This window comes from Gastrolobium bilobum, unplaced genomic scaffold, assembly GCF_033153095.1.
Source record: "Gastrolobium bilobum isolate Gb01-03AN ecotype WA unplaced genomic scaffold, APGP_CSIRO_Gbil_v1 utg3544, whole genome shotgun sequence".
Lineage (NCBI taxonomy): Eukaryota > Viridiplantae > Streptophyta > Magnoliopsida > Fabales > Fabaceae > Gastrolobium > Gastrolobium bilobum.
The window spans coordinates 52,170-124,258 of NW_026896201.1; the positions used below are offsets into that span (position 1 = coordinate 52,170).

General features: G+C 35.9%; 3 protein-coding genes, 1 long non-coding RNA gene and 1 pseudogene across 5 annotated transcripts; 3 read left to right on the plus strand and 2 right to left on the minus strand.

Moving 5' to 3' along the window:
* The first annotated feature begins 6,578 nt into the window (after positions 1-6,578).
* LOC133298233 (cytochrome P450 93A2-like) lies at positions 6,579-29,401 on the plus strand. 2 transcript variants are annotated; one of them, XM_061497488.1, is made up of 7 exons: positions 6,579-7,028; positions 9,756-9,955; positions 10,952-11,596; positions 12,200-12,350; positions 18,563-18,712; positions 18,796-18,844; positions 27,945-28,083. In XM_061497488.1, the coding sequence occupies exons 1-7, from the start codon at positions 6,719-6,721 to the stop codon at positions 27,952-27,954; spliced, it is 1,515 nt and encodes a 504-aa protein (XP_061353472.1). In that variant the 5' UTR covers positions 6,579-6,718; the 3' UTR covers positions 27,955-28,083. The 2 variants fall into 2 exon arrangements, with proteins under 2 accessions (XP_061353472.1, XP_061353471.1); XM_061497487.1 differs by lacking the exon at positions 18,796-18,844 and adding an exon at positions 28,861-29,401 and having other exon boundaries at positions 6,580-7,028; positions 27,945-28,114.
* A 20,161-nt stretch (positions 29,402-49,562) lies between these two features.
* On the plus strand, positions 49,563-53,146 carry LOC133298234 (disease resistance protein RPM1-like). The gene is made up of 2 exons (XM_061497489.1): positions 49,563-52,505; positions 52,968-53,146. Exon 1 carries the CDS (start codon positions 49,662-49,664, stop codon positions 52,455-52,457), a length of 2,796 nt encoding a protein of 931 aa, XP_061353473.1. The 5' UTR covers positions 49,563-49,661; the 3' UTR covers positions 52,458-52,505; positions 52,968-53,146.
* A 345-nt stretch (positions 53,147-53,491) lies between these two features.
* Positions 53,492-56,960, minus strand: LOC133298231 (disease resistance protein RPM1-like). Its single transcript, XM_061497486.1, has 2 exons — positions 54,082-56,960; positions 53,492-53,727 (listed from the first exon to the last, which is right to left on the minus strand). Exon 1 carries the CDS (start codon positions 56,868-56,870, stop codon positions 54,120-54,122), a length of 2,751 nt encoding a protein of 916 aa, XP_061353470.1. The 5' UTR covers positions 56,871-56,960; the 3' UTR covers positions 53,492-53,727; positions 54,082-54,119.
* A 1,098-nt stretch (positions 56,961-58,058) lies between these two features.
* Positions 58,059-59,599, plus strand: LOC133298232 (uncharacterized). Its single transcript, XR_009749757.1, has 4 exons — positions 58,059-58,339; positions 58,640-58,716; positions 58,817-58,898; positions 59,330-59,599. It is a non-coding gene; the product is annotated as an uncharacterized LOC133298232 (long non-coding RNA).
* A 7,567-nt stretch (positions 59,600-67,166) lies between these two features.
* LOC133298230 (disease resistance protein RPM1-like) overlaps positions 67,167-72,089 on the minus strand; it is a 7,833-nt pseudogene continuing 2,910 nt past the window's right edge.

The following is a 72,089-nucleotide window of genomic DNA, read 5'->3' on the forward strand; positions in this document are numbered from 1 at the left end:
GGCATAATTGGGCATGTTAGCCAAAGCTTCAGCAAAAGGTATGTTTACATGCAACTTCTTGAAGATATCAAGAAATCTTGCATATTGCTGCTTTTGAGCATCTTTCTTTAATCGTTCTGGATAAGGTTCCATGGCTCTCACATATTCTGGATTCAACTCAAATTTCTTCTTTTCAGCAATAATTGGTAGCTCCTCTTCTTTACCTTTCTGAACAGGTTTCTCAACATCAGAAGGAATCACCACCTATTTTTCTGGCTCCTCCACTGCCTTAAGCTTCTCATCAGCTTCCACATTTGTGTTTGGCTTTTTTAAAGCTGCTACAACTTTACCACTTCTAGTTGTGATAGCTATACAATCCTCCTTGGGATTAGTAACTGTATTGCTAGGGAAGGTACCTGGAGTTCTGTCAGCTATTTGTTTAGCCAGCTGGCCAATTTTATTCTCTAAATTTCTGATAGAAGCCTGTGTATTCTTGGTATTTGCCTGAGACTCTTCCATAAAAGCATTAGAATGTTGGGCCATTTGTCCCACTAGCTTCTCCAAATCAGAAGGTTCCTTAGCTGGAATTGGAAGAGGCTGCAAATAATTATTAGACTTGAAATCAAGTCCAGTTCCCTGTACCCTCCTCTGAAAATTATTGCCTCCAGAAAGAAAATTTTGATTCCTAGGGATATTTTGTGGTTGAGGTCTCTGATCATACCAAACGCCATTAACATGCACTTGTTGAGAAGGATCAGAAGACAGCAAAGTAGGACATTCATTAGATTCATTATTGTAATTGCAGTACTCACAAACAACTGCAACAGCTTTAGTCTGAACACTAGAAAGCTACATCTTGTCAAGCCTCTCTGTCAGAGTTGCCATTTGCTGAGACAACAATTTGTTTTCAGCTAGCATTGCATCATTACCTTCCAGCTGAAGGATACCTTTCTTAGGCTTTGCTGACAACACTTCATTTTCATTGGCAGCCATCCTCTCAATCAACTCAAGAGTCTCGTTTTCTCTTAGAGTTTTAATAGCGCCATCAGCTGCACCATTTAACACCATCTGAATCTCAGGTTTGCAACCATTGAAGAAGATTCTAACCTGATTACCAGCAGTCAAGTTATACTGAGGACACCTCCTCATTAAATCCTTGAACCGGTTCCATGTTGCACACATTGATTCACCCTCAGATTGAGTGAAATTGGTGATATCATTCACCATCTAGTTGTACCTCTCCATCGAGAAGAACTCAACAAAGAACTTTTGTGATAAATCATCCCAGGTTGGAATGCTTGCTGCAGGCTGCCTTTCCAACCAACTAAGAGCCTTCCCCTTAAGAGCAAAAGGGAACAACCTCAACCGGATTGCATTATGAGACACCTGAGGGTGTTTGGTGGAGTCAGAGATCATCATGAATCTGTCAATAAATCGGTGAGGATCTTCACTCTCCTCTCCTCCAAACTGAGCTCTCTCCACCTATTGAATATGGGAAGACTTGAGCTCCCAATTATTGGCAACATTTGGTTGAACAATCTCGCGTTGGGCCTGTTGAACGATGGAATCAAGATAGTATCCATGAGTGGATTTTCTTCTTCATTGTTCCCTGTCATGGTGTGTGTTTCTTCAGACAGAATCCCTAACTTGTTGAATGCAAGCTTCTTTCGAGCAAGTTTTCTGTATCTCTTTTCAGTCTTTGTAATCTCCAAATCAAGTGAAAATTCTGGCTTTTTACCTCGCATACAACACAGAAAAGAGATTAGTAGCACTGTTCAAATATCACATAGAAATCAAAAAATAAAAATAAAAATAAAAATAAAATCCAATCTTAAAGATCAAAATTAATTAATATAAGAAACGCCAATCCCCGGCAACGGCGCCAAAAACTTGATGCTTCCCGGCAAGTATACCGATCGCACAAGTAATATAATGATAAGAAAAGTTCGTCTCCACAGGGATTGTGATCGTATATCAAATAATTGTCCTTTCAAGAATGGAGGAGTTCAAATAGTTTGTGACAAATATTGTCGATTTGTGTAAAAGTGAGAACTGAAAATAAAGACTTGTTTTTGGCTTTTTGTTATAAGAAATAGAACAATAAAAATGAGAATTGATTTGTGAAAATATGAGAGGAGGCATTGTAGCTAGAGTGCACTCACCATATGATCCCCACTTCTTACTTTGGATTGATTTAAAAATACTTATTTGTATAAATGCTCAGATAATTATCATCTAGAATTAATTAGTTAAATTCCAATCCCTTGGCAATTTAACCCTTTAACCTCAATTGAAATCCTAATCCCTTAGTAACCCCTCATGAAAATTAAGCAATGAACATGATAATTAAAGCATCTGCAATTAACATACGTCTATTCCTAGTACGCATATGAATTGTTATTTTGCTCCCTTTCAAGATTAAAACCCCCAATATTCCAATCTAGGATTCGAATCCTCAAACTATTATCAACTATTAGATTGATCAAGTCTAACAAAGAGAATAGAAATTACGCACAGAGTAAGATAAAGAAATTGATATAAACGAGTAGAATTAAACCAATCCGTCGTAACAAGGTTCACATAAGGTTTGTGACCCTAACTACAATAAAAAGAAAACTAGCCAACCTTTATCATGGCTGAAAATTCAATATTCAATGTTACTTGGAATGTAAGAACAGAAGAATAAAGATGAAGATGAATTTCTCTCTGGAACTCTCCTTCTGAAGCAATCCTTGTTTCCTTCCTCTCTGCCGTCAAAAGGTCTCCTCCTTCTGTCAGAAAACATTGTTTTTATAGTCTCTTTCTTCATATTGTAAAATTACCCTTTTGAAAACACGGGGATGTGGTTTTCGCAATCTGGCGCTCTTAGCGTCAATTTCACGCTAAGAGCGTGGCTGCCTCTGAATTCTGACGCCACTAGCGTGGGTTCCACGCTATGAGCGTGGGTGCAAGAAAAGTTTCACGCAACTAGCGTGAGTTCCACGCTATGAGCGTGGGAATCTCTGTTTCTTCACGCCATCAGCGTCACATCCACGCTATGAGCGTGGACCTTAACTTTGGTCAATTCCCATTTGACTCTAATTTGTCCGCTTTTCCTACAAAATTAGCATAAAATCAGTTGTACTAACCTTGATTTGGAATTTCAACAAAGCAACAATAAATATTGCCTTTTTACTCAGGATTAACCACTAATCTTTCTCTTTTTGGCTTGAATTTACCTATATGCTGGAGGCATATCATACCCTATTTATGGTATGAGGTTATTCAATTTTGTTATTTATTGCAATTTACATACAGGCAGTTTTTGAAAAAGATTCACTGAGTTAATATGATAAGATTCATAATTGAAATTTTTAGCTTCCGCATTTATCAGAGTTGCGCTTCTTACCATTTATATGTTTAATACACCGGGTCCACACGGGGTGTTACAATCTGCCTTTAACATACCTCTCAAACGCAAAGAATAATCAATACACATCAACATTCCTTCTTAAATAAAGAACATAAACATGCTATTGTAATTGTAAACCATACAAGACGTACCTAAAATGGCTAAACATATAAACTCTGAGTCCATATGTCTATGATTCTAGGAAAGAGTCTGGTTCAAACAGGTGTGATCTTCACCTACTTACATATCACCCATTTATTGCCATTATTGGGTATGATTGCCCGCACATACCAAGGACATCCATCAGTATAGTTTTGACATCTCATTGCAAACCTATGCTCATCACTTTTTGCAACTATGGTTGTACGGTGAATCTTCATATATAATAATTTTATGGCATGTTGCATTTCAGACTTGATCTCGAACTCCTGTTGCACAAATAATGGATCCCCTAATTGCCAGGCACCGTGCAACTCATCATCATCGTACATCATCTCTTCAATGGGGCGCACCCCATTAATGTATGTATAATGCTGGTTATCATTCAAGATCGGCATAGTCTCTGACATTACACCTAAACCATGATTTTTTATTATGCATTAACAAGGTAATTGTGACATGTTAAATGAAAAAAGGAATTTACTAAGTAACGATCATTAACTGGGGCAACATGAAGTAGTGATAAATAAGGAGAACTCATGTTTACTGGTTTTATGTCCGCATCAAAATCACCCTCCACATTAATATCCGATGAATCACTAAGTGGAATAACACTTTCAGGTTCTCCCTCTTCATCACTGTCCACATGGTCATCCTCCTCACTTTCTCGCTCCCCTGATGTTATCTGATTTAACATTCATGGAGGTGCATATGAGCCGACAAATCTATCTTCTTGACCAAAATACCGTTCAGTGCTCGTATGCATGGGTAAAGAAGACAGCTGACCAGAATCAACTTCAGCATAAATATGCCTTCTAGACAATTGCTACATAAGTGTTGGAACTTGAACTCATCTTTCACACGAAATTAGGATTAGGGTTTTGATTTTTGAACAAAATTTGTAATACCTAAGTGTAATGACAATGATTTAATAAGATTAAAGGTTTAGGGATGATAGGATGAAAGTCAATTTGATGGGTTGAAATAGAGATGAGAAACGAGTGGGATTTTGGAATAAAAAATTGGGCATAATTAAAATGAGGTCGAAACCCACTAATATAGGGCTTCTATGCACCATTTACTCGAGTAACTGAGTAACTTAACCGCTCAAAATTTACTCGAGTACGTGACTCATATACTCGAGTATTTGGTCCAGTCAACGGTTAAGCAAGGACAAATTGGTATATAATTTTGATTAAAGGTTAAGAATTTTAAATAGTTTAAAAACGGGGATAAAGTGATAATATTTATTTTAATCAGGGGCAAAAAGGTCAATCACCCTGCGACTTTGTCTAGTCACGTAGACAATGCATGCTGTTTTTCTTCTCTAGATTTCAAATTTTGAAACATTTAATTCTTTTAAAGCCACTGATCTTTTTTTCATATTAACAATTAATTTTAAGAAAAAAGATGGGTTTAACTTTTCTATTAAATTATCTCCTTTCTCCATTAAATATTAATATTTTCTCATACAAATTATTTTTAATCATAAATTCATAACGCCAAACACTTAATTTTTCGATCACTATAGTTAAAATTGAGATTTTATCATAGGATTGTACATCGTATGATTTTCTTCCCCTTAATTTCCAATTCAAGTCCAAAGTAAAATCATACTTCATATATGATTTATGATCCTGCTAACCCTTTAGATCTTAAGTAACATTTAAGCAGGTATGTTGAAACGGATTGACACGACACGAATTTTTATTTGTATCAGAATCTTCGACACGAAGACGACACAATTTTTTTGCGGGTTGATAAGACATGACACGAATGACATGCAAACTATGAGTCAAAATAGTAATTGACCAATAAAATTTTAAAAAATAGGTCAAAATTAAAAAAAATTAAAAAAATGGATCGAATTCATGTTGACACGACACAATACACAACATGACACAAATCTTTTTGCAGGTCAACCTGAACACAAATTTTCATGTTGTGTTGCAGATCGACCCTCGTGTCATAATCTGTTTTGACATCGTACATTTAAGATCTTGAGTGTGATTACCTTATTTTAAATCATTGGAGATCATTTTCAAAAACATTTATATATGGATCAATAAACTAAACATGAAAAAACCAAAATTCTATTAGAGTCATCATCGATGTTATGATACCGCATTTTAGTTATATAAAAAATTGATGTTCAACAATGAAAGATCAAACCCGAATAAAATGAAAAAAAAAAAAACATGAATAAAGATCTTAATAATTCATAGTTTTCATATTTACATGATTATGTCAATATACAACAATTTTATCACTGCTTAAAAAATCAATACTTCAATCTGTAAAAACTACAATACAATAATAATTTTTTTATTAATTTCTTGATCGTACTTTCTTATTATATTATATTTTTGATAGATATATATATATATATATATATATATATATATATATATATATATATAATCCAAAAGATATAAGTAGTCACATTAACATATTCATGATTATTCCCATCAAATAAAAATGAGAAAAATATTTGTCATTTTAAATGAGAAAAAGAGATAGATCATAGAGGAGAGAGAGTGGATAAAAAAATAAAACTATGAATCCTATTTTTTTATGAGAGTAAAATAACACAAATTGTGTTATTTAAAAAAAATAAATATTTTTCCCGCTAATCAAAGAGTTACTATTAAATAATTCTTTTTTATTATTAAATCCTATACAGTTGTCATATACGTAAACAGGTCTTGTATAGTTATTAAATAGCTAACAACAAAGAAAACTATAACGTGACCTAACGAATCATGATCTACTGTCTCTTGGTATTATCCTTAAATATATATCAAAGTCAAATCAATTGCCATTTCATATAAATAGTCTAACATAGAAATAATAGTACACATTTATATTTAATATTTTACATTAACTTCTTTGTTAGTCCTCACTAAAATAATAGCAACTTACATGAACTTCTTTTAAACTTTTTTCATTCATGTTCCGTCACGTCACGTAACTCAACTCAAGTGAGACTTCCAATGTGGTCCCTTGCATCACCACATTTTCTCTTCAATCAAACAACGTCGTCTAGTGTCTCTCTCTCTCTCTCTCTCTCTCTCTCTCTCTAGGTGACTCTAGAGAGAAAAAAATTCAAAACAAGAATCATTAGCTACCCTACCCAGTTACCACTTTATCAATCTTTTTTCCTTCAATTCGAAGTTGATCTATGAGAAAATGAACAACTCATGTGGTGATGGTTCTTCTCTTCCCACCACTTTCGTGGGTCTTCTGCTTCTTCAGTCGAGAACCAAATCCACCTCTTGCAACAACACACGTGTCTACACTTCCTCTGAGCTCCTCAGTGACTTTGCCACAAGAGAATTCAATGCCTCTCTGTGGCTTTCCCTCATTGTTATCACTACCCTTTTGCTCAGGAAACTCTTCAAGCTCTTCAGTTTGTGGCACAAGGCTAAAAACATTCCTGGGCCTCCATGTCCCTCTTTCTTTGGCCACTACAAGCTCGTTTCCCAGGAAAATTTCACCGGTGAGTTTTTTATGATGATTTTTTCTCCCTCCACTCCCATGAATTTGTTTAACTGGTATTTATTTTCAAATTCAGTTTTTTTTTTTGGCTTCTATTAGAATAAAAGTGATTCTAATAGCTTCTAATAAAGTAAACTTTTGGGTTTAGTCTGTTAATCTGGAATTTGAGACTTATTGGGTGGTTTACTGATATGGGGTCTTGTGTTATGCTGGTTTGTGATCTATTTGGATGTTGATATCAATTTTTAATTATTGTTCTTTTGGAAATTGTTGTGGATTGAAGGGTTTATTGTATATTGTGAAATTCATCCTGTTTTGGTTTCTAGCTGGTTGAGTGGATGAATTTCTTTCTGAGTTATATGCATGGAAAGAGATGAAGAATTCCTTCATTTGCTTACTATTTGTTGTTTTCCGAAATTAGATCGTATTCTTTATGCATCACCCTTTGTTAATAGGAAATCATTAATAAAGTAAAAAGATGACATGAGACTTTAGATAACAGTTATAATCTGTTTTGGTTGTTAATATTGGTTTGGTTCTTTCTTTTTCTTTGAGATTTGAGATATTTAGTATCAATTTTATCTTTTGCATAAGTGGGATATTCTGGTACAATGTAGATTCAATGATTTTGTGGAATAATGTCAAACTCGGTTCTTTTGGGTTTAGACTTAGTTGATGACTTGATGATAAATTTAGCTATGTGCTTCTGGTTCCAGCATGTTGGGAGAAGAGTAGAAGACAGAGGAGATATTTTCTCTAAGGGCGAAGATGATTCATTTCTCATTCAGACTATAATTCAAGTTACAAAATTTGTAACTCCACAAGAAATACATAAAGATACTTAAGACCACTATAAACACACATAACTCCTTCAGAAACACAAAAGACGCATAACTTCACATTTAAACTAAAACACTAAAACAGCCTTAACGTCATTTAAACTAAATTAAAATGACACATTATTCTAACATTCTCCCCCTTAATGTGCAATTTCTCCACACCAAGCTGCTCTCTTAGCGATTGAAATTTCTCCCTTGGCAATGCCTTGGTGAAAATGTCTGTGTACAAACTTCAAAACAATTTCGCTGTTCTCAACAATTTCTCTAATAAAATGATACTGGCTATATGTTTAGCTCTGCTATGTTGGACTGGAATTTTAGCCAATGCAATCGCTTATTTGTTGTCACAATAAATCTCAGTTGCTTCATCTTGCTTTTCTTCCACATCTTCCAATATTCTTCTCAACCAAATTGCTTGAGAATTTGTCATTGCAGCTAAAATATATTCAGCTGCAGCTGATGATTGTGCAACAGATTGTTGCTTCTTTGAACTCCACGAAAAAACTCCTAAACCAAACATAAAAACATATCCAGAAGTACTTTTTCATTTATCTCCTTAAAATTCTTTTTGTAGAATTTCTCATGCTTGTTTTGCCTTTGTTGCCCTAATAATTATTGGGAAGATCATGTCTGAAACTCCTCTGAGTTATAGCCAAAACGGCTGCATCGATGTGTTTCTTCTCCCGTGCTTCCTTCCTCTGAGTTGCAGTCAGAGCCGCTCCAGGCTCTTCAAACCCATTTTCTACTAGATCCCACACATTTAGTGACTCGAACAAAGTCTTCACTTTGACGCACCAAAAATCATAATTTCACCCTGTAAAAACAAGGACTTGAATTGTTGAATTCGCCATATCTTCTTCAAATCTTGTAGGTCCTTTCCAAATCTTCAACCACTAGATCTTCAAGCATTGGTACCAATTTTGTTGGGAGAAGAGTAGAAGACAGAGGAGATATTTTCTCTAAGACTGAAAATGATTAATTTCTCTTTCAGATAATAATTCAAGTTACAAAATTTGTAACTCCACAAGAAATACATAAAGACACTTAATACCACCATAAACATACATAACACCTACAGAAACACGTAACATTTAAACTAAATTAGTAAAACAACCTTAACATTTAAACTAAATTAAAATGACACATTATTGTAACATAGCATGATATAAATTTGTAGTTGAATAAATAACTTTTTGCTTTGTAGATTCTTCATTTATGTACTATTGATTTGCTAAGTTGCCACAACTGGGTCATATTCCTTACTTAAAATATTGGGGAATTATTAATATAGCGAAGAGAGGACAAAAGTTAAAAGATACTTTGATTTGACCATCCTTTATTAAATATATTCAGGTATGCTGTCCCTTAAAGGCGAACTTATCCATAGGCTAATATCCATGTTGTATTGTGATTAGTTTTGTGCTTTAGGTTGTATGATGTTAAATACTGAAAGACTTTGAGATTGAATGCTGTGATCTTCACCTTTGTTTCAGAATGAAATGGAGATAAGAAATTTGTTATTGAAATTAAATACTCTCTTTGAGTTTAAGATTAAAACAGTTGCCAGATTGAGTGGAAACTCTTATTAGTGCAATAGCCATGGTTATGCTCAGCTCCTAAAAACTGTTTATAAACTTCTACCCATTGCTTGTAAATGAAAATTTAGAATACTTTGTTTGAATGGCTAAAATTGTTAGTTATCATTTTTTGTTGGTTTCATAATTTTATGAATTAGGCACTGAGTAAAAAATGATTGAATGTGGTGCTCTACTGTTAACCATATAATTGCTTTTCTATTGTTAGTAATTTGTTTTTGGCATTGATTGATGAATAATATTATATCAGATGTAATTTTATATTTATTTTTTTACTTGGACTTTGATTTCCAGATTTGTTGTCAGAATCCCATGAGAAGTATGGACCAATTGTTAAGCTGTGGTTAGGTCCTACTCAGCTTATTGTATCAGTTAAGGATCCAGTGCTAATTCAAGAGATGCTTATGAAGGCGGAGGATAAGCTTCCTTTTACTGGAAAAGCATTTCATCTAGCCTTTGGACAATCAAGCCTCTTTGCCCCTTCCTTTGATAAGGTGCTTAACTGTCTAATTCCCCTCCACACCCCATCTTCTGTTCCGGTCCCTATATCATAATTTATTGTGTTTATGATAGTCTTGACCTATTTTGTAACCTAATCTTTTGTTTACTCGGACGAAGTTTCAAGCAATGCCAGATGAAAAGTGAAAACTAATATATGCCTGTGTTAGGACACTGCCTACCATTAAGGTGTACACTAGGAAGAGCTGCAGGTGATTAAAACCATAGGCAAGGCAAAGGATGGGTGAGACTAGATTTAGGAGGGGAAATATATTTGTAACTGAATTGGATTAGAAAACATATAAAGGGATGTGAGGAGTGAAGAATTGAGAGAATAGTAAGAAGAGGAGAGCCCTGGCCTCTCGAAAGCCAGCTGCTATAATTTCCCTGTTTTATCATTTTCTTCAGTTTTTCATATTGAACACAGATCTATATAGTTTTGGCCTTGTTTGAAGTTGATACTAGTGGAATTAATACGAGTTTTAGTGTTTTCCATATCAATTTCGAGTTATTCTTCTTTGGTTCCTAACTGTCTGCAGAAGCAATTGAAATAATTTCTCTTTCAATGTACTTGGAAGTATAAATCAGTACTCATATGACCCTTAAGCCAAGGCATTATATTTCACCGTTGAACTGGATTTTAATGTGAAATCTTTTCTTTTAAATTTATATTCAGTTATTCTTATTACATATGCTTTTCAATTATTTTGTGTCGACATAATAACTACTCTCGCATTGTATTGACATAATTTCCCTTCTCCCAATGATAAATATGTCCACTAGAGCATTGTGCACTAGTGATTTGTTCAGCAGTTTCGAAATGTTTGGGGTCTTTCCGTTTTGAGACCTCCTGTGTTCTGATCAAACTACTCTTTGTTCATATATTTTGATTGTGCATCTTAAATGTTGTCTGCAGAACTTACAGATCCTGTAATTTATTGTGTTCTCATTCTGACTACAGCAGCTTGGAATTTAATTTAAATTGTCTTTAGGTGCAAAAGAGAAGGGAATTATTGGCAACTGAATTGAATGAAAGATTGGTGAAGACTGCTGATCTGATCCCTATGAAGGTTGCAGACTTTACCATAGATAAAATAGAAAACATCAGAGCCAGAGGAAGTATTGATTGTAGGTTGGTTTCTCAGCATATGGCTTTCACCATACTGGGAGCCACATTCTTTGGAGATGGCTTCTTGGCCTGGCCAAAGGCAGCAATTTATGAGGATCTGCTAATGATGATTGCTAAAGATGCTTGCTTTTGGGCTTCCTATAATGTTACTCCTTTCTGGAGACGAGGATTTTGGAGGTATCAATGCTTGTGTTCAAAGTTGAAGTGCTTAACTCAAGACATCCTTAAAGATTGCAGAAAAGGCTGCAAGTTATTTGACCACATTGATCAAAATGTACATAATGAAATTTTCAATGTAGAAATGAAATCAGTACATGATACACAATGCTGTTCTGATGATGAATTCCAAGATTACTATTTCTTTCGTGACCTTAGTGATGATCAAAATGCTAAAGAAGGACCTTGTGCGAACATCATGCGTGTGATGTTTCATGGATGTCAAACTACAGCTGCTTTAATTGCCAATGTATTGACTAGGCTTGTCATGCATCTCGAAATACAGGATAAGGTCGCAATCTGTTCTTCTGTCTTCATTGTATCCAATTCATAAATGGAATCCAATGTGGATCATTTTATTTTAGTTTATTCTCCAGTGCTCAAAACCAAGAGTGTAATTCCTATACTGAGTCTTCTTAAATTATTCCCTAGATTTACTAAATCTATTTATATATGAAGTTAAAACCTGGAGTCTACATTGGATTTACAATCTGCTAATTGAGAAGAGTACTGGTTAAGGTGAATATGTTTAAACATTGAAATTTTCTGGTACTTTAGGATGAACATACTTTGTTTGGAAATGTGCATTTGCAAATTACCTCTCTGTTTATGGCTGTGTCTGGTGTATTGGCAGATATTAAAGTGTCATTTCCCCCTATCATTTTTAGATGAAATTTCTTGACTAGATTGTTGTCAACACATTTAACAAACAATTATTCTAGTATCTTTTTGAAGAAAAAAACATATTGCTGCTAATATATGCTTTCGTTTATATGCAAAGGTTTGTCTGCTGAAATTTTTTATATCCAATGCCTTTTTTTTTTTAAATAGGTTGAATTTAGTCCTTGATGTCTGCAAGGCATTGCTTGTTGCTTATTTTCTTATGCTTTTGCAGGTTTATTCAGAGATTTGCATGGTAGGGAGAAACCCATCGAAGTATGAGCATGAAGATATTTATAGGATGCCTTTGTTATTGGCTACAGTTTATGAATCTGCACGCCTTCTGCCCAGTGGTCCCATGCTGCAGAGGTGTTCTTTGAAACACGGTGAGATATTACTTACTATATTCTATGAAGCAAGTATAACATAGTTTTGAAGGCATGGGTTCCTTGAGCTTCTTGTGCCCAAAAACTAACTGATTTGAAACCTTTGCAACTTTTCTGTTTACTCGTGGGCACTGCGTACATGTGCATTGCTTGGTTAAGCATTAACATTGATGTATTGAGAGAAAGAAGTTAGGAGTTTTTATCCTGTATCTACAATAGCATGAGACGTTATTATTGGTAATTTCAAGCATGGTTTTAGTTGGTGGAAGATTTGGTGATAAATGTTGTGTTGGTCCGGATGAACTCAAGAGGGGTGAATTGAGTTTTATAAAAATAATTCGCTAATTAAAAATTAATTCAAAGCAATAAATCAAGATAAGGATAGAGAGATATTGACACGATAGTTTTTACGTGGAAAAAAGAAAAACCACTGGCGCTAATATCGAATACTGAAATTCGACGGGCAACTCCACTACAAAACTTGTGTACAAGGAGTTCTCTAGTATCCTAGTTTCTTAGTCTACCTATTACTCAAATTTCCACCTGGTATCCTCGTTTCCCAGTACGAAATCCTAACCCTTTAGGATTCTGAAACCCTATCATACCAGGGTTCTCAAGTTACTCTCAATTTCCAAGAAAAAAAGATATGCTGGTATCCCAGTTTCCCAGCACGAACTGGTATCCAAGTTTCCCAGTACAGACCTTCAGAAAGGTTAAGAAGAAATTTACAATTAAAATGATTTACCTCAATGCTTCTTTTCCTCAAGCAGATAGGTAATCTGAATTCCAATGGAGAAATATTCGCTTCGCCAAGAGATGAATGTATGAATGAATGTTCTTGAGAAAGCTTTTCAATCTATGCATAAGAATGAATACTAATTTTGAAAATCTAATTCTCTCTTTTCTCTCTTGTATATTCTTCTCTCTTCTCTCTCTTGTATTTTCTCCTCTTTTCTCTGTCGTATTTTCTCCACTCATGAACAATATGAAATGATCTATGTAATAATAACACTTTCTCTCTCCTAAAAGCCCAAAAGATATAAATTTGAAATTTGAAATCTTTTCGAAAAATTAACCAGAAATCTTTTATCTTTAAATGAAATTTTAAATGCAATTTTCAAAAATAAAATTTATGATTTTTTCAAATAAAAAATATGTAAAGCTTAAATATCTTTTTCTATTATGTAATGCAATTCTAATCTAAATCTTTGATAAAAAATATTTTATTTCTCTTACATGAAATCTAAAAAGATAAAATATATCCTAAACTTTACTTGATTCCATGTTTTTCTCTCTCTTCATGACATCTTTCATATCTTCTCCAATCTTCATGCAGTCTTCAATGATCTTGAATACTATTTCAAATCAGAATAAATATTATTCTGAAATATCAAACAATCAGCTCATTAGTAATTTCAAGATAATAAATTATAGTAAAGCCCCTTTTGGGTCCTTAGCAAATAATACGGTCCTCACTTTACTCCCTTACGAAAAAATAATTAGTCGCCTGGTCCCTTTGAAATTCAAAGTGGACCCATTTTAGTCCTTTTGAGGGACTAATATGGATTTTTTGTGAATTTGTGAAGGACCACGTTTTTGACTAAATGGGTCCACTTTGAATTTTTTAAGGACCTCGAAACTAATTTTTTTTTTAAAGTACTAGTGACCGGTGTTTTTGGTAGGGACCCAAAAGGGGTTTTACTCAATAAATTATTATCAATTAAATTAACATTAAATTGGTTATAATCATCAAAACATATTTTAAATCAATTACATAATTGGGGTATAACAAATATCCAACATGTTGGTCATCAATGTGTTATATTTTACATAATATGCAAATATGAACTTGCCTTGAACGTAACTGGTACTTTGAAATTTTCATATATAGTAAATAAGACAAGTACGAAGATGAGTGACCATTTAAAATCTCATTATCTTAACTATTGGACAAAGCTTGGGGATGGAATTGAATAGAAAGAGAAACTTCTGGGAAAATTGACCAATTTAAAAGTTCTAGGACAAATTTGATAGGACCCCACGGTTAAGTGTTAAGAATTAAATTTGTCATGTTTACCAAACTTTGTTTTTAATACTTGCCTAATGATTGTGCTTTTCAGTTGATTCGTTATTCGTAATACTTAAGATTGAATAATAGAATATTGTGTATTGAATAAATTGTGTATTATAACGTAAAAGAGCTCTCTATTTAAAGAGGCTAAAATACCTAATGGGCTAAGCTCACGAGATATGAGACTATATACACCGAACTATTCTAACAATTACTCTAACACTTCCCTTTAAGCTGGAGCATATATATTGTAAACACTCAGCTTGCCACGAATGTATTCAACCCTAGAACCTCTAAGAGCTTTAATCAAGACATCCGCGAGTTGATAATTAGAGTTGACAAAAGCCGTTTTGATTTCTCTTGACTGAATCTTTTCTAGAATGAAATGACAATCGATCTCTATATGTTTAGTTCTCTCATTAAATATAGGATTAGATGATATATGTAGCGTAGCTTGATTGTCACAAATGAGTGTCATGGGCTATTTCTGTTCACAGATATGGAACTCCCGAATTAACTGCTTTAACCAGATTAGCTTGCAGGTAGTAACTCCTATTGCACGATACTCAGCCTCTGCACTAGAGCGGGCAACAACAGTTTGTTTCTTACTTTTCCAAGAAATCAGATTTCCTCCAAAGAAGACACAATAGCCTAAAGTAGAGCGCCTATCCGAGGGTGATCTCGCCCAATCGGCATCTAAATAACCACAAATTTATGTATTTTCCTGATCTGAATATAATAATCCTTTCCTTGTTGCTCCTTTGATGTAACGAAGGATTCTTACAGTAGCATCCCAATGAGAATCACAAGGAGAGTCAAGGAACTGACTAGCTACACTAACAGCAAAAGAAATGTCCGGCCTAATCACAGTGAGATAATTAAGCTTACCAATCAACTTCCGATAACGTGCAGGATCAGATAATGGCTCTCCCTGTCCAGGTAGTAATTTGATAGTATTATCCATTGGTGTATCAACGGCTTATACCCCAACATACCAGTCTCCTCTAGGATATCCAAGACATATTTCCTTTGACAGATAGAAATGCCCTGTCTAGACTGTGCTACTTCAATCCCTAAAAAGTAACGAAGCACCAAGATCCTTTGTTTGAAATTGACTGAACAAATATTGTTTTAACTGGTGAATCCCAACTTGATCACTTCCAGTGAGAATAATGTCATCGACATGAATTAACAGATAGATGCATTTGTCAGGAGATGTGAACCTATAAAACACAGAATGATTGACCTTATTGCAGATTAAGCCAAAAGCCTGAACGACAGAACTGAAACTGTTGAACCAAGCCCGAGGAGACTGCTTGAGGCCATATAAGGACTTACGAAGTCTGCAAACCATTCCAGACTCCCCCCTGAGCAACAAACCCAGGTGGTTGTCCATGTAAACCTCTTCTTGTAAATCACCATGAAGAAAAGCATTTTTAATGTCTAGTTGAAGGAGTGGCCAGTGACGAACAGCTGCGAGGGCAAGAAACATTCAGACAGACGCCATCTTAGCGACAAGAAAGAACCTGTTACTATAGTCAAGTCCGAAGATCTGAGTAAAACCTTTGGCGACAAAGCGTGCCTTGAGACGGTTAACATGACCATCAGGTTCAACCTTGACATTAAAGACCCACCGACAACTTCTCTGGAGGAGCAGGAACAAGATCTCAAGTGCCATTGGAATGAAGAGCAGTCATCTCATCAGGCATCGCTTGGCGCCACCCTGGATGGAAAAGTGCTTCACCTGTGGTCTTAGGAATAGAAACAGAAGAAAGACTAGAAACAAAGGTGTAATGAGAAGCAAAAAGACGGTCATAACTTAAAAAGGTATAAAGAGGATAAGGGTAACGAGTACTTCGTATACCTTTTCTCTGGGCAATGGGAAGAGCCTCTGGTGAAGGAGCCGAACGGGAAGAGATGACTGGAGAAGGCGATGAGTCACCCATGGTCAAGTCCGCAAGAGGCACTTTCTGACGACGCTAATAGTTGAGAAAAGGGCGGTCTATAGGGATTGAGGCAAGAGGTCTTTGGGATAGTATGAAAGGGTTGTTGATCATGGAAAGTGACATCAGCGGAAACAATATAACGCTTAAGAGAAGAATAACAACGATAACTCTTTTGAATACGAGAATAACCAAGAAAGATACATTTAAAAGCTTTGGATGTTAACTTATCCTTACCAGGAGTGAGATTATAAACAAAACCAGTACAACCAAAGACATGTGGAGTTAGAGGATAAAGAGGAGCATCGGGAAACAATAAATTATGAGGAATGTCATTGTTGAGCACAGATGAATGCATGCGATTGATGAGTAAAAAGAGATGAGTACGACATCCACCCAGAAGTGAAGGGGAACCTGCATATGAATAAGAAGGGTACGGGCAGTTTCAATGAGATGTCGGTTTTTACATTCAGCCACCCCATTTTGTTGTGGAGTGTGAGGACAGGTGGTTTGATGTAAAGTACCTTGTGTAGCCAAGAAATTAGAAAAATCAATAGAAACATATTCCTTAGCATTATCACTACGTAGAATACGAATAGAAATACCAAATTGAGTATGAATCTTAGAAGAAAACTTTTTATAAATGTAAAATAACTCAGAACGTTTTTTCATTAAATAAATCCAAGTACAATAGGAATAATAATCAATAAAGCTAACGAAGAATACTCAGAAGTTGATTATCAAACCTTTCCCATTCAGATTTCTCAGCCTTAGGGATATTAGTAGATGGAACAGTGAGATGACGCCCATGCCCCTGTCCAAAGAACCAGACACGAACAGAGGTTGCCCAATTCTTATAGTTATCAGAATCCCTTAGTTTGGAAGAGGTAATGGGCCCAACATTAGTAGAGATGATAGGAGGAGGAGGGGGGGAGAATTAACCTTCGAGAGAGCAGGGGATGATGCTGCCATTAAAATAAACAGAAAATGCCGGAACACTGTTTCAAGCGATGAACAGTAACTTCGGCGACGAACATCACGGACGCGTGAACTGTATTATACAGACACGATGAACAGTACCCGTACGGACACGATGAACAGTACCCGTACAAAACAAGATGAATAGTGCCACGTGAACAGTATCGTCGCTAAACAGTACCCGTGTGATCAGTTGCAAAAACAAGCCGGAGGGATGCACAACGTAGAGGAAGGAGAGAACACCTAAGTAGTGGGCTTAGGGTTTTAGCGGAAGTGAAAGTTCCCAAAACAAACAGCTCTGGTACCAACTTAAGATTGAATAATAGAATATTGTATATTGAATAAATTGTGTATTATAATGTACAATAGCTCTCTATTTAAAGAGATTAAAAGACCTAATGTGGTACTATATACACTGAACTATTTTAACAACTACTCTAACAGTAATGTATGTAGGAAATATTATTAAAAACATTTTTTATGGTGAAAAACTCATTTGGTTGGAGGGCTATCCAACTTATTCTCTAATGTGTTGAAAAAAGTCGAATAAAAGGTTTCAATGAATAGAAAAACGATATATTTTTGTGTTATTTATTTTGGTTCTCTGAATCCATTCATGAACATGGAAACAACTTCTGAATTTTTTTTTTCCATTAATAGCAAAACTATAAGAATATTCAAGCTGTTTTTACCTTTTTCTTTGGAAAGCTGTTTTTGAATTAAATAATCCCAAAGTGCATTTTTTTGTTTTGTTTTGTTGGTCTTGATAACTTAACTACATTATGCATGAAAACTGCTTTTTAAAATCAAAATTTGAGAATGGTTCCAAGCACACCCTATGTCATCTTGTGGACTAAGGCGTGTTTTTTTTGAGCCCAATAGCCCATTTCTTCACTTGTGAACTGGGATTGATTTCAAAATATGGATATTAAGCTCGAATACTCTAGTTCCTACAAATCATCGAATAGGCATAGTTTGAGAGGAAGGTTGCAGAAGTTTAATCATTTAATGCAATACCAGTCTGATGTGCATGCATGTATGGATAAATTATTTATTTCTATTCTTAACATTTAAATCTATTTCAGGATTGCCTGCCCTCTATACATTTCTATCTATACTCCTGCTTATATTTTATATTTATCTGTTTTAAACAAAGGTTATGCTTAAATTCATCTCTCTGCATTTCACTTCTTGTTCATTAATGTTTATTCTTACGTCAGACTTGAGCTTTGCAACTGGTGTAACCATACCGGCTGGAGCTGTACTGGTTGCGCCTGTTCAATTGGTACAGAAGGATGAATCCAGTTGGGGATGCAATGCAAGTGATTTTAATCCATACCGATTTCTGTCTAATGGTACAAACGGATCAGGTATGAGCCTTGATGCTTCATTGACATGTTTTGTACTGTCCTTATGTGTAACCTCGAGTTTTTTATTTTAATAAAATTTTCAGCCCCTCACTGTGGATTTTGTCCGCTACCCTGCCGTTATTGCAGTACTTGGTACTATTTATTTAATTTTTTAACGACTTCTACTTTCATTGATTTTTTCGCAGTAATTTTACTTTTGTTATGTCTTGAATCACATCAATATCACACACTTATGCATGAGCGCATATGTATATAACTTGAATTTAATAATATGGAATTGTAATATTGAATCGTATAAAATCGGTACAAGAGCTCTCTATATAAAGAGTACTGAAAGACCTAATGGGCTAAGCCCAAAATACACTTCTAGAGTATTCTAGCTATTACAAATAAATAGATAAAATACTAATTCTAATATTTACAACACTCCCGCTCAAGCTGATGAATAGATATTAATCATTCCTAGCTTGCTAGTAAGCTATTGAAACCTATCATTAGAAGACCCTTAGTCAAGACATCAGCTAATTGACGACCAGAAGGGATATATGGAGTAGTAATCAGGCCACTATCGAGGTTCTCTTTGATGAAGCGATGATCAATCTCAATATGTTTGGTTCGATCGTGTTGGACTGGATTGTGGGCTATACAGACGGCTGACTTTTTGTCACAGAATAACTTCATAGATCCTTCATATCTCACCTTGAGATCATCCAAAATAATTTTCAACCATAACAACTCACTGATTCCTTGAGCCATGGCCCGAAATTCCGCTTCTGCACTTGATCTAGCAACCACATTTTGCTTTTTACTTCTCTATGTTATTAAATTTTCACAGAGAAACATACAATAGCCCGAAGTAGATCGTCTGTCTGTCACAGATCTAGCATAATCGGCATCTGTATAAATCTCTAAGGAGAGATTTCCTCTTCTCTGGAACAATAATCCTTTGCCTGGTGTGCCTTTCAGGTATTGGAGAATCTTGTCCACAACTCGCAAGTGTTTCTCCCTTGGATCATGCTTGAATTGACTAACAACACTAATTGCTTAAGTTAGGTCAGGTCTAGTATGAGCTAGATATATCAATCTTCCCACTATTCGTTGATACTGTCCTTTGTCAATTGGAGGGCTCTCAGTTTCACTTCCTAGTTTGTGATTATGCTCAATAGGAGTACTGGAAGGTTTGCACCCTAGTTTTCCTCCTTCTTTAAGGAGGTCAAGAACATACTTTCTTTGACAAATAAAAATGCCTTGTTTTGAATGAGCAACTTCTATTCCAAGAAAATATCTCAGATTGCCAAGATCTTTAATTTCAAATTCAGCAGTCAGTCTTTTCCTCAAAGCACATTTCTCATCTATATCATCTCCTGTTATAATCATATCATCAAGATAAACTAGAAGGATAGTGGTCTTACCTTCTTGAGCATGTTTAAAGAAAAGAGTATGATCTCCTTGACTTTGCTTGTATCCCATTGAAAGCATAACTTTGGTAAATCTTCCAAACCAAGCACGCAGGGATTGTTTCAAGCCATACAACGCCTTCAATCTGCAAACTTTATTGTCTCCATTTGTAGAGTTAAATCCAGGTGGGATCTCCATGTAAACTTCTTTTTCTAATTCGCCGTTGAGGAAGGCATTTTTCATATCAAATTGTTTCAAGTCCCAATTAAAATGAGCAGCAAGAGATAATAAAATTCTTACAATATTCATTTTGGCCACTGGAGCAAATATTTCTTCGTAGTCAATACCATAGGTCTGTGTGAACCCCTTGGCTACCAGACGAGCTTTATATCTCTCAAGAGTCCAATCAGAATTATACTTTGGAGTATACACCCATCCGTACCCTACTGCCCTTTTTTTATTTGGCCTATCAACAACTTTCCATGTATTATTCTTCTCCAACGCATTCATCTCATCCTGCATGGCTTGAACCCAATTATCATCCTTTAATGCTTCATGTACTGATTTCGGGATTAAAATGGAGTCAAGTGCTGTAATAAAACTTCTATGCTGCATAGAGAGATTCTTAGAGGAAACAATAGGGTACATGATCTTTTTCCTTTCCTTACAGCAATGGGTAAGTCATCAGAATTAATATCAGGCTCAGGAATAAAAGAATGAGTGTATTCAGTACTTAGCAATGGTTCAGGCGATTGCAGTTGCTGGTGGAGCAGTGTGGGTAGGGGTGTAAATGGGCTGGGCTAGGCTAGGCTTTGGCTTAAATAAGCCAAAACTGTGTAAAAAACATTAGCTATGGCCTGGCCTATTAGCCTGTGTAGGCTCCAACTTACAAGTCTGGCCTGACCTAAATTAAAAAAAAAACCTTGGCTTAGGCCTGTTAGCCTGTTTAAGCCTATTAAACATTCAACAATTAAATGAATAACTAAAATAAGATTATTTTATTATTCAAAATTATTAAATAATAATTTTATTTATTATATTTTAAATAAATAATATGATATAGGCCGGTATGTAGGCTTATAGGCCCGACATGTACAAAAAAGCCTATGGTCTGTTTTCTGAATACGGTTTTTTAAAAGCCTAGGCCTATTCTATTTTACTACTTATAATAGGCCAAGCCTGGCCTAAAATAGGCTAGGTCGTAGGCCCCTGTAGGCCGGCCTAGCCCATTTACACCCCTAAGTGTGGGTTGTTTCTTCCTTTGATATACTAGTTCAGGTGTCCCAGCTTTGCGTATTCTTTGTCGATCAATAGGAGGCATGTCACATGAGGATTCAGATCTATTTTCAGTCTCAGCAACTAAGTCTTCTTTCTCAAATTGGGTAATCGGTGTAGGCAACATAAAGGGAGACTCAGACTCAGAGAAAATGGATGAAGCTTCTATACTGTTCTCTCCCTGAAGATGAGGGTGTTGAAAGTAGGACTCAGATTCATGAAAGCTAGCATCCATAGAGACAAAGAATTTACGACTTGGAGGGTGATAACATTTGTATCCTTTCTTGTTGGGAGTATAGCCAAGGAAGACACACTTAAGGGCTCTAGGTTCTAATTTACTCCGATGTTGTTTATGGACGTGGACAAAGGCAACACATCCAAAGACACGAGACTGGAGACTCTGCATAATAGGAACAGAAGGAAAGAAAGAAGTCATGAGATCAACAGGACTTACATGGCCAAGGACTCGGGAGGGTAAATGGTTGATCAAATAAGCTGCAGTTAATACAACTTCTCCCCAATAAGAGTTCGGTACAGATGTTTGAAACAACAATGCTCTAGTGATTTCAAGCAAATGCTGATTTTTCCTTTCAGCAACCGCATTCTGTTGAGGCGTATCCACACTTGTGAGCTCATGAGTCATTCCTTTGTCTCTAATAAAATGGGAAAGACGCTAATTAACATATTTTGTACCATTATCTGACCTCAAGCGTTTGATACTTTTACCAAATTGGGTTTCGATCATATAATAAAACTGAATAAACAACTGTGTTACTTCTGCCTTATCTTTCATCAGAAATATCCATGTTATCCGAGTATAATCATAAAAAAAAAAGACAAACCATTTAGCACCAGAAACATTAGGGACTTTGGAAGGGCCCCAAACATCAGAATGAATAATAGTAAATAGTTCAATACTTTTTATTTCACTAAAAGGAAAAGATACACGATGATGTTTTGCAAACTGACAGACATCACAATTAAAAGACTCAACAGACTGAGACACAAACAAAGACGGAAACATAGACTTAAGTAAATTGAAAAGAGGGTGACTCAAGCGCTTATGATAAAGCCAAATAAGAGAATCTGAAGTAGACTGACAAGTCATCAAAGTCTGATCCTTGGTACCTTCTGCAACAAAGTCTGGAACCAAATAATACAACCCATCCTGCTCCTTAGCAACTCCAATCGTCTTCTTCGTGGTGAGATCCTGAGAGCCTGTTTGGATCCACTTATTTTTAAGCTAGAAGCTATTTATAAGCTAAAGCTAAAAAAAAGAGCTTAAAAAAAAAAATTAAAAGCCGTTTGGAAATTACATAAAAGTTTTAGCTTTAAAATTACTTAAAAGCACATATTTCAAGAAAATTATCTCTCTCTATCTTTATCACTCTTCATTTTAAAAAAAAGCACGCAATTCAAGAAAAATAGATAAGAGCTTAAAAAAAAGTTCCTCTTAGGAGCTTTTTTCTTCATTATAAAAAAAGAGCTTTTCGTTATAAGAGTTTTTTCCAAAACCTGTTTGGCCTAGCTTATGTTTATAAGTAGCTTCTAGCTTAAAAAAAAGAGGATCCAAACAGGCACTGAAAAACACAATGAGTAGGGAAAAAGGTTACAGTGCAATTTAAATCTGTAGTAAGCTTATGAGTAGAAAGGAGATTGGTAGAAAGTTGGGGAACATGGAGAGCATTCTTGAGACACAAGGACAATTGAATTTTAATGTCACCAGAACTTGCAACTGATGTATGTGATCCACCAGCTACGGCTATAGTACGAATACCAACAGTAGGTTTATAAGACAGAAAAAGGTCAGTGCAGCAAGTCATATGATCAGTAGCACCAGAATCCACAATCCATGAAGTTTTGAAATCAATACAAGAAGCAACAAAAAAATGAATGCATGAGTTCTTACCAGTCATAGCCAAAGAACCAGTACCAGAAGGTTTATTGACAGATGCAAATACGGACCTAAGCCGTTCCAATTTCTCACGACGAATAGTAGTAAACTCACCAGGCATCTGTGAGGTCTCATTAACAGGAGAAATTTCTGAGGAGGCAAAGAAGGATTGACCACGTGGGGCTGACTTACCAAACTTCTCCTTAACCTGTTGTTTTCCATGAAGACGGTAACAAACCTCTTTTGTGTGACCTGGTTTCTTACAATAGTTACACCAACGCTCCTCTTTACTAGGCTTAGGAGGAAAAGACCTTTGTGGTGGCTTAGTTGAGACCATAGCAGATCCGTCAGTGGGCTCAGAATTAAAAGGAGTTGGAGTAGTAACTTTAGATGAGAGCATAATAGATCCTTCAGACACTTTGGTATCCATCGTGACAGCCCTGCGACTTTCTTCACCCTTGACAGTGTGAAAAACTTCAGAAAGAAAAGGTAATTTTTCCTTACCAAGAATTTGAACTCGAATAAGGTCAAATTCTGAGTTGAGACCACAAAGAAAATCAAAAATCCTATTGCGTTCAATCGAGGTGGTCAGAGTGGCTGCATCCTTGCTACATTCCATCTTCAAATTCTCGTATTGATCAAGCTCAGTCCATAACCCATTTATAATACCATAAATATTCTGTTATAGAGAGAGAGCCTTGCTTGGTAAAAAAATTCTGATTCATTAGATCATAACAAGTGGCAGCATCTTGCTTCATTGAGTAAGTCTGTCTGGGAATATCCCAGATCTCAAAAGCAGTCGGTAAGAACATGCAATGTTGACTAACCTCAGGAGTCACAGAGTTCCATAACCATGTCATAATAAGAGAGTCTTCATCATCCCAATCAGCAAATTTTGGATCTGTTTTAATAGGAACAGGTCCTTCAAGATGAGTAATTTTACGACGCCCTTTAAGAATGGTACGAACAAGTTGGGACCATTGTAAATAATTCTTCCCATTAAGATGATAATTCTGATGAAGAGGAGGAAGGTCATTCAGAGAAAGAATAGCCATTGAACTAGTCATCGAGCGTGTACCAGATGATTGATTGGTTGGAGTATTTTCAACGCTTGACATAACAAGGGCTGAGAAAAAGGAAAAAAAAAAAAACGACCAAACAACAACGAATAAAGTAGTGATCAGTACCAAAAAAAATATTGTAGAAAGATCCTAACCGAGTCAAAATGCCACAATAATCACAGATCCAAGTGCGCAAGAAAGAGACGAGCTGAGCAAAGGTGGGCCGAGGTGGATCCCCTCCGTCAGGGCTGTCACGCGCCGGAGAACTCCTCGGCTCGTGGGTGTCACGCGCAGAAGAAGGAAGAGCGCGTGGAGGCGCGTGTCTGGTCTGCCAGAGCTGGGCTTCTCAGGTGATGGTTGCCCGGAGGTTGTGCTCCTGTCTGTGAATGGCCAGAGTCCAAAAGGTCACTGGAACAGTGCGTAATAGTGAAAAACAGATCCGGTTCACTGTTTTCAACGCTGTGTGGTGACGTCGTTGACCAGAAACAATAGATGAAATGATAGATTAGAGGAAATGGTGTCCAATAAAAGTCCTCTCGGTCCAAAAGGTCACCAGAAAAATTTTCCGGTGGCTGATGGCGGCGAGAGGCAGACAGAAAAAGGTTTCCACTCTAACGGCGGCGGTAATTACGGAAGCAGAGCCCTCAGAATCGAGAGCTCTGATACCAACTTGAATTTAATAATATGGAATTGTAATATTAAATTGTGTAAAATCTGTACAAGAGCTCTCTATATAAAGAGTACTAAAAGACCTAATGGGCTAAGCTCAAAATACACTTCTAGAGTATTCTAGCTATTACAAATAAATAGATAAAATATTAATTCTAATATTTACAACAATATATAATATTTGATGTAGACTTGGACTGAGCTTGTGTTTTATTTGCCAACGCGAATTCCCAATCTGGGTAAATTATGTTGGCATGTGTTAGGCAATCTTATACTAGACCATGTGGGAATTATGAGTAAGGGGAAAATGAGTGATTTTGGCTGTAACAACCTTGCCTACATGGCGAGAGGGTGGGAAGACAGGGGAAACAGTAAGAAATAAAGATAAAATGGAGGCAAAGGTAGGAGAGAGAGAACATCCATTCATTAAGTAGTCTTACCGCCTTTGGCCAAGGAGGTTGCAGACCCTCGAAGTCCTTTAGGGGGCGCTTGGTACAGGAGAAATTTTTTTTTATCCTGGAATCATAATTACTGGAAATATGGTCCGGAATTGAGTTTTCCGGGAATGTTATCAAAAAATTGTTTGGTTAGTCAAAATATTACCGAGAATATTAGGTAAAGATTACTGATTCCATGTTTGGTTGATTGTGAAATATTTCTGGGAATATGGGTTATTTTACAAAAGTAACCCCTTAGTATTTAAAAAATATTAAATAGAAAAGATGACCCATTTGTACAGATCTAAGCACTGACTAGAAAATGAGTTCCATTTTTGTAACACCGGTGTATAACTCAGTGTCTCAGTCAATGCTTTAGACGAAGCTTCCCTTCCCAAAAAAATAATTAAAATGACTTATATCATAAGCTCACATCAGAACCTCAGGACTAAAAAGACAAAATACTAGGAAGAAGTCGTTCTTTTTTTCATATATAAAGACGAAACATGCAATACTGGAAATTTTAAAAAATGGGAGAAAAAAAATTGAACTCACTGAAGCAAGTAACACAATTCATCGTCGAGAACCGGTAAAACAAAATCGGTTTGTTGCTGACCAACAAATCGAAGTAAACACACCAGCTCTGTGAATCTTTACTGCCGACAAACAAAAGGAGAGCACAAGAAAATAGGGAAGTTTCGATGAATATATACCCAGGGTATTTTTGTCTTAGATTTTCGTTTTCATTTTCCATAGAAGTGGGATTTGTCAAATACCACATATTTTTTGGTAATCGCAAATGACACTTTTCTTTGTAAATGAGAATACTGGTAAACGAAGATATCTGGGTAAAAATTTTGATTACCTTGTACCAAACATGTCATTCTATGATTACCAATGATCATTTCCCAGTAATATTCACAAATACCATATACCAAACACATCCTTAGTATTCTCTCTTTTGTTTTCTTGTACTAGGAGTGACATCTAGGGATTCCAATATTTGAAGGAAATAATGTTAGGCACTCTTTAAGGTATATGTAAAGAATTAATTCAACCCAAAAGCCTAAACTGTTGGGTAAAGCTGCATTAATGGTTTTATATATCTCAACACGCCCCTTCACATGAGAGCTCACTGGGCTTGAAGGGTGGACAATGCACAGACCCACCTACCTGTGCGAAGAAAGAAATTGCACTAGAAAGAAAGTGGGGGGCAGTGAGGATCAAACCCGGTACACTGAGGCTCTGGTACCATGTAAAAAACCAATTCAACCCAAAAGCTTAAGCTTTTGGGTTGAATTGGTTCTTTACAATATCTAGTTCAGCACACTACGTGAGACAGAAAATATGAGTATGTATTACTATAATTTTGGGATCAAGGTGATTCCAGAAGGTAGTATTGAAGCAATTGCAGTGAATGAATGGAAATTGTTAAGAGATATATAAAATTATTAAAACCATTAATGTAGCCTCACCCAACAGCTTAAGCTTTTGAGTTGAATTGATTCTTTACATGGTATATGAGCCTTCGTGTCCCGGGTTCAATCCCCACCGCTTTCCAATTTCTCTTGTGGAATTTATTAAGCTTTTGGGTTGAATTGGTTCTTTACATAGTATTAGAGCCTCAGTGTCACGAGTTCGATCCCCACCGCTCCCCATTTTCTCTTGTGGAGTTTCTTAGCACAGATAGGCTGGGCCTGATGCATCATCCACCTTTCAAGCCTAGTGGGCTCTTGTGTGAGGGGACGTATTAGAGTATAATATAAATCATTTAAAAAGACCTAATCTAACAACTTAAAATAAAAGTGATTCGAGAGGCTCCGATCTCTCCTAAACTCTCATCTATTTTCAAGCTACCCTTACATGTGTTCCTCCTTCTCTTCAACCCGCCCACTACCTACAAGAAGTTGTAAAACCTTTGTTGAGTCAGTTATGGGGAATGGATCCCCTGTGCTTATGCCACCTATATACCCGCATAATGGGTGGTTTCGTAACACCTAATTTAACCATGTGGGAATTATGAGTAGAGGGTAAAAAAAATGATTTTGGTTATAACAGCCCTGCCTACATGGCAAGGAGGGTGGGAAGGATGGGAAAACGGTTAGAAGCGAAGAGAGGGGAGCGAAAGGTAGGGAAGAGGAACATCTGTGAGTGATTCAGTTATTTCTCCACAATAAAATACCTAGTTCCTATCAGTATTCGTCCTCTATTATGTTTGGAGACAAAAAATCATGATATTTTCTCTTGTTAATGCCTTGCGTTTCTTAACTCTAGCATATCCACTATGATGTAGAAGTTGTGTTAGGTTTGGGCCTTTGGGGGCATGTTGAAAAGGAAAAAGACTGTGTGTAGTGTAGGTGGGGATGAGAATTCACTTGTGTGGGAAGTTGGAATTCAATCTTCATCAGAACTTTTCAGATTTGTCCTTTATAGGTGGTAGGGTAGAAAATTTTGTTGCTTATCTATCATTAATCTTTCAATATTAATAACTCTTTCAGGTTCTGCTGAAGAACTTTCTGATACTGGATTCAGCTCATTTGTACTAAATGATCCGAACGAAAATGCAGCATTTCTTCCTTTTGGATCTGGGACACGTGCTTGCATTGGGCAGAAATTTGTTATACAAGTTGTTGCCACATTGTTGGCAGCATTGCTGAAAATATATGAGGTTCGTCCACTGAATTAGTATTTTTGTTCTTGCTATTTCTGTCAAGAGAGAAAGACATGAACACAACCTAAATCATAAAATTGCATAACGTCAAATGTTGAGTACTTATCAAGGTGGAGGATCAACTTATGCCATTGTAAGTCTAACAAGTTTTACACCCATTATTAGCCGTTTATCCACTTATGTCTAGCGATTCACGTGACTAATAAATTAGAATCGTTAGATGTAAGTGGAATTAATGGTTAATAATAGGTGTAAGACTTACACTGGTGTAAGTTGATCATTCCCCACTTATCAATTCAAGTAAGGTAAGACATGAGAGAAGGGAATACAAAGTGAGGAGTGAGAGTATGTTATGTAGTAAACAGTAATAAAATGTCAAGTCACTTTTTGGACGTAATGGTGGGTTGGCACACTTTAATTATGATTTGGCACAGAGTGGGTTGTGACTTTTAAGAAGTTTATGTTCCTTCTTTGTTTTAAATATTCCACTCTGAAAGCAGGGTTGATTGTGGTGGTGTTCTACGGTAAATTGTTAGTAATCGTAGCACGAATAGCAAAGTGTATAAATTTGAACAGATTGAATTAAAAGTGTGATGACTGGGATATATTACAAGTATTTTCTTGAAGTTATGATCCCATGATGTTACAGAATTATTTTTTTTGTTATCAGGATGTAGTGTTTGGCACTTAATATATAAAACATATCATTGTTCTGTAATAACTGATGTTAGCTTTATATACAGATGAGGCTGGACTCAGGATCGGATGATGACTCAAAACCAATATTGAAGAATCATCTTCTTCAGCATCATCCTGATTCAAAGATATTATTTGTGAGAAGGGACCAGTGAAAGAAAAGAAGTACAAGCATACTATGTAGATAAAGTTGGTCTTGTAATTCTAGTCAATAATGCAGAGAATATCTGGACTTTTTTTTTTCACCACTTGTTTATTTCCTTCTTTTTTTCTCTCAAAGATGAATGGGGGAGGCTCTCAATATTCATGGCTCATTGTGGTCATCTGGGAGGATGCAACATGAGTTTCACAAGTTTTTTTCCTCCCTGTTTTTAAGCAATGCCCTAGTGCTGGCCTCAGGCCATGGCACATCTTTTTGTTGGTTTTTTAAGCACTTTGGGCATATTGCTGCTATGGAGCCTTAGGTTTTCCTTCCCCTTCTCTGGATGAGGACCTCTCTCTTTTCTGATGTTAACAATGTTTTTACTTCTGAAGGAAGTTAGTTCTTGTATCCTGATATTGTCCGAATAAAATGTACTTGGATATTTACAGTGTCTTCTTAACTATCAAGATTTTTGTACAACAGATGTTCAACCTAAAGGAAGGTTAATTATAATGCGGATAAATAAATGCTTTATAAATTGATATTGGTATGAGAAATACTACATTGTATGCTGTGATAATAGAGTAATGGTGTGGATATTGTGCTTTTGTATCAGATGCAAAAACTCATTGCAACTACCGAGGAAATGTTTTGTAGTAGGGTAGTGAACAGGTAGGACGGATTTATGAATTGCTTTAAGAAATCGTTAGAATGAGTGAAGATTTATTAAAATTTTTGGAAAAGTTTAAAAATCCTATTATGGTTTTGTCTTGAATCACTTATATTCTTATGTTTTTTTTTATTAATTATTTATCCTCTTATGTTTTTTATCATCTAAATTCATCGTTAAAATCGTTAGAAATTAAGTTAATCTGTCTATTATACCCCTTTTAAAATAAGAAAATAGATTAAGGATAAAAAAAGCAAAAGAAAAAATAAGATTAAATATATTGAAAATTTAAAACACTTATAGAAAAGATTCAAAAAAGAAAAAGAAAGATCAAGTATGTTTAAATAATAAAGAAGAAAATAGACTTAATACAAAAAAAAAAGGAATAAATAAGATCAAATTTATTAAAAAATACAACAATAATAGAAAAGATTAAAAATAAAAATAGTATAAATAAAAGAATAGAAGAAAAAATAAGACCAAATATGTAGAAATTTATAATAATGAGTTCTTTTTTTTATTTCTTTTTATCTTATTTTTTCTTTCATTTATTTTAGCAGTGATAGAAAAGACTAAAGCGAAAAAAACAAAATTAGGAAAAAAAAGATCAAATATATCTACAGAAAAAAGAAAAAAATAGACTCAGAAAAAAAATAGACGAAAAATTATTAGTGATTTCTTTTTTTTCTTTTTTTTTTCACTGTCTATTTTCTTCTTTTCAATTTAGTCTACTTTTAATTTTTATTTTAGTTTTAGTTTTTTTTATCATTATTATAAGTTTTCAACATATTTGGTTGTGTGTTTTCTTCTTCTTTTTGTCCTTAATTTATTTTCTTAATTTTGTTTAAATATATTTGATATTTTTTCTTCTATTATTATTATTATTATTTTACTTTTGTCTTTTCGGTAAGTGTTTAAGTTTTCAATATTTTCTGACTTATTTTTTTGTCATTGGTCTATTACTTTTTTCTAAGAATGGTAAAATATGTAAATTAATTAAGTTTATAATGGTGTTAAAGATAGTGATCCGGATAAAATATACGCCCAATCAAAGCCCCACAAGGAAAGCCCAAGCCCTTCCGAAGCACAAGGAACAAGCATTGACGCGATGCCCACATCGCGGTGTTCCAGACGCGATATCCCCATCGCGACATACAGGACGCGATGGTCTCATCGCGGCACACAAGACTCGATTCTCGTATCGCGCATGAAACCTTCTAAGAGAGGTAAACGTAAGGCTCAAGATAACTCCACCACGCCTTAGCTCCAGTAAACAACGAACAGCTCCAGCTTGCCTCTAATCTACTACTAGACCCTTTGGAAGATAAGGCTATATAGGTCCCCTAAATAACTTGCAGCCCAAGGCTGGCCACTTAGAACCCAAGCCGCCTTAACTAAGGCGGCATCCCAGTTACTATATAAACACACGATATACCACCAAGGTACGATCATCCTTTACTTTAACAAGATAACACACCTGCCTCTGATACTAACTTAAGCATCGGAGTGTCTTCGCAGGTACCACCCATTTGGTGCAACGTGCCAACGTGAAGGACAAAAGCTCAAGATCAATCCGACAGCAATACTTGGTCCAGGCCAACAACGACGTAAGGTGATTCAACCGTGTGTGATTGAGCTCTATACCTATAGGCCAGTCCATACTGTATTTGGTCCGATCATTGGCTGTGGGAACATATGGGGCCACTCCCCTTACAAAATTATACAACCCAGAGTAACAAACTTCAAAAGAAAACATTAAACCGTCTGTATTTACATATCCTGAGGGACATCATTATCAGCAGCGCGATCATCATTGACAGTAGGAGGACCTTGAGGAGATGGCTCATGCAAGGATGGCGCGATAGGTTCAGTATCTATCGCACTGATCAACTCCACTGGAACTTCTTCATTCTGCTCATTAAGTACCAGCTTGGTAGAAGGATTGAAGAAGCGCACCTGCTCCATAACATTTACGAAGGTTGCTTCCGCTTCCTTCTCAAATAAATCCCGATACCTCTTCACCTCACTGGTCAAGAATGCCTTCTCTTCGGCCCAGGTATCAACGTTTCCTTCCAGTTCCAAGATACGCTTGGACAGATCAGTCTTTTCTGCTTCCAATCCCTTATTGGAGGTTGTCAGGGCCTTCAGGGCGCCATCCTTCTTCGCCATAGACGTTTTTAGTGTAGATACTTCCTCTTCAGATTTCTTCAATTTAGCTTCAAGGTTAGCATGTTGTTGAGCATTTTCACCCTTCAGCGCCTCAATTCGCGCCTTTAGGAAATCCACTGAGCCTGTTAGATATTAAAGAGCAGTAAGTATATATGCAATATCATATCATATAAACAACGAAATATCAAGGTAATTACCAGGTGCAGACATAAGGAATTGACCCGCTATGGTCAAGCTCTGGGACATCTGTAGCCATTGGTCTTACGACAACGCTTCCAGACGAGCGCCAAACTCTTTGCCTTGAGCGCGAATATCTTGGTCCAACTTCCAGCCAAAGTCTGGCCACTCTGTAGTAGATCCCCCAGTCATCTCCTCCAGGGATCTTTTCTTACCCCTTGCGGTATTTTCCACCACTACCACAGGAGGGATGACATCTAACGGGGCGGTAGGAGGAGTTAAGGACTTCATTGGAGACTTCAACCGCGCTGCAGCATGCTTGCTTGTTTCTGCAACAGCAGCACCCGCAGACATAGACGGTTGAGGAGATCTTGAAGCACCAGCTGCAGCGCGGTTGGCAGCAATCCTTTCCATTTTACTTAACGATGCCGTCATCGAGCTATCTGCAAACCAGGACAAATAAATTCATGATTAAAGATATTTCAAACATAGCGCGTCATCGCAGTATACTCAGATACTTTGATTAAAACATTTACAAAGTGAGTAAGGGTCTAAGTTACCCAGATAAGCTCGAATATCATCATCGGAATACTCATTCAAAATCGTGTACGTGCTCAGCGAGCCCGTATCAGAAGCTTCTCGAGCAATGTTACCTAAAGTGGTCACTGTCTTCCGTTCTACATCACTCAAATCAGTAAAATTATAGACCAGGATAGCGCTTTCAGTTGAATATTTTGACCAATATAACGGAAAGATAGGAGTCCCATCATCGCCTATAAAAAAAGGTTTGGTACCTTCGGCGGGGTAAATCTTGAAGTATTCTGCGCTCCACTTGTTAATCTTTCGTGAATATGACTCACAGAATTTCACTTTGCTCCTAAATGATATCCAGCTATTGCGAGGTCCCATTACACTAAACATATACAAGAATGATTGCACAGATTTGAACAGACCGTAGGCATTGCAAACCATCTCGTACACTCAGATAAAACCCCAAGCGTTGGGAGTCAGCTGTGAAGGCGCCACATTCAAGTGCGCCAAAAGTTTACAAACAAAAGGTGAAAAGGGCAACCGAACACCTATGGATAGAAAAAAGAATGAGTACATCATCATGTAATGCCTGGTTGATCCTTCGGCCAACGATGAACAAACGCGCTCATTCTTCGGGACAACACCAACTTCTCATTGGTCATCAAAAGCTTTATTGGGGGTCAGGTGGAGAGCTGCTGCTTTTTCAGCCAATTCTCATGGGGAGCAAAACACAGACTCAGTATCCAACACTGTGTCTGCCACCCAACTAAGGGTATCTTCATCCCGTAGATTCCGGCTAACTGGCTGCTCATCATCGGGGTCAAGGCGTAGGATTTTCTTCTTCGTGTCAGATTGCAATTATTGTTTTTTCTTCTCATGGGCACCGCGTCTTGCCATTATCTCTCTGATCTGAGGGGACACAAAATCTGATTCAGAAGAGGAAGAAGAATCAGCGGAAGAAGACAAGTCAGAAGAAATAGGCGTATAGTTATCAAAATTCCTTTTCTTAAAAGGATACCCGGCAGGATAAACGACATTTAACGGTAAAGGACTAGGCCTCTTTTGACATATTATAATTAATATGTTTATAAATAAATAATTTATATTTTTGAGTACGTAATTTATTTTTAGGATAATATTTAAAATAATTTATATACATATATTTTAATTTTAATCCTTAATTATAATTTTGATTTATAATATGATAATAATATAGGGAAAAATATTTATCGCAGTATTAAAAGATAAAAATTAAGAAAAATAAAATTATATATATATATATATTATAAATAAGGCCACAAGAGATCCAAGTGATATATTTTAATAATCACAATGGTGTTTACCAAAAAAAAAAATATATAATCACAATGGTTATATGTAAGAACCCGCACCGTTAAATTATAATTTTAGAAATTAAATAATAATTAAATGAGGATTATTAAATGGAAGATTTAATTATTTTAATTATTTTATGTTAAAGCACCTTTTTGAGAAAAGAATAAATATTGAGGGTTTCGCGGTAAAAGTGTAGTAGGCGAGATTGCCCAAAACTTAAAGATAATTAGCAATTATTAATCCATAAATTTTATGAAGTTAATGACAATATAATAATTATGATAATATTAGTAGGAAATATTAGTTATTGAAATTTGATCATTTTCGGTGAAAAATGCTGATACAACGGCTAGCGCGATAGAAACAGCGGGTTTAGGAAAATACCCGGAACTGAAAATAAATTATAGATTTATGCGTCATAAATTTTATATGACACAACAGTCCAAATTGATTAGAGATTTAAGCGAGTGAGGTTTTGTGGATTTATACCGGTTAAGTTAAGTGATATCATATAATATGACTAAACACACTTACTCCTTCTCATTCTTCATATCACCCATGTTGGGTTCATTTCCGTAAGACCTAGAGTGACTCTTCTCTTCCTCTACAAGAAACCGCTCTTCCTCCATGAAAAATCAAGCAAGACTTCACCTTTCTTCACCACATAAATATCCCACCATTGTAGACTCTTGAAAACCACCACCTTGAAGGAGAAAAACCTCTTCTTAGAATGTCATGGATTCTGTTTTGGTGAGGGTGAGGGATGCCTCCCCTTGTTTTGTTGGTTTGAGCCACTTACACACACATTGGATCATCAAGGAGCTCCCTTTGTAGTGAAAGAACCCATTTTCAATATGTCATTTTCGTGCTTGTGGTGAGACAAAGCTAAAGAGTGGCTCAAGAACATCAAAGTCCTTCCTTTTTTTTGTTTTTGAAGCTTTGGGTATAAACCTCAACTCTTCCCTTTGTGTTTTAATGAAAATAACATGATTTAAAGATGTAAAATTATGACTTTTGATAACTTGAACGTTGGTTGATGAACCTAAGTGTTAAAATGCATGCTAAGTTGAAGGGATATATGTATCTAGGTAAAAGATGGTATTTTAATGGATAATTTCGTGTTGAGCTGCTGTTTTTGGCCACTGTCATGAAATATCTGGATGGATATCTAGACAACAACGAACCTGTTTTAGTAAAAATTCGATATCTCGAGCTACAGAGCTCTAAATTGAGTGAGGTTCAGACCTATGTGAAGCTAACATATAGGGCTACAACCTGTGAAATTTTTTAGCCATTGGACAAGTGGTTTGATTGCATTTTGAGTTTGAAGTCGCATTTTGGTTGCTAGTAATTCAGTTTACAGCAGTCACTTTTTGAAAATCATAACTGGAGTTATACAACTCCAAATGAGACATAAAATATGTCATTTGAAAGCTTGATATGTCTAGTTTAATGTATTAAAATTTTAGAATTTTTGGTGAAAAGTTGAAACTGCAGTTTTAAAAATGGTAAGCGAAATTTGTTGTCGTATCATAAATAGAGTTGATTTCTTTGGAATGTTCTTCAAGGAAATAAATTATAGACTCTATTGCGCTTGTAAGTGATGTTCTAATGTTAAAGGACCTTAGGGAGTGGACTTAGCTCCCTCCACCTTGAGTTATTGTCCCTACGTAAAGAATGACTATTTAAATTACAGTATGTAAAAGAATGTCGTAAACAAGTATGTTTATTAATTGCCTTTATATCTTGAAATTGCTTGTGTTTTTGTGAGGGCCTATGATTATGGTCCTTTGGATGCTGAGAGTTCATTGGAGCATGTTGGAGATAAGGTAAGCTTTGTGTTCTCAAGGTTAATCCCTTGTTGTTCCACCAAACTCTTTGGGAGGTTGTTTATGTGCATGGTAAGTTTTTATAAATGATTTTATGCACTGTTATATATTTGAGACATTTGGAAATGATTTGAGGCATAATGTGTTGATATATATGTGGATGTGTTAGTTACCTACATGTGCAGGCGACATCCCTTGGTGAAGGGCATAAGGTGGCATCCCTTATATTTTTAGTATGTTGCAGACGTGCATAATGCATACTTGTCTCTGGCCAGTAGATATTGTTATTGCTTATATGCTATACTATATTTACTCAGCATTATGCAGTTTATTATTGTGTTGAACATATATTATACTTGTAAGTGAACTTGGGGAGGAGTGATCCTTCGAGAACCTTAGTTTACTGAGATTTATCAAAATCTCAACCCGTGTAGGGCACATTTTTCAAGTACTGAGATTGTTGATGCATCTAGTGGCAAGAGGTCGGCACTGAGTTTATAGCATGACATGAGACATGCATTGCTATGATATGTTGTTTATATATTCCTATGAGGCATTAGTGTTATTTGACATGTTATGTTATGTTTGTATTTGTGGAGAGCATGAAGGTTGTCTATACCTTCTTGATCAAGCATGTTATTTTGATTGGAGAACATGTACAAGTTATGCTATTGAGTAATTGTAGTTGGTCATATGGTGTAATGATATGTATTAATCATGTTGATCATTATTTTGTAATATGATTGGTATGTGAGATGGTCTAAATAAAAGGATTGCTAGGTGTCACAATTTATGCATGTAACCATTGTTTAATTCCCTTAAGATAAGATAACTTAGATGCCAAGAAAGATATGAAATAGCTTAATTAAGCAAAATACATGGTTGATACCTATTCTATGTCTTAGGTGAAGACCACTTAGTATAAGATAAAAGTGATATAGGGCAAGGGGTTGAAGTCTAAACCCTTAGCTCGAAGAGAGATATTCCATTTTGCCACTATCATGAAATATCCGGATATTGGTGATCTAATATCTGAATATCAGGTATCCAAATATGATATCCTGATATGTTCCCGGCATATATCCGGATATTCTGGACGAACAGAAGTAAAAATAAACATTTAAAAAGAAAGGCTTGTAGACCTTATAAAACTTAAATGTGGAAGGCTTAACTCCACTTCTAAAGAGTATGATGCCTTGATAAATGTTAATAAAAATAAGTGTAGTTAATATAAATAATCTAAATGTGATTGGATGTTCTAAGGTGTGTAATTGTTGAGACAATACGTTGAAAAGCGTTCTCCCATAGTTCATAATTCAAGTAGTGTGTAATTAATTACGAATGTAATTAGTAAATAAGATGATTGGAGGAACAAGTAACATAGAATGAAATTAACTTGACATGCAAGTAACTATTATAAATTAATATATAATGGAAAAAGTTATTTCATGTTTTTACATGAGCTTAATTATAAATTAAGATGATTAGCTTCCGCATTTATTTGATTAATTAGCTGCGCTTAATACCATTCTGATGTTAACAAACAGGTTCTTGAACGAGGTGTTACATTATACATGATACTTTAAAATCACAAGAGGTTAAATGATATATTTTTGTAATCACAATAATTTTAAATCACGATGAGGTTCTAGAACGAGGTGTTACATTATACGGATAAACGTTTTCCATTTTCATAATAAATGTTTATGTTTAAAATTAATTCTGTAATTAAAATAATTCAAAAAAAAATCATAATCATAACTTAAACAATATGCAGAACACTAATTAAGTCATATGTTGCTCCCACAAAGAGCCAAGTACTCCTCTTAGACCAACAAGGCTTAAAACTCAATTTATTCATGTTCAACACTAAATCGTCTTCACTTTTTATTACATTCGGAATTCTCTACTTTCTTTATGATTCTCATCTCCTATTATGTTATAGGTCTTTTTGTTAGCTTCGTATGGGTTCAAACCACGCTCAATTTAGAGTACCACAGCTCAAGTTATGAATTTTCTAAGAAAAGAGTGATGAACCCACAAGGGCTCGACGCTGATAGAGCCCGCCCGGCGCCGGAAGCGCCACGAAGCGAAATTGCTTCTGTTTTACGGTGTCAACAGCGCCAACTTGGCTCCAGCAGCTCCAAGAACAGGGAATTAACACTTGCTTTGGTATGTCGCCCACAACTTGGGTTATACGTATCCAATTGACAAAATCTTAGTCTCGTTGGAAAGTTAATAAAATGGTTTATAACTTCCATGAAGACAAAAGGATCCAAATCTATCATATAGGATATGAAAAATGGACCACAAGACAGGGTTTCCTTATATTTAGATTGGTTTCCAACCCACATCTTTTCTTTCTCTTAATTGACATTGTATAACAACTATAATACATGATTCTTGCCATTTCAAGGCTCACATGATATTCAAATAGGCTTGAAAGCCCTTTCATCATATACATATATCAATATATACATCATTTACAACTATCCAAATGAATACATATCTATGTTCCACATTTGGCAAAACTAATACATAAGTCATTCTACATATACATAACCATAACACCAATGTCTCAAGTATAACAAAAGTGGCATGGATATCCCCCATGTTCATCAAATATTCAAAGTAACATGTGAGGCATATATATACAGGTAACCAAAATGCATATCCATCAAGCAAGTAATACATCTAAATGCACTACATCTAGCATGCATATCATGACAACTATCCAGGCCTCGTGCCCTGTGATGCTCCTGCACCATCAATCCCTGTACCTGAAAAGGATTCCCATAACGCGGGGTGAGATACACGTATATATCACAGTAAGCCAGGGGTCCTTTAAGGATTCCTCTGCCCAAGCTCTCTTAAGCATAAAAACAACATGACAGATAATACATTACATACGTATGTATGCAAAATGTGCAAAAAACTATTTTATTGGCCAAAGAACACCATATGAATTACACAAGGAATCACTGTCTTGCAACATACACAGTACAAGGAATCACCGTCTTATACTAAGCATATGGAATCACCGTCTTATACCTCGCACATAGAGCATACACATACATATATCAATGCATTCATCTTCATCTAAATGCAATTCATATACTATAAAAAATCATAACTCCCTCAGAGTCTAGTGGAACTATCAAGAATTAACCCTAAGGTTCGAAAACTTACCTATTGAAGCTCCAAACCAATGCTCTCACTTTGAGTCTAAAAGCTTCCAAAAGAATCCACACTCTAGCTTCCACTAGGATGACCTATCAAAGTCATAAGTGTGGTCAACATACAATTCAAACAAAGAACATAAACTCAAATGGTCAATTACATGCATTACAAGAAATATCTTTTAAACCATTTGAGATTTTTCCCAAAATACCAAACTAAGTCTAAATAACAATCTGACTTCATTTCTACCATTTATTTAGGTTCCTTAGCGTAATTTATAAAGGGCCTAAACTACACTAATCTCAAACACCCATATCCATCAAAATATATCCAATTGGAAACCTAACAATGAACTTTCATAAAACTCAAGGGAACAAGGAGATCTTACCTCCAATCCACTCTAAATGAACCCAAAAGTGCTTTTCCAACCTCAAATGAGATCAACAACTCTCCTAATCCTTTAACCACAAAAGAGGCGCCACATCCAAAAGAAAAAATCTCTTCAACCACAAGCTTTCTAATGTCGAAGCAGTAACCTATTGGCTAAACAGAAAGAAGAACAAACACAAGGATTGCGAGAAAATACTATTTCTCTTTTCTTAATTTTATTTAACCAAAAACAACTTGATAATAATAGAGTTCTCCAAGCCTTAAATAGGCAAAATAAAATAATAAAAAAGAAAATAACTATAATCATGCACAATCAAAGGAGATAACGCACAATCAACACTCACTCAAACATAATCTAAAAATAACAAAAAGGAAAATAATTAACAATTATTGAAAAGCCCTAAACTATGGAATAAATTATAGAAAAGCCCAATCCAAGTCAGTCAGCTCGGGTGAATCATCTTCCCCCGCTAGGAAAAGATTCGCCCTCGAATCTGTTTCGTCTTCATTGATATCAACTTCTTTAGGTGGTAACCAGGCGACAACTCTTCTCGTACAATATCACCAAATTCTCTAATTAAGATTAAGACTTGTGAATATAATTCTTTGATATGCTTGATACGTTCATCTGCATTTGTATTAAATGCTTAGGAACTAGAAATATTGCGAGTTCTAAGGGAGTAAGTAGACAAAACCCATAAATTATTGCAAAAGGACTATTGCCTGCAGTTTGGTTCAATGATCGCATATGTGATCTATCATAGGAAAATTTTGTCTGATGTAACAGCAAGTCCCATTGCCCCTGATGATCTCCAATTAAACTTCTACCAAAAGCTAAATCTTTATCTCCATGGAGCATGAGGTTGTTATGCCTGTTGTCCCCAAATTTATAATATTGTTTGCAAACTAAAAACTTCTTAATGAAGGATCATTTCACATGATATCTTTGGGTAGAACTTCCTCTTTGTGAGAGATATTAGAATTTCTAATAACTGACTTTCCACCGAAATCATTACAAGAGATTTCTTCCACCTCTGGATTCTCATCGTCTTGCTCCCAATCATACTTATCATAGATAAGGAACTCATCATAAACTGGAGCTTCCACAACGGGATTCTCATCATCTTGCTCTTCATCAGATTCATCATAGATCGAGACCTTTTTGTCTTCTGTCAAGTCTCTCTGATGTCAAAGACCATTTTGACGATGTGTAACCCGTCGATAAACTCATCTGGATGAGTGGTGCCCTCGAATTTCGGGATCTCAATCTTCACCCCAATATTAGCAAAAATTGATTGATTTCCAAGTTGACTTTGTTAGTATATGGATGTCCTATAGACAATCTTTTGATTCGATTAGGACATATGTGGACCTTTTTATATTGTCGCAAATAAATAATAAGCACTCTTTATCCTATTTCATATTTTGTCTCAATATTATTGTTAACAGATTATATGAGTAATTGGATAAACCCCTTGGAATAAAATAGGTATCTGTTGAGTATCTGTGATGAGATCACGATCATGAGGATTTAAGGATATCAGATGTTTATTCCTAATTTTATGTTCCTAGTCTAGAGACACTAAGAATGGGGATCAGTAATCTCGTGTAAGACTAGCACGACTTATCTACTTGTATTCGGATACAAGGTAAAGACCTCATGAGCTACAGATATGGAGATGTCTTAGCTAAAGTCGTGGGTGGACTTATAAAGGTATAGCTCGCACTGAATAGACCCACAAAGAGACCCTATGAGGAAATCTTACAAAAGTATCATTAGAGCAGTCTCTTAGTATTTGGGTATGTCTTTCCTTAGACCATAAGTTGTCACCTAGACTGTGTTCTAGAAGGCATGTTTTGATTGTATACCTCGTCTGCCTGAAACATGGAGACTCATAGGTATACTTTTGGGCATGTCCTGAAAGAGCACAGGCCTAGGGTGATAAGCTGAAGGAATTCGTCAAATCTCTGTAAGGGATTAGGTTATCTGTAAACCGGAGAAATCGGGATGACATTTACAGGACTCGGGAATCTATGCATAGTAAAAGAGATCATGAGATGATCTTCCTTTAGAGTCAGTAAATTGAAGATTCCATATTTCGAATTAAAGCTTACCCTAAATCGCAAGGGTTGATACGTATCCTCACCCTAGGTTTAATGGGAAGGTAAACTTGATGAAAGGAAATACATACGGTAACCAAATATATGTAATAGGATGATCATGTCATTAACCTAACTAGCTCTAGGGCAACAAAGCATTGCTAGTGCTCTGTGTTGTCATTAAATGGGTTGTGGGCTTGTTGGGCCCAAGACCATTTATGTCAGTGGCTATGTTGGGCCTAATGGGTCACACACTAACACCTTATTGTCTTGATGATATAGCATTAAAGGTATTGGGCCTAATAAAGTTTGTTAGCCCAAGAAGAAGTTTGGAAGCCCACCTAAGAGGGAAAGGGCGCATGGTAATTGTAATGGGCTTGGATGGTCCAAAACATTATTCAACATCAACATCAACATCAACATCACCTTTATCCCAAATTAATTGGGGTCGGTGGTAGATTAACCCACATGAAAGATACAAAACAGTTGAAAAAAAAATACAATAAAATAAAATAAAAAATATATATATATAGATATGTATATATAAATAAATAAAAGTAAAAAAGAAAGGGACAAGGAGAAGTGGGGAAGATGAAGGGGAAAAGGACTAAAAACGGACCATCTGGAACATAGGAATAACAACGTGTCTAACCCTCCACCATGCTTATAGCTTTTCTCCATTCCGTTCTAAGACATACCGTCCGCCAATCTATATCCCACTCCATTAAATCTTGTTTTACCACTTTTTCCCAAGTAAGTTTCGGCCTACCTCTGCCTCTTTTTGTGTTGAGCTCTTGGTAATAAACTTCTGTTCTTACAGGAGCATCCAGGGGCCTTCTCATCACGTGCCCAAACCACCTCAATCTATGTTCTCTCATCTTCTTGGCTACTGGTACCACTCTGACCTTTCGTCGAATATCTTCATTTCTTATCTTATCGAACCTTGTGTAACCGCACATCCACCTTAACATCCTCATCTCTGCTACTCCCATCTTATGCTCATGTTGCCTATGTGCTGGCCAGCATTCCGCGCCATATAACATTGCCGGTCTTACTGCCGTTTTATAGAATTTTCCTTTTAACTTAAGAGGGATTTTGCGGTCACACAAAAACCCAGATGCACTGCGCCATTTCATCCACCCTGCTCTGATTCTGTGATTTACATCTCATCAATCTCTCCACCTTTTTGTAAAATGGAGCCCAAGTATTTAAAAGCATCTTTTTTGGGTACCTCTTGACCACTTAAATGCACGGGCTCTTGGTCCCCATCTCGTACTAGAGAAAACTCACACTTCAGATACTCAGTCTTGCTTCGACTTAATGTGAATCCTTTGGATTCCAATGTGCTTCTCCACAATTCAAGTTTTCTATTAACACCCTCCTTGCTCTCATCAATAAGCACAATATCGTCTGCAAAAAGCATACACCATGGCACTTCCTCTTGAATATCTTTTGTTAGTTCATCCATAACTAAGGCAAAGAGATAAGGACTTAGAGCCGACCCTTGGTGTACACCTACCGTGATAGGAAAATTACTTGATTTTCCGTTACAAGATTTTACACATGTAGTAGCCCCATCATACATATCCTTGATTGCTTTTACATACTTTGATGGAACCTTTTTCTTCTCCAGAACCCACCATAAAACTTTCCTTTGAACCCTATCGTATGCTTTCTCAAGGTCTATGAACACCAAATGCAAGTCCTTCTTCTTTTCTCGGTATCTTTTCATTAGTTGTCGCATCAAGAAAATGGCTTCCATGGTACATCTTCCTGGCATAAATCCAAATTGATTTACAGAAACCTTGGTATCTCTCCTCAAGCGATGTTCAATAACCCTCTCCCACAACTTCATAGTATGGCTCATTAGATTAATGCCTCTATAGTTTGAACAATTCTGTATGTCTCCCTTATTTTTGTAGATAGGAACAATCATACTTTTCCTCCATGCATCAGGCATCTTATTTGTTTGGAGAATCTTATTGAAAAGATTGGTCAACCATTTTATTGCCACACCCCCAGGCCTCTCCACACTTCAATAGGGACACCATCAGGCCCCAAGGCTTTATTAGTCTTCATCCTCTTTAAAGCCTCCTTAACTTCATGTGTATTAATTCTGCGAACAAATCTTCTATTCATATCATCATACGCATCCTCCAAGTCCACCTCGCTTGTATCTCCCCATTAAACAGCTTGTTGAAGTAGTTCAACCATCTTTCATTTACATCTTCATCTCTCACCAGAAGTTTTTGATTTTCATCCTTGATGCATCTAACTTGGGTGAGGTCTTTACTTTTCTTATCCCTTATCTTTGCAAGTTTATAAATACCTCTTTCACCATCCTTTCTCCCAAGATTTTTATACAACTCATCGAAAACCTTGCCTCTAGCTTCTCGCACAACTTTCTTTGTATTTTTTCTCGCCAATCTAAACTTTTGCAAGTTCTCTTCACTGGGACTTTTATGCAAAGATCTAAAGCACTCCTTCTTATGTTTAATTTCCTCTTGCACCTCTCCATTCCACCACCATGTTTCCTTTGTATGAAATCCATTTCCTTTGCTTTCTCCCAACACCCTCCTTCCCAAATTTTGAATACACTTAGCGATCTCATTCCATATTGCATTTACTCCTCCATCAAACTCCCAAGGTCCTTCATGCAACATTCTTTCATTGAACTCTCTCTCTTTTCCCTCCTTAAGCTTCTACCACCTTATCCTCGGGTTCTGAGCCGTCTTCTTCAATGTAAGTACTTTGTTGAACCGAACATCCAAGACTACCAGCTTATGTTGCGTAGCGACACACTCTCCAGGGTAGACCTGACAGTCGATACAAGAAGTTGTATCTTCTCTTCTAGCCAGAAAGAAATCAATCTGACTACGATTTTGGCCATTATGATAAGTGATTAGGTGTGACTCCCTTTTTCGGAAAAAGGTGTTCACTAACATCAAATCGTAGGCTAGTGCAACATTCAAGATATCTTCTCCAGTCTCGTTTCTCGTCCCATAGCCAAAACCTCCATGGATTCTATCAAAACCTCCATTGCTTTTACCAACATGACCATTTAGATCTCCTCCTAAGAAAATCTTCTCCTCTCGAGGTATTCCCCTCAAAACCTCCTCCAAGTCTTCCCAAAATTGGCATTTATCAGTTGGTTGCAATCCAACTTGGGGTGCATACACACTGAGGATATTCAGGATTAAATCACCCACAACAAGCTTAACCAGAATAATCTTGTCGCCTTTCCTTTTGACGTCCACAACTTTATCTCTGAAACTTTTATCGATCATAATTCCAACACCATTTCACCTCTTGTTAGTACCTGTATACCATAACTTGAAACCAGTTCCATCCACTTCCTTGGCCTTTTCTCCAGCCCACTTAGTTTCTTGCAAACAAACAATATTCACTTTCCTTCTAGCAAAAACATCTGCCAACTCCCTCAATTTACCCGTTAAGGTTCCTATGTTCCAGCTTCCCAATCTCATCCTTAACCCTGGGCTATGCTTGTCCGCCACGCTCGCCCATCTGCGTGTTGGGACCCTGGCATACTTCTCACCAAATCTGGATGAAGACCTGGCGCCTTGCCTTGGGGCAAGGACCCTAGCCCACTTTTCACTACACCGGTCCAAGACATTATTAATTAATTTAATTAGTTAAATTAATTATCAAATATGTATATTTAGAATTCAAATTTAGAATTTAAATTTTGAATTTAAATGTTTGAACGTTTGAATTTAAATGTTTGAATTCGAATTTGAATTGGCTATGAAAAGTTGTTTCATAACAAAAGAATAAGATAAGATCTTGTTGGAACAAATCCCTAATATCAAGAGGAGATATTTGAGCATCATCCAAGGTTGTTTGGGGCGCTGATTTGGGTTGTTATGAGTGTCATTTAGTCAACCAAATAAGCTCCAAATCAGATTTGGTTGGTTGAGATAATAAGTGAGTAAGTTGGTTCAAATTTGAATGCAACTACTCAATGTATTTGGACTGCATTGTGGACCAAAGGGGTGCACCATATGACTGGCCATATGATGGTCATTAGGTCAGAATTTTGACAAGGTTAAGACCTAGTCTCATGAGGATTAAAAGATAGGTTGTTGGGAAAATTTGAATTGTAACAACTCCACCTTTTTCTACCTTGGTGTGTGCCACTTTGATCAGATTTTTAAGTGAAAAATCTGACTTGAATGCTTAGACTCTCTCATCTCTTTTGGTAATCCTTTTGTTAGGTTTTTCTTAAGAGAGTTTTGAAGAATATCCTAGACACTTCTCATCAATTCCATGCACCACTTTTGTGAAGTTTTAAGCTGAAAATTTCACTCATCTAAACACATTAACCTTGCCTCCTCCTCCATCTATTGAACGCCTAGCCAGCCTTCTTAGTGGTGTTTAATTGGTGGCTTTTCAAGAAGGGTTCTTGCATCTTGACGTAGGGTGGTGTGGATCAACCTTAGAGGGTTTGAACCCTTTCAAACCTTACATTGATCACCTTGGAGTTTTAATCACGAACAAGGTATATCATTACGTCCTAAAGTACATATCTTGATTGGCATGTGTGTTTCCGCTTTTGAAAAATTTTGTTTTCATCCTCACATGCCTACGACCTTCAAGGCCATTTTCTCTCAGACTTCATCCTCGTCGCTCCTGGTTCCAGTTCCAGAATGGGTTTTCGCTCCTTTCTTCCTCATGAGATGATCTTTCAGATTCTCTCCCTTTATCTGACTCGTCCAACTATGTTTGGGCAAACAGTTATTCGAGCTCCTGAATTCGTCTACCTCGTTCTGCCATTGTAGTGGCCATTGCTACAATTGTGGCGTCTCCCGCGTCGATGTGTGGTTGTTCGTCGTCGCCGTTAAGGGTGTGAATACGCCATTTACCACCGCCGTCGCCTTGACCCTGTCGTCAACGACCTCGACCTTGACCGCCATTGTTCTGTTCAACTATTTATGTGACAACCAAAGCTCTGATACCAAATAATGTCGAAGCAGTAACCTATTGGCGAAACAGAAAGAAGAACGAACACAAGAATTGCGATAAAATACTATTTCTCTTTTCTTAATTTTATTTAACTAAAAATAACTTGATAATAATAGGATTCTCTAAGCCTTAAATAGGCAAAATAAAATAATAAAAAAGTAAATAACAATAATCATGAGCAATCAAAGGAGATAAACGCACAATCAACGCACATTTAAACATAATCTAAAAATAACAAAAAGGGAAATAATTAACAATTATTGAAAAGCCCTAAACTATGGAATAATTTATAGAAAAGCCTAATCCAAGTCAGTAGCTCGGGTACATCACTTTCAAGATATTTGAAATTGTGGATATGTTTGTATTAGAATTCTAAACACTTTATTAGTTGGAACTTTGTTGATTCAATAACTAATGAAGGAATTAGAAACCAAGCTTGGAAGGCGATGGAGGTCACAGGTAAGGAAGAAGACACGAAGGGAAGAAGAGAAATGGAATGCTTTTTGAATTGAAACATAAGATATTTTGCTAAATATCCGATGCACTTAGGGGGCGTTTGGTACAAGAGAAATATTTTTTGACTGAGAAAAAAATATTACGAAAAAATTGGTAGGAACTGATTTTTTCCGGGTAAATTACAAAAAAGTGTTTGGTTGACCAAAATTTTTCCGGGATAATTTGATTAAGTTTTCTGAGTTGTTGTTTAGTTGATTGTAAAATAATAGTAGGAAAATAAGGTTATTTTACAATAATAACCCCATTTACAAAAATGGGATTATTAACCACAGAAAAAAACAGATTCGAGTACCATACGTGAGGCACTTGAATTGAAATATGGGATGTTCTTCATAGCAACCGCTTCAATATCTCTTTCATCAAACTACGACCGAGTGGTACTTCAGATGGCGTCTGCTGTGAAGACATTGTTGTTGCCGTTGTTCACATAGACACCAAAGGTGTAGACACCACCTTTCAAGTTTAGTCCTCTGTGAGTCAACTTTTAGCTTCTGTCATGTTTTGCTATCTTTGTTGCATGCTTCATGTGGAGTCGATAAGGGTGAGATGCTTTCAATAGTGTTTTTTTTGTTTATTTTTGTTAGCCTTCCAGCTTTCATGTTGAAGCTTTGTGAGGCGATTTTGGTCCTTTCTTTCACGGTTCTATTTGCACATCCCCAGGAAAAAATGTATTCCACATATTTGAAGGACATCGCCATTCTTGAGCGTACATAATTATACAAACAAAAGAAAACAACCGACAATATTTTAACCCAGTAAACTTCCCCTTTTTTGGATACCAGATGTGACATAAAAGTTTTCCTAACTTTGCTTTCTCGGTAGACCAATTAAAATCCACGTAACAAACACCCCCTTAAAGTCAATTCACTAAGTGGTATTCTTATTAGTTCATCTCGTTCATTTAACTTATCAAACTAATAATAACTTGTCACAAAAAATATTTTATGATGTTTTACTCAATTATTTTAGAGTTTCGGGTAATTTTTGCGTGCTAACAATTATTTTTAAAACTCACATTTTTTTGAATTTTTTTCAAACATATTTTATTTTTATCTAATTAGATTTTTAATCTCGTTAGAACCTTAATCTTAAGATTATTTCACTAATCATATTATAATTCCATATTACACAGATTAGTTAGGGTTATTATATATTAACCGTAATACGTATTATAAATACCACCGCATACCGTAATTGTTGCGCCTGCATTACAGAAGATGCCCTCCTTTCCATGGGTTTCATAGTTTCAGTACATTTGAATATTTTCATGTCCTACTAGTTTTAAATATCGGAGTAAATATCCTTTTTGATCCTCAACAAATTTCACGATACCCGTTTTAGTTTCTAGCAAATAAAAAGGCTAATCGTAGTCTCTAAGAAATTCAAAATGTACCCATTTAGTTTAGTTAAGATCGTGTTTCCTCACAAATTCAAAAAAATCTATATTAGTCTCTAAAGGAACTAAAATGGGTCCATTTTGAATTTCTTAGAGAATAAAGCGGACATCGTTAAATTTGCTGGAAGAAGATGATATTTAGTCTAAATATTATATTATGCTAATGAGTTTTAAACATCTAAGTAGGTAACAAGTGTAGATGGACGATGGAAACAAAGCACGGGAAAACAGCGTCGTATACATGGGTAATATTTCTCCTTTTACAGCTTTTGTTTGCAATGTAAGTATGCCTGTAATTTTTTTTTTCATCAGTATAAAACTCTAGGTCCTGGGTCCTGGCCACACTATGATATGTCTGCGAATATCCCAATATTAGATGTGGCAATAGCTTATTGCCTTATTCTAAACCCATTGGAGGTTAGGTCAATGTTTCATGAGTCACATTAGATTGTTGGTGAGTGTTTCTAGAAAGGCTTTTGAAATTTTGCTCAAATTTAATTTGCAACTGCATTTTAAAAGACTGAAAATATCAGTTTGGTTTAAAAGGACATTTTTGGGAATTATGACCTCTGTAATATATCTTTTGAGGATGTTAGATAATCATTTCGCTCTAAATTTGCATTGCTAGTTTAGCAGCCAGTGCATTACTAATTTATCTGTCAGCCTTTTGCTTTTATTATATAGTTGCTATACTTATGGTTTGTAACATGATGTGTGTCAGCTACTTCTATTGCATCACTTCGGCATAAGATGATAAACAAATGCAAGGGTAGGGCAAGGAGGGTGAGCTTTAGAGCAATGATAAAGTTGTTCCTTGAAACTGAAAAGTTACGGATTTGAATTCAGGAAAAGCATCTTTGCAGAAATGTAAGGATAAGGCTTAGCATGATTGACCTTCACATCTACCTTTGCAACTTGGGGATGGGGTTTTCTGTTGTTATTAGATTATAAACATATAATTAATTGTCAGACAGATGCCAAGGAAGTTAAAGTTATATATTTTATGAATTAAGCCTGTCGTATTACAAGTAGGTAGCAGAAACAAAATATAAACAAAATATAAACAAAACATAATCACATTATAAAATAATATTAGGAATAGTTATACAGACATGATCATGTGAAGTTCTTGACTTTAGGAATAATAAACTTGTTCAATGAAAGGGATGGTCTACCTAAACCACCAACTTGCTAAAAGAAATAATTAGAGAGGCTTTCTGTCACGCTTCTTAGTATTACTGTAATCTGATAACAAAAAACAATGGCGTTCCTTTTTGTTTGACTTTTGGAGCTGAATTTCCTTGGCACCATTCACAGCTAGTGTACCCAAAAGAAAAAAGAGAGGCTAAACTCCATACTTGCTGGAATGCTTATGCTGATTATACAGAACAGTAGGTTGCAAGGTAGCAGCAATATGAGTTGAGAGTGAAATGGCAGAAACTGCAGTATTGTTTGCCCTGAAGCAAGTACAACTGTCACAACTCCTAAATGATGAAACAAATCTTCTGAGAGGAGTCCATAAAGGTTTTTCAGACATCAAAGATGAACTAGAAAGCATTCAAGCCTTCCTCAAAGATGCAGATAGAAGGGCAACAGATGAAGCAGACACCAATGATGGAATAAGAACTTGGGTGAAGCAACTCAGAGAAGCATCTTTTCGCATAGAAGACGTCGTTGATGAATACCTCTGGTTGATGCACAAGGCACATCATCCCAGATCTACAGCTTTAGTCTGCATGATTGCAACCTTAATACCCCGTCACAGGATAGCTTCTGAGATTCAGGACATTAAATTGTCAGTTTGTGGAATCAAGGAAAGAAGTGAAAGGTATAACTTTCAAGTTTCACATGAACAAGGATCAAGCAGGTTTGATCCTCGATTGGCATCCCTTTTCATTGAAGAAACTGAAATTGTAGGATTTGAATCCCCAAGAGAAGAATTGATTGGTTGGTTATTGGAAGGTGCAGCTGAGCGCACAGTGATTTCAGTAGTTGGAATGGGGGGTCTTGGAAAAACCACTCTTGCCAAGTACGTTTTTGATAGTCAAAAGTTAAGAGGGCACTTTGATTGTCGTGCTTTCATCACAGTTTCTCAATCATACACTGTGAGAGGGTTATTGATAGTCATGATGGAGCAGTTTTGTAAAGAGACTAAAGATCCTTTTCCGCAGATGTTACGCGAAATGGATGAGAAGTCACTAATTACAGAAGTGAGGCTATATCTGCAGAATAAGAGGTATTTGATATTCTTTGATGATGTATGGCAAGTAGATTTTTCAGACCAGGTTGAATTGGCCATGCCTAATAACAACAAAGGTAGTAGGATTGTGATCACCACTAGAATGATGCATGTCGCAGAGTTTTCCAAGAAATCCTTTCTTGTTCACGTTCACAACCTTCAACTTTTGCCTCCAAACAAAGCATGGGAACTCTTCTGCAAGAAGGCATTTAGATTTGAGATTGATGGGCGTTGTCCAGCAGTGCTTGAGGCTATGTCAATTGAAATTGTTCAAAGATGCAAGGGGCTACCTCTGGCTATTGCGGCCATTGGTGGTCTATTTTCAACAAAATCTAAAACCATCTTTGAATGGCAGAAAGTGAGTCAAAATCTGAGCCTGGAGTTGGGGCGAAATGCCCATTTAACTAGTCTAACAAAGATTTTATCTCTTAGTTATGATGACCTGCCTTACTATTTGAAACCATGCCTTTTTTATTTTGGTATTTATCCAGAGGACTACTCCATTAGTCGTAAGAGTTTAACTCAACAATGGATAGCTGAAGGGTTTGTTAATTCTGAGGAAAGAAGAACTACGGAACAAGTTGCAGAGGAGTACTTGTCTGAGTTAATTCATAGAAGTCTGGTTCGAGTTTCCAAAGTGTGCTTTGATGGGAAAGTTAAAATTTGTCAAGTTCATGATTTATTACATCAAATGATCATTAGAAAAATGAAGGATTTGAGATTTTGCCATGTTGTGCATGAGAATGATCAATCAGTTGCAGTTGGAATAAATAGACGCCTATCTATTGGGGCTAATTCCAACCATTTGTTGAAGAGCACTAGCAACTCACACATTCGTGCTATTCATGTTTTTGAAAAAGGTGGATTGCTTAAGCCTTTCATGGGTAGATTATCTTCAAAGTGTAGGATTTTGAAAGTACTCAACTTCGAAGGTACATCGTTGAATTATGTTCCTAATAATTTGGGGAATCTTTTCCACTTGAGGTACATAAACCTAAAGAATACAAAAGTACAGGTTCTTCCTAAATCTATTGGTAAGCTACAGAACCTAGAGACCTTGGATATAAGACAAACCCTCGTGCGTGAGTTACCAAGTGAAATAAACAAGCTCACAAAGCTGCGACATCTTCTTGCTTGCCATCGAAACTACGAAGCTGGTTATTCTCTTATGGGCTTTACAACTGGTGTGCAGATAGAAAAAGGTATTAAAAACTTGACTTCCCTGCAAAATCTTTACTATGTGGAGGTAGATCATGGGGGCATAGACCTCATCCAAGAGATGAGAATGTTAAGACAGTTAAGAAAGCTAGGCATAAGGAATGTACGGAGAGAATATGGGGATGCACTATGTGCTTCAATGGTAGAGATGAAACACCTTGAATTACTTAATATCACTGTAATAGCTGAGGATGAATTCATTGACTTGGACTCTATATCATCCCCTCCCCAACTTCGGCGGCTTCATTTGAAAGCTAGATTAGAGAAGTTGCCTGATTGGATTCCAAAACTTGAGTATCTTGTTAAGCTAAGGCTGTGTTTATCCATGTTGAAAGATGATCCACTAGAATCACTGAAAAACTTGCCGAATCTACAGCAGCTCACTGTGTCGGACAATGCCTATGATGCTGAAATTTTGCATTTTCAAAATGAAGGGTTTCCTAAGTTGAAGGTATTGAAACTCATTCGTTTGAATAGAATAAATTCCATTCTTATAGACAAAGGAGCTTTGCTTTCTCTTCAAGCTTTGAAATTTGTCAAAATCCCCCAGTTGAAGAAGGTCCCCTCTGGCATCAAACCATTGAAAAATCTTCAAGTTATTGACTTCCATGATATGCCAGCTGAATTTGTTGAGAGCATTGATCCTAAAAAAGGGCAAGACTACTTCATTATCAAGCATGTTCCCCTTGTAATTATTCGTCGCTGGATCGGTCCAAGATATTTTGACAATGAAATCCAAACTATTCACTCGTCCTCTTCAGAGTCATAAACATATTGACAATGCTTTGGTGTCAAGCAATCTTTAAAATATATGAAGGTACGGTTTCCTCCAACCATACAGTGCTTCTCTTATATATATTTAGTAGTGAAAATGCTTAGCACCAATCCTATGTTGTCCCTTTTGGGTTCCTTTTGTCTTTTGCTTTGGGGCTTCAATCTTCAATTAACATAAATAATTTTTTCTACACACATCATTGGATTCAACTATATAACTTTTTTACATTGACAGTGTATTTATGATGTTTGTTGATAATTGGAATTTTTGAAAGTCTTGAGAATCATCTTTGTGGCTTTCTTTGTACTACAAATAGCATATTGATATCTTTATGTAAATTGGTTTGTTTCCTCTTTTTATATGGACAGAATTCCATATTCTGCCTCCAAATAAAATGTATCCTTTAAATCACAGTTTTAAAATGGAATACATGGTTTATGATGACCGAATGATTTTAGCTTTTCATTTCATTTCATTTTTTTTCTTTCGTGGTGTTTATTGCAGGTTGTGGGAGTTGCTCTTTCAAGCTTGTAATCAAGACTTCTTCATTTGAATGGATATTTTCATTTTCCTAATGTAGACAAATGTAATTTCTTTGTTGTAACTGTATTTGTTGCTTGCCAATCATGTTGTCTATGTTGTAAATTTTAGGTTGCCTCCTTTTGGTTTTCGGAGGCAAATGCATTGTCTTTGTTTGCTGTGGAATTATTCTTTGGAGCTTGTAATCAAGACTTATTCATCATTTGAATTGACATTTTAATTGTATTGTTACATTACATAAGAATTGACGTTTTAACCAGTGGCAGATGTGGACAAGCCTGATTGAATAACAACTCTCCCAGGTTTTCTAGAAGGAACACCACGAACCACCTATTGTTGAATCTATATAATGTGGTGACCATTTGTCTTGTTTTAAATTATATGATCATGACCCCTGTCTTAGCAATGTCTAGCAAACCCAGCAAACATGAGATTTAACAAACAACCGTGAAACTCCTTACAAGGTTACAAAAATTCGCCAAAGTGCCTTAATGATTCACCATATCAAAAGTACAAATCTTGTAAGAGTGAAACAATCCACAATTCCCACCACAAACAATAGTACATACAAAAGGCTGAAATAACGCTTACAATGGCATATACGTAGCAGAAAGAGAAATAACACCTTCTTCCTTAGCCCTTTAATATACCAAAAGAAAAAAAGAAGATATCTAAATAACACCATTCATCGTATAGCTCCAGAACACTCAGTATACCCGTTGTTCTGCATGACAAAGAAAAGAAAGGGTCACTCTGGTCACTAAGGGAATAAGAAACAAAGTGACCAACAAAAGAAAAATAAGTAAATGCAGAATCAAACATTCAATATAGTTTGTAAACATATTAAGGCAATATGGACACATTTCATAAACGAATAATAAGAAGTCAAATGATTCCTTTTAAAAACATATATAATTATAAAGTTATTCAAGATATTTAAAAATTTGAAACGAACAGCAACCTTGACAATTTGCATCAACAAACTACATATTAAGTCTACTTGCATCAAAATAAAAATGTAGAATTGTCCAAGGCAGATGATAATAGCTGAACTACGTGGTAAGAGGATAAAGAGTACCTTCATATGTGAATGACTGAATAGCTGTACCAAACATTCTATTTGATAGATACAAAAGGCACATGTTTGATGACCCAATACTTGGATCCATGATTTGGATCAATGCTTTGGATGAACTCATGGGGCATATAAGTCAAATACAATGTTTCAAGGTTTTCAAGTAGGTGGAAGCTAGAGGGAATCTCCTTTAGTTGAGGCATGCGCATCAATTGCATTCGATCAAGAGCAGGTAAAGCTCCATTGTCTATAACAATAGAATTCACATTATTCAACTCTATAAGATATAGTCTCTTTAATTTCTGAAATCCCACTTCAAAATGCAACATTTCACCAACATACGCATCACATGTAATTGAGAGACGCAGCAAATTTGGCAGATCCTTAAGTGACTTCAGGGGATCATCCTTCAACTTGGAATATCGGAATGACAACCTAACAAGAAGCTCAAGCCTTGGAACCCAATTTGGCAACTCTTCTAAGCCACCAAACAAGTGAAGTCTTCTAAGTTTAGGGAGAGATGAAATAAACTGCAAATCTATGATTTCATCTTCACTTATTGCACTAATATAAAGAGATTCAAGGCAGATCATCTCCTTTATTGAGTCACACAGCGCGGTTCGGAATTCTCTCTTCACATTCTTTAAGCCTAACTTCCTTAACTGTCTCAACTTTCTTAGCTCTGTTATTAGGTTTAATCCACCATGGTCTGCCTCCACATGACAAAGCTTTTGTAGAGATGTCAAGTTTCCAATACTTCCCTTCAACCGCACTCCAGTTTCACCACTAAAACCTAAAGTCACACCTCTGTAGTAAACTAAAAGATGGCGTAACTTTTTAAGCTTGTTTATCTCACTTGGTAAGTCATGCACTTGTGTTTCTTTCAGATCCAAGGTTTCTAGGTTTTGAAGTTCACCTATGGATTTTGGAATGATCTTAATATTTGTTTTCCTCAAGCTCAAGTACCTCAAGTGAAAATTACTCCCCAAATCATTAGGAACATAACTCAATGATGACCCTTCCAAATCCAACACTTTCAAAAGCTTAGATTTTGCAAAGAATCCACTCAAAAATTGATCTGGCAATTCACTTGCTGCTTCAAACATATACATGGACCGGAACTTGCAATTCACTTGTGCAATCCATGCAAGAACATCACAGGAACTAGTTGCTATGGCCAAGCGTCGAGTTGTTGCATCAACGGTTGGTTGATCATCTTCACGAACAACACGACAGAAATTTAAGTCCTTCATTTTTTTGATGACCATATCACGTATGAAATCATGGACTCGGCAACTTGATGCTTTACCATCATAGTTATTTTTGGAGACTTGAACCAAGCTTCTGTCGATCAACTCTTTCAAGTACTTTTCTGCAACTTGCTCCAAAGTTTTTCCCTCCTCATATATGACAAACCCTTCAGCTATCCATTGCCTAACCAATCTCATGCACCTGATGGAGTAGTCCTCTGGATATATTCCAAAATACAAGATACATGATTTCAAATAGTAAGGCAAGTCATCATAACTGAGGGCTAAAATTCTAGTTAAACTAGTTAAATGGGGATTTCTCTCTAGTTCAAAACTAAGGTTTTGGCATAATTTTATCCATTCAAACACAGTTTTGTCTTTTGTTGACATAAGACCTCCAATGGCCACAATTGCAAGGGGTAACCCCTCACATTTTTTAACAATCTCCTTGGACATTTCTTCCAGCTCTGATGGACAATTTCCATTAAAATCAAGATGAAATGCTTTCTTGCAGAAGAGTTCCCATGCTTTATTTTCAGGCAAGGGTTGCAACTTTAGTACTTGAACATGGGAATCTTTCTTACAATAATTGGCAACTTCCAAGTTCCTGCATGTGATCATTATCCTACTTCCCATTTTGTTATCAAGTGTGGCAAGTTTGATCTCATCCCAAAAATCTACTTTCCATACATCATCAAAGAAGATTACATACCTCTTTCCCTGCAGGTAATGCCTCACTACAGAAAGGAGTGACATCTTGTCCATTGTGTTTATTCCTTGAGGAAGAGGCTCCTCAGTCACCTTGCAAAACTCTTTCATCAAGTTTTTCAACAAGCCTTCTATTGAATTTGATTGAGAAACTATGATGAATGCATGACAATCGAAGTGCCCTTTCACTTGCTGGTTCTCAAAAACATTTTTGGCAAGAGTGGTTTTTCCAAGTCCCCCCATTCCAACAACAGAAATCACGGTGCGCTCTGTTGCTCCATCCACTAACCAACCAACAAGTTCATCCCTTGGGTTTTCGAATCCAACAATTTCAGCTTCTTCAATGAAAAGGGAAGCCAATCTAGGATCATTCCATATTCCACTGCTGCTTGATCCTTGTTCATGTGAAGACCGCTGAAACTTGTAACTTTCACCTCTTTCTTTGATTCCATTAACAGAAAATTTGATGTCTTGAATCTCAGATGCAATCCTATGACGATGCTTCAAATTTTTGATCACGTGAACAATCTTTTGGAGTGAGGCTAAGCATCCATGATGATTGATTCTCTGTGCAACATACATGATGTATTCATCAATGACATCTTCTATGTGAAAAGATGCTTCTCTGAGTTGCTTCACCCACGTTTTTATTCCTTCGTTGGTGTCTCCTTCATCTCTAGCTCTTCTGTCTGCATCCTTCAAGAAGGCTTGGATGCTCTCAAGTTCACCTTTGATAGATGTGAAGTCATTTGTGACCCCTCTGAGCAAATTCGCTTCTTCTACTAGAAGTTGGCACAAATGCTGCACAACAAAAGATACTGCAGTTTCTGCCATTTCATTTCATTTCATCTCATCATAATAGCTTGCTGTTTCTGCAACTGAAGCTACTATGATGATGCTTTGGTGATTTTTGGGTACTGCAGTTTTTAATCATGGAAATGTGTTGATGAATGATATGAAAATATTTTTCTAGAGTGTGCGTACCATTATTTTTAACTTTGTCAGGTCTATGTTTAATTAGTATTCTATTGCCTGCAGGTCAAGTTGATGTGTTAGACTGTTAGGTGGATAGTTATCTCATAAAAGAAAGTTCGTTTCTTGTTTTGTTTTGTTTTTTTTTTTTTTTTTATGAGTGTTTAGGTGTTCATTTTGCTACATCCACCCATTTGATAAATGATAAGATTAATTAATATACATACAGATGTATGACTATATATTATCAGCCCATATATTATAATTCCCTACAATTGTCATAAGTTAAAAATAAATTCATAAGAAATTTATAAATTCTTAGATCACTAACAAATTTTTAAATCACTAACAATTTTTTAATTCACTAATCATTTTCTTAACCATAAGTAAATTCCTAAGTCACTAACAATTGTCTAAGTTACTAACAGATTCCTAGGTCATTAATAATTTTCTAAGTCACTAACATATTTCTAGGTCACTAGTATAACATATCTATTATTGTATTTAAAAAATAGAGAAATTAGATATTAAAACTTACTTGATTGGCATAGCTTTATTGCACAAAAAACTTAAAGAAAAAAATCTAGAGAGAAGTCAGAGTAAATTTTTCGAAAGAAGGTAGAGAGATGGTGTAAAAGAAAAAAGTGAAATTTTTGTGGTATTTTCTAACATCCCGGGTGCTGACGAGGGCTAGGAGTATAATAGCCCAACTTAATTAATTAGTAAATCTAGTGTAATTAATTAATTAACCATGTTTTACTGGGTAAAATTAAGTATAATGCTTAATTAAATGAATCTGAGTCACTTTGGAGTTAAAAAGTGTACTCAGTGAAAATTAAAGGGTATAAATGGGTACTGGTGAAAGTGCCCAAAATATAAAAATAAAAATAGTAATATTCCTAGAATAATATTCCAGACTTTTGGGTAAAGTTTGGTAATTAATGGAGTGGAGTAGATAGACGAACCAATACCCACATGTTACCACTTAACCTATGTTAAGTGATAAAGTAACCAAAAAGAACCCAAATCCCCCCATTTCCCCGTCGACGCCAGAATCAGAGAAAAGAAGAGAGGAAGAAGAAGGAGAAGGAGGGAAAGGGAGGAAGAGAGAGAGAGAGCAAATCTCAACCATTTTGAGTGATTCCAAAGCCTAAACCACTCCAAATCTCCTCCTCTTTCATAATCCTAGCTTTGTTTTGAGTGGGGAGCATTGTGGAGAGAGATATTACCTCTCAAAAATTCGGCCCTTTGGTGAAAATTGGGGTTTTGGGAAGTTCTACCTCCATGGGAGCTTGAGGAACACTCCCATCATTGTTGTGCAACCATTGGTGGTAAGATTTAAACCCTTGAACCTCATGATTCCTTGAAATTTGCATGGGTTAGGGTTTATGAATAGTAAATTGGGATTTTGATGAAATGTAGTTAAATTAGCTATGTTCTAGGAAGAATGGAGCTTAGAGCATGTTATGGAAAATGCTAGGAATGTCATTTAATCGGTGAAAATGAGCTTAGATAGCTAAATGAGCATACTTGTAAAATGGCAAGAATATGATGCTTGATATTGGATTTCTTGCATTGTTGATAAATGGTATGGCTTGGTTGATTGATGATTGGATCCTTGTGATGTCTAGGATCGAGACATTTGGACCAACCGTGAGTGATCAACCATTGGAGCAAGCTATGGAGCTTGATTAGCTCCATTGGATAGGTGAGTTCATGCTTATGTTGGTATGAATTGTATAGCTTGGTTGATAGCTATGAGATGTTATTGGATGCAAAATGTGTTGATTGCATTAAACCTTGTGTAGGTTTTGTTTGAGAAGTGAAGTATTGTAATTGACTGACTGTGGAACCTGTTGGTGGTGAACAAAGGTCAAGTTGAAGCTTGAGGTAAGCCTTCGGACCTTGGGTGTAATTCCCTTGACTGTTCTACCAAGCCCTGAAAGGGTAGAGGTTGTGATTGTGTATATAAATGCAATAAAATAGTGTAATGCTTTGTTATACGTATGTGTATGCATTTGGTGTGGCATAGGATGGTGTTTCCCTATGTTGGTATGTTGCATGACGATGCGTAAATCATACTTGGTAGTTAGCTGGCCAGTAGGACTATTTGCATCTGAGTTTCCTTAGGACAGCTTGAGAGCTCGAGGGATTTCTCCTGGAGATGTATTGCACTTTGCATAGATATGTATTTACTGCATTATTATTGTTATTGCTATTACACTGATATGGAACTGTGGGGTGGAGAGATGCTCCAAGGACCCCTGGTTTACTGGATATATTCGTATATCTCACCCCGTGTTGTGGGGACCCCCTTTCAGGTAAGGATGCTGCAGGAGCCTCTGGTGGCAAGTGGCCATATCTGGATTATGCATGAGATGTGGCATTCCTTTTGAGTTTATGCATGCCTTTTGTAGTTGACATGTATAGGAGTTTATTTTGAAAGCCCTTGGTCATTTGTATGCCTTGATTCATTGAATGAACTTAGCCTATGCTCATGCCTTTGGTTACACCTTTTGTTGATGGGAGCCAAGGGAATGATCATAGTGTTTTGTAAGCTAAGTTCTATGATTTGTAAAGGATATGTAAAGTAAACGATGTCTCTTTGAGATTCAATATATGCATGCTTGTGATGTATTGAGTTGTTGAATTGGTTGGGCTGAAAATCAATTAGGTACCCTTTGTTTAAATTGGTAAACGATGAGAAAACAAAGGTCATGCTGCCCAAATTCTAGCTAAATCTCATGAGTAGAGGTTGGATGAGTGCTAGGATTTAGTTTGGGGGCATAGACAATTGGGGTTGGTAATGGGGATGCACCTTCCCCTAGGATTGGAGTTGAAAAATGTGGGAATTAGAATTCCCTGGCAGCGCGCTGAAGCGCCCAGGAGCGCGCCCAAGCGCCCTGCTGCCCCTGCGAGTGCCAATGCATTCTGCCTCCTCGCGCTGGAGCGCCCAAGTGGGGGCTTAAGCGCCCAGGATTGCGCGCTGGAGCGCCCTGGCTCGCGCTTAAGCGCCCTCTGCTGCAGAAAGATGGGATGCTTACTGTCCCCTCGCGTTTTAGCGCCCATTGTGGGGCTTAAGCGCCCAGGGTTGCGCGCTTGAGCGCCCTGATGCGCGCTTAAGCGCCCATTCACATTGAAATACCTGATGCTTCCTGCCTCCGTGCGCTTAAGCGCCCAGGTGGAGGCTTTAGCGCCCGATAGCGCGCGCTTGAGCGCCCGGTAGCGCGCTGAAGCGCGCTGGGCCTGTGACCAACACTCTCTTGTGTTGCTCCAAATTGTCCTAACTTGGGCTACAGTGCTCCGATTTGAGCACGGTTTGAAGCCACAGGTAGCTAATGAAGAAACCTACAATATAGTAGGAGTATTGAACTAAACAAGAAGTAAATTAAAGGTTTAAAAATGGAAAATGAACATGATGTTAAGCTTAATTTATCTGTTTCCGCAAGGTAATTTGGTTATGATCACGAAATGGGGTATTATAAGTTCGGTACGTTTTAAAATGAAAAATTTATCCGGATTTTAATTGAACCCATGTGATTGTAACTGCGCTTAATATCATAATGCGATGTTAACAAACCGGTTCTAGAACGGGGCGTTACAAGGAGTGATCACCGGTGATAAAGGACACGGACAAAGAACGACTCATAACAGGCTTCCAGCAGAGGATTACATGAATGAATTGAATTGACACCCGAAAGAGAGAGATTTCAAAGACTGTACAAGTATGAGACTGCACAGTTGGGGATAGCTTATAAGAATTAATTGATACTACTTATACTAACAAGATGCATTTACTTTTCGGTAGCCTGGAACAGAAGAACTCCATATAGTTAAGCGTGCTTGACTTGCACCAATTCTGGGATGGGTGACATATTGGAAAGTTTTCCAATAAGTTTACGAGTGAGGAAAAAGCACACTGAAAAATCTTATGTTAGTATGTGAGGTAATCATTGATTCTTGAAGCAGTCGGACGTTACATATTTATAGGCCAATTCATTCGCGCCTACACGAGGCACAAAGGGTCACACACCCTTAAATAGGGTGTGAAAGGCTTAGAATTCGTGTCTGGGCTAGGCGTGAAAGGTTTAACCCAAATTGAACGTGAATGAATGCAGTAGATTTATAAATTGGTTCAAAACAGTTATATTTTTGTAATTTTTATTAAAACAGAAATATTTTATTTTATTTTCTCTTACTGATTTTTGGGTACTATAATTTGAAGGGAAAAATATTTTTGCAGTTATCTGCATTTATTTTCAAAACGATGTCGTTTTGGTATTGAAATTTTAAAAAATTATAAATATAAATACTATTATAATTCTGAAACAAATTAAAATTATAAAAATACCATAATTTTTATCCAAAACAACATCATATTGAACTTACTACAGATAACTTACCCTGTAGAAAAAGCGAACCTTAATTTGAATCGCGGAAATGTGTTATGAATTAGTGTAAAAGAAAATGTTTTTCTAAGGTATGCGTGCCATTATCTTCAACTTTCTTCGATCAATATTGTATTATATTTCACTGAATGCATATCAAGTTGGTCTGTTACTCTTACGGAGGCATCTAAATAATAAGAGCATATTTAATGTTCAGTAGCACATAATATTCAATGGGGCAGAAAAATAAAAAAGAGAGAAAAAGCTGATTAGAGAAGATAAAAAAATATAATAAGAAAATTTCAATTGAAGGACACCATAAATTTTTTCCTAAATAATTAAGTTTAGAGTTTTTTTTTTTTTCTCTTTCTTCTTTTTCATTGAATGATGATGATTATAAAAAAAGTGGCCTAAATATTTTCTGAAAATCAAATATGTTCTCCTTTTTTTCGTCTTTTTCGTTTTTTGTTTTTGAGCTTTCTTTATTTTAATAAAAAAATATGAAATTAGATATAAAAAGGTAAGCCACACTTCATTTTGTTAGGTAGACTTGTTCCCTTGTTTTTTTCTTAGCTTTTATTATTTTAATGAGAAAAATAAGAAATTAGATAAAAAAAAAAAAAAAAGTAAGTCACAGCTATCCAATTGAAAAAATATTTGTTCTTTGAATTATTTCTTAAAGCACGATTGCACTACGACTGCAATGTATATCTTGTCTGTGGCATTCAACCATCATATATTGAATAATATATTGAAGCAACGAAGAATTTGAATTAGTTATATTGTCCGTGTTTTAAATTTTATTTTATAACTATTTCTTTTAAATTAAAATTTAAATATCTAATATATGTTTGAGATAAATTTTTACAAAATATTTGTATAACTTTTACTGAGAAAATTAAATATAAAATAAATCGATTCAAATATACTATTAATATTATATTAGGGAATGGATCCACTTACCATAAAAAAGTTTACCAATCTTATAATCAATTTAATTGCAATTGATTTTCGTCAATCTAACGGTTATAATTTATTAGAAATTAATAACATATATTATATCACATTTATTAATTAATTATTAATTCCCAATAAATTATAACCGTTAGATTGACGGAAATCAACGGTAGTTAAATTGGTTGTAAGAGTGATAAATTTTTTAGTGGTAAGTATATTCTGTCCCTTGAAATAAAAAAAACTTACATATAAAAGTTAGTATCTATATGACTTAATTAATTTATTATAAATTTATAGGAAAAAGTTATATTTATAAACTTTTTGTTTACAAAATCTTACAAACTATACTATGTCTTACCGGTAAGATCGACTTCTTTCAACTCTTGAGTGAAGTCTTATTGGTAAGACATAGTGTAGTTTGTAAGTTTATAAAAAATAAAACTTTGTCAATATAACTCTCCTCAAATTTATAATAGTCAAGTTGAAAATAATATTGTCATTTTAATTTATTTTCATATGGTAACTGACCTTTTTGGATCGACTTGAAACTCGTATAATTTTTTTTTTCATTTTAGCATTTTATTTTGTAATTATAATTTCAACAATTTTTTATATCATATTTAATACATCCAAAGTTATTTTATTAAATAAATATTTAACACTTTCATAAAATATTCTATAAAAAATATAAATTTTTCATAATTTATTTTTTTAATAAAATAATATCTGTACACAAGTATACAAGTAAAAATGTAATCAACATTTTAATATAGGTGAAAATTTAATTTTACTATCTTTGCTAAATTTCGTGGTTAAAGAATGCTATCAAATAAAAGTTTTCTCATTAGGAGTCATAACAACACCATTTCTGACATCAACTAGTGGAAAACCAAAAGGAGCCATGAAAATATGATCTTAATACTTGTATTGAATCATTATTCTTATTATGCTATATATTTGAAAGTTAAACAATTGATTTTTTTTTTCAGTTAGCATAGTTAGAAAAGCTGTTTTGCTTACTATTATCCACAAAACTACAAGGGTGCACCGTGCACTGTATAGAATATGTTTTAGGGCAAATTTGGATATATAATATACTTGAATGTCAATAAAATTTTTATTTTTTACTAATGTGCCGATGAAGTTCTCTGCTAAAATATATTATCATTTCTGAAAATATTATTTTTTCTTATATTATGTTTATAATTTATTTTATATTTTAAAATATTTAAATTTATATGTGTTTTATATATTTTTTTATTTTTTTAATAATAATAATAATAATTTTTATGAAGAAAAAAATTTGGCCTAAAGATAAACCTTAACCAAGCCACTAAATTATAAGATTTTGGGGATTAGAGCTAAAAAAGCGCCTATCACACTAAAATTCTAAAAAATTATGGTTAAATTTAAGATTTTGCGGGATAGTCTACGAAATCCAATCCATTTGAACATCTTAAATAAGCGAGCGTTAACGAGTGAGTTCGTGCAAGATCTGTAGGCGGAGTTATCAAAGTTGTTGCCAAAGAGTTGGTGGCATTACTGATTGTCTCGTCGGTTGCACAAACAGATTATTAACATGTGGTGGAATATGGCTTAAAAATCCATTAGTGCAACCTGTGCACCAGGTTTTAACTCTTGTTAATGAGTAGCCCAGTTGAGTTCCAGTACCAGCTAGGGATGTTCATAAATCGATCTAAACCGCAAAATTTGAACTGAAAAATCGAAAATTGAAATAATCGAAAATTGAAAAATCGAAAACCGAAAAAACCTGCAAATATTTACTGGATTGGATCGGTTTTCGGTTTGGATATTGAAAACCGATCCAATCCAAACCGATCCAAACTTATTTTCTACCAAATTGGGCCTATCCCAAATAATAGCCCAGAGTTATAAACCCACCCATTAGCCCATCAACTTTGAAGTGAAACGCAAAAAAAAATCTAAACCTAATCTAAACCGAAGTGAAACGCAAGAGAGGAAGTCACGCAAGAAGCTTCAAGTTCTTGTCGAAACCCTAAAACCCATTCCCATTCGTGGCAATCTCCTCGCACAGCTCATCGCCAGCAGGCAGCAGCTACGTCCCCTCCTCGCACTGCAGTTATTTTGTAAGACTGATGAAGTGATATTGTTAATTTCTAGCTTAAAATTATCGAGTATTTATATGATATATTTTTGATTGTCTTCAATACAATTTATAATGCACAATTCAAATATTAGTTTCTTCCACGATATGAATTTCGATTTGATAACCTTGATAATTAATAGTCAGTGAGTTGGTCAAAGGCAAACTAATTGATATTTATGGTTCATTCTTTCTATTCAGATGGAAAAGTTTTAGAGGATTTTAGTATTAGGAATCAGTATTTCATCCATATATTTTTAGTATCTCCTTGAGTTTGGTCTCTCTCACGTTCAGCAAATTTATCAGATACGTCTGGTTCAGTGAAACAGCCTGCCATTTCTACTGCTAAACTGTATGATTTCTATTCAAGGTTATCATACAATCCATTTTCAATTCGCTGTTGAATAATTTTTCATTGATGTTTATGTTGTATTATGAACTTTCGTTTGTTACTAAAAGAAGAAGAATTAGTCTCACCTTATTTTTCTGATTAATAGGAAAGCATTGTTCAGTGGCTTCACAATTTGTTTTGTACTCTGAATTTTAATGTATTGTTTTTTCTTTATATTAATAAGGAGACCTTCTCACGTTCTCATATTACTCTTTAAATCAAAGTTGGATTTTTTTACCACCTTTTGTCATTTATTTATCTAAAATAATTTGCTCTTTTTAACATTAGATCCTTTGGTACTATGTTAATCAGTTAAGTACGTTTGAAATGTTTTGAAACATCCTCATTTTTTCTAAAAATAATTCTTATAAATTTTGTTTTTTTGACTTTTCAAAAAACTGAAAACCGATCCAATCCAAACCGAAAAAAATTGGATCGGATTTGAAAAAAATTTCAAACTGATCGAATGATGTAATGACCAAACTGAAGGAATTGGATCAGATGGTTTTTTGCTTCAAAACCAATCCAATCCAGACCGCGAACACCCCTAGTTCCAGTGGTTGGTTGCCCCTTAAGGGCATGTTTGGTGCATAGTATAAGATAAGGCCTGATAGTATAAGATCTGATAGTATAAGGCCTGATTGTATAAGACCTGATTGAATTTTAATACTATCCAGCGTTTAGCACGGTATTGTATAAAATAATATATTGTATAAGATAATATCATCTAGTATTTGGTAATGTATTGTATAATACTATATGTGATAAGATTAAATATTTTTAATAAAAACATCCATTAACAAAGAATTTATATAATTCTTCAAAAAATGTTATATGATATTAATTTTTATAAAAATTTATTTATCAGTGTGTCCAAAATATAAATTAATTTTTATAAAAATAAAAATATTCAATATTTTAAAAATTTATATATTGAAAAATTAATTTTTATTTTAATAGATTAATATTAAAATAATATATTAATTTTTGAGAATTACATTGATCAACGATGTTAATACATCAATCTCTTATCAAGCCTTATCCCTCACCCTTAGCCGTATTAAGTTATACATCGTTTTGATGTATTAAGGAATTATGCTGTATAAACTTATACTATACGATGGTCACACCAAACAACTGAAAATGTCATAACGTATAGTATAAGCTTATACTATCATGCCTTATATGTTACACCAAACAGGCCCTAATAATAGAATTTTTTTTAATTTGGGGACATTCACCGTACTAGCCCTTTTTTAATATAATATACCTAAATGTTACAGAATTGAATTTTTTTTCCAAATTGACACTATACCATAGTCTCTAAAATAGTCAGCTACTATGGACTAGACACGTGTCATGTCCCCAGCGGTTAGACACGCAACTCATTCAATCCAGAGTCGCTAAATAAGAAAATTACTTTGATTTCCAGCCGCTGAGGAAGTAACACTTGTCTCGTCCATAGTAGCTGACTACCTCAGCAACTATGGTGCCATGGCAATTTGAAAATTTTTTTCGACTCCGTGACATTTAGATATATTATATTTAAAAAAAAGGGACAGTATAGTCCATATCCCCTTTAATTTGCACTTGCTTATAGGGGTGTTCATCAACCGATCCAAACCGATTCAAACTGCGGTAACCGAACCGAAAAATCGATAACTGAATAAATCGAAAATCGAAAAAAACCGCAAATTTTAATTGGATTGGATTGGTTTTCGGATTGGTAGATGAAAACCGATCCAATCCAAATCGATCCAATATATTAATTTCCCTCTATCTACTTAGGTCTTTTCTCAATCATAGCCCACAAATTTCTAAACCCAAGACCTGTTAACTAAACCCAAGAAAAAATCTAATCACATCTCATCAACAAAATTTCATCTACGTAGAGCTTCATATCTCATTGTCTAAAAAAAACTATATTATTGTTTCCTGATGCTTTTGTATTAAATGGTAAAGTAATTAATACCTTAAGATTTTATCTTAAATGTAGTGTGGAGCCACATATTACATTAGATTTCTCCCGACGGTAGGTAAAATGATTATCTATTATCAATTTTCTTTGTAGTGCCCTAATTATAACTGTGGAGGTAGGAAATTTTGAAAACAGGCAAAATTCTATGTGTAATATTTGTTGTAAATTATAATTATTCATATGATCAAAAGAACAGAAATGATACATATAATTAAAGACTTATATTGTCTACCACAAAAAAAAGACTTGTATAACTTGAAGGGGCCGATCCCTATTTATACGATAGAAGAAAATAATAACAAAATTCACAATTAAATCAGGATGAGATCAAGGAAATATTCTATTTGGGGATTCAAGTGCCACAAAAGGAATGAAGAGACAAAGTGCATCAGTTTTGTGAGCTGCAATATGAAGAACGTGAATCTCTGTCAACATAGAAACAAGAAACAATCACGATAGAGTAGATATAAATATACAAGCAAATGGGTCGGACTTAACTTTTGAATGCTGAATAAAATCCTTGTTAATGGTTTGTTAAAGAGTGCTTATTAAAAGTTAGCAAACAACAAACATTAAGTGTACATGAAAAAACAATTAGAATTTAATACAAACATAATAGATAGCATGAACAGAATTAAGAAATATAGCCACTCCCATACATGGGTGATAATGGCATTGTAATTTCAAGCATTCACAAGAGCAACATTATATGGTAATAGGAAAGAGTACCTTTCATATTTCAGACATTGGCTGACGTGGGAATGCGCCTTAACTCATAGTCATGAAACCCCTTTCCCACAATATTACGAATTTGTACAAAGGGAATATGCTTGATAATCCAATAGCTTTCTCCACCTCTGTCTGGATCAATGCTTTCAACTAACTCATTTGGCATATCAGCAAAGCCAAGAAATTGAAGTTTCTCCAAGTGTTTCAGGTCATGGGGCACCACCTTCAATTGTGGGTTATTGTTAAATCGAAAGTGTTCAAGACAAAGCAAAGCTCCTTCATCAATACAGATATAACTTAGTCTATTTAATCGAGTGAGATCCAATTCCTTCAGCTTTGGAAATCCTCCTCCTTGAAAATGCAAACTTTCACCACCATAAGCATCATCCCACATATTGAGCCGCAACAGATTTGGCAAGTTTTTGAGTGAGTCTAGTGGATCACCTTCTAACTTGGATAACCCTAGCCTTAGCTTAACAAGATACTCAAGTTTTGGAATCCAATCAGGCAACTTCGTTAGTCGAGCTTTCAAATTAAGTACTCGAAGTTGGGTTGGAGCTGACTTTAAGTTCATGTCAATGATTTCATCCTCAGCAATAGCACTAACATTGAGAGATTCTAGTTGTTTCATCTCTTCTATTGCAGCACATAGTACATTCTGTTGGGATAAATTTTAAATGTCCGTTTTTTAGCAGTTTTGGTTATTTAGTTTTTTGTGTCAGTTAGAGTATTAATGAGTCAGTTATGTCAGTTATAAAGTAATGAGGGTGTTATGTGTGGAGTTATGTTGGTCAGTTTTATAGCTTATAAATAGCCTTTGATAGTTTGTATGAAATGTAGATCAAGAGATCAAGAGAAAAAGAGAAAGAGCAAGAAAGCAAGAATAGAAAAGAAAAGTTTTTTTCTAGATAAACAAGTATGGTTGTCTCTTGCATCTGTGTGGATATTCAATTCTAACAAATTGGTATCAGAGCTTGGGCTATGGAGGAAAAGAACGAGATGAAAGTGCCACTCTTCCGTGGAGATAAGAATGAAGCATTAGATTGGCTTCTATGTTTGAAGGAACATTTTCGGAAAGAAAAAATCTGGACGGAGAACAAATGGCAGGTAGCCATGACAAGACTCAGAGGAAGCGCAATCAAATGGTTCCGTACATGGAACTGCCGCGACTTTAATGATATGTGGAAGGATTTTCTAATGGCCTTCGTAACAAAATACTTGCCTGGACGTTTTGATCTGATTAATGAAGAAGATGAAATCTTCAATGATGATGATGAAGATGAGGAAAATGATGCGGATGAAGAAGAGACCGAGATGGCGGCATCCGCGGAGGAGATTGACGTGTCGGAACGCGTAAGAGACGACTCGGAGAAGAAGACGATGGAGATGACTGCGGCCGAAGAAGCCGAGATAGAAGAGGAGGAGAACAAGGGAGCCGAGATAGAAGAGGAGGAGAACGAAGGAGCTGAGATAGAAGATGAGGAGAACGAAGGAGCCGAGATCGAAGCGGAGAAGGACGGGAATGACGAGTCCATTGTCGAGGTAGAAGACTTCGTGGAACCTGAGTGTCTGGAGACAGAGTCGAAAATCGGAAAGGAGATTGAGAAGCCGAGTTGCTTGATGGAGACCGGCATGGAGGAGACCGCGAATCCGAGTTCCGTGTTGATAACCGGGATGGGGGAGATCTTGGCTAAATCACCGAGTTCATGTTTTGGAGAAGAGCTCGACCCCGGCGTGATGAGGTTGATGTCGGAGACCGACATAGACGCGGTTCGGGTTGGAAGTCAGAAGTCGGAGACTGCATTGAATTCGTGGTGGAAGTGGAAGATGTCGACACCACCGAAAAAAGACCATTTCCTTGGAGGACAGTTGTCTGAGATTCCATTGATGAGGCGCGTGGAAGCTGTTCTCGATGAAGAAGAACCCGGCGATGAAGAAACTGAGAGCGAAAAAATGGAAGGTGCATTTGAAGAAAAGGATGTGGTCTTGAGAGAAAAAGAGGTTTTGTTGACAATACCAATGATGCAGAAATTGGGATTGGACGAGGAAATAAAATTGTGAAAGCAACTGATGAAGTGGCGAATGAAACTAAGAAGAATTTGGGTGACGAGAAACTTGCAGGTGAAGAAGATACAGCGAACGGAAACAAGGAAAGTCCTGCTAATGAAACTGAAAATATCAAATTGAAGAAGCCACCGGATAAAATAAAATATGTTCAGAAAAATAATTGCAGGGGAGATATTTTTTTTGAGTTAATTAAGTTGGAAGGTGTTAGATGTTTTTTGTCAGTGATCAAGATTGAAGAAAATAGGCGCGATCAGAAAGTTGAAGAAAAGCAGAAGCAACGCGAAGACAGAAAGAAGAATTTAAAATTTATGGGGGAATTTTGTTGGGATAAATTTTAAATGTCCGTTTTTTAGCAGTTTTGGTTATTTAGTTTTTTGTGTCAGTTAGAATATTAATGAGTCAGTTATGTCAGTTATAAAGTAATGAGGGTGTTATGTGTGGAGTTATGTTGGTCAGTTTTATAGCTTATAAATAGCCTTTGATAGTTTGTATGAAATGTAGATCAAGAGATCAAGAGAAAAAGAGAAAGAGCAAGAAAGCAAGAATAGAAAAGAAAAGTTTTTTTCTAGATACACAAGTATGGTTGTCTCTTGCATCTGTGTGGATATTCAATTATAACAAATAACCACATCTCGAATTGAGCCAATTAACCCGTCCTTTTGTAGGAAACAGATCGTACCTCGGCCTTTTACCTCAACCTTTGAGGCATCCCCGAACGAAACATGTCTGATTTCCACTTTTATCATCTCCTTGAAGAAGTGTTTATGTCCGCACATGTGGTTGCTCGCACCCGTGTCAAGATACCACTCCATGTCATCGTCAGGACTTTTCTTGATTCCATTCAAGGCATCTTCTTCACCTGTAAGTTTCTCGTCACCCAAATTCTTCTCAGTTTCATTCGTCACTTCATCAGTTGCTTTCACAATTTTATTTCCTCGTCCAATCCCAATTTTTGCATCATTGGTATTGTCAACAAAACCTCTTTTTCTCTTCAAGACCACATCATTTTCTTCAAATGCACCTTCCATTTTTTCGCCGTTCTCGGCTCCTTCATTGTCGTCTTCCTCGCACCTCCTCAATGGCATCTCGGACCAGCGACCTATGCCGGTCGTCGACGTCGACCTCGTCACGCCGGGGTCGAAGTCTCTTCCAAAACATGAACTCGGTGATTTAGCTGGGATCTCCCCCATCCCGGTTATCAACATGAGACTCGGATTCGCAGTCTCCTCCAAGCCGGTCTCCATCAAGCACCTCGGATTCCACGCTTCTCGTTCCTTTGCTGGCTTCTCAAGCTCCTTCGACATCTCGTCTTCTTCCTTATCCTCTCTATCCGTCTTCTGAATTGACTCGCCGCTCTCAGCGTCTTCGATCTCGGCTCTCATAGCCGCAGTCAACGTCTTTTTCTCTGATTCATCTCTCTCACGCTCCAACGCGTCGATCTTCTCCGCGGATACATTGCCGTTGGCAACCTCGGACTCCGCCATCTCGGTCTCTTCTTCATCCGCAAGATTCTCCTCATCTTCATCATTGATGATTTCATCTTCTTCTTCATCAATCAAATCAAACCGTCCAGGTAGATATTTCGCTATAAAGGCTATTTGAAAATTCTTCCACATGTTATTAAAATCGCGGCAGTCCCATGTACGGAACCATTTGATTGCGCTTCCTCTGAATCTACTTAAAGCTTCATGCCATTTGTCCTCTTCAAATGTTTTTTCTCTCCGAAAATATTCTTTTAGACAAAGTAAGAAGACCAATGCTTCATCTTTATCTCCATAAAAGAGTGGCACTTCCATCTCGTTCTTTTCCTCCATAGCCCAAGCTCTGATACCAATTTGTTAGAAATGAATATCCACAGAGATACAAGAGACAACCATACTTGTGTATCTACAAAAAAACTTTTCTATTCTTGCTTTCTTGCTCTCTTTTTTTTTCTCTTGATCTTTTCTTCAACTTTCTGATCGCGCCTGTTTTCTTCAATTTTGATCACTGACAAAAAGCATCTAACACCTCCCAACTTAATTAACTCAAAAAAATATCTCCCCTGCAATTATTTTTCTGAACATATTTTATTTTATCCGGTGGCTTCTTCAATTTGATATTTTCAGTTTCATTAGCAGTTATTTTCAATTTGATATCTCCCCTGCAATTATTTTTCTGAACATATTTTATTTTATCCGGTGGCTTCTTCAATTTGATATTTTCAGTTTCATTAGCAGGACTTTCCTTGTTTCCGTTCGCTGTATCTTCTTCACCTGCAAGTTTCTCGTCACCCAAATTCTTCTTAGTTTCATTCGCCACTTCATCAGTTGCTTTCACAATTTTATTTCCTCGTCCAATCCCAATTTCTGCATCATTGGTATTGTCAACAAAATCTCTTTTTCTCTTCAAGACCACATCCTTTTCTTCAAATGCACCTTCCATTTTTTCGCTCTCAGTTTCTTCA

What these genes read in the sequence shown, in the direction of transcription:
- LOC133298234 (XM_061497489.1), top strand. Translation starts at nt 49,662, where the DNA reads ATGGCAGAAACTGCAGTATTGTTTGCCCTGAAGCAAGTACAACTGTCA.
- LOC133298231 (XM_061497486.1), bottom strand. Translation starts at nt 56,870, where the DNA reads ATGGCAGAAACTGCAGTATCTTTTGTTGTGCAGCATTTGTGCCAACTT.
- LOC133298233 (XM_061497487.1), top strand. Translation starts at nt 6,719, where the DNA reads ATGAACAACTCATGTGGTGATGGTTCTTCTCTTCCCACCACTTTCGTG. An exon ending in TTGCCCCTTCCTTTGATAAG is followed by an intron (nt 9,956 to 10,951) that starts GTGCTTAACTGT and finishes AATTGTCTTTAG; the next exon opens with GTGCAAAAGAGAAGGGAATT. An exon ending in ATCTCGAAATACAGGATAAG is followed by an intron (nt 11,597 to 12,199) that starts GTCGCAATCTGT and finishes ATGCTTTTGCAG; the next exon opens with GTTTATTCAGAGATTTGCAT.